General features: G+C 40.3%; 2 protein-coding genes across 2 annotated transcripts; one reads left to right on the top strand and one right to left on the bottom strand.

The window, feature by feature from the left end:
- The first annotated feature begins 38223 nt into the window (after positions 1-38223).
- hapln1a (hyaluronan and proteoglycan link protein 1a) lies at positions 38224-46252 on the top strand. The gene is made up of 4 exons (XM_079222481.1): positions 38224-38484; positions 43018-43362; positions 44173-44472; positions 44687-46252. The coding sequence occupies exons 1-4, from the start codon at positions 38376-38378 to the stop codon at positions 44971-44973; spliced, it is 1041 nt and encodes a 346-aa protein (XP_079078607.1). The 5' UTR covers positions 38224-38375; the 3' UTR covers positions 44974-46252.
- A 2220-nt stretch (positions 46253-48472) lies between these two features.
- Positions 48473-63105, bottom strand: vcana (versican a; the record flags this gene model as incomplete). Its single annotated transcript, XM_079222877.1, has 13 exons — positions 48473-50375; positions 50474-50656; positions 50771-50915; positions 53437-53519; positions 53784-53942; positions 55553-55666; positions 55816-55929; positions 56031-56159; positions 57861-58253; positions 59307-60501; positions 61063-61447; positions 62150-62315; positions 62646-63105. The coding sequence occupies 13 exons, from the start codon at positions 63103-63105 to the stop codon at positions 50218-50220; spliced, it is 3684 nt and encodes a 1227-aa protein (XP_079079003.1). The 3' UTR covers positions 48473-50217.
- Positions 63106-72089: the final 8984 nt, after the last annotated feature.

The following is a 72089-nucleotide window of genomic DNA, read 5'->3' as shown; positions in this document are numbered from 1 at the left end:
CAGTGGGCGGCCCTGTGAGGCACCCGGGGAGCAGTTAGGGGTTCAGTGTCTTGCTCTTCGACATGTGAGTTATGGGGGGACTGGGGATCGAGCCGGCTACCTTGTGGTTGCGGGACGACCGCTCATCCCCCTGAGATACTCAGCTGCTTTTTTTAATCTGTACATGGATGACCTTTCCAAAAAGTTAAAAGGGTGCAAGACAGGGTGTATGGTGGGGGAAACTCTTATTAACCATCTGATATACACTGATGACTTAGTGGTCCTGTCTCCTTATAGCGCTGGGTTACAGCAACTGCTCAGAGTCTGCTCAAGTTATGGGCTGCACCATGACATCACATTCAACTCTAAAAAGAGTGTTGTCATGATTGCTAAAACAAAAGAAGATCAGAAGCTACAGTTTCCCTCATTTTTTTTGTGCTGCACAAAGTCACATATTTGGGTCACATTATTAGGGATGACTTAATTGATGATGACGATGTGCAGCCGCAGTGTTGCAAACTTTATGCACAAGCCAATATGCTGGCACGTACATTTTTTATGTGCACAGAATATGTTAAAACTGCTCTCTTTAGAGCCTACTGTACTCCCCTCTATACAGCACACCTGTGGTGCAGGTACAGCAGAGCAAACATTAAAAAGATTCAGGTGGCATATAATGATGCTTTTAGAATCTTGCTAAAACTTCCCAGATGGGCAAGTGCAAGTCACATGTTTGTGACTCATAATGTTCCCACTCTTCATGCTGTTTTGAGGAATTTCATGTACAAATTTAAATGTTGACTGGATGAATCCGAAAATGTAATTATAAAAGCCTTGACCAAGCCAACACAGAGTGATACAAGGTATTTTTCTTGTCATTGGAAGCAGTGTCTGTATGTTTTTAACCACGAGTGACTTTTTAACTAATGATTATACCTGTGTCCTTGTATTGTAGTGTATTGCATTTTATATATTGTTGTTGTTCTGTTTGTTGTTATATGGACTTACGAGTCTGAAATAAAAGAAATATATATTAATTTTCTTGAATCTCCTCGTCTGAGGAAAAAAGTACTTTCAAGGCCACACACACACTGACCCACTGGTTTGCCAACACTGACTTTTGAATGGTGTTTTGGACTTATATAAATGTAAGTATTTTTTGAATAAATTATGGCAGCTCTTATCTTTTGTTGATCCTGTAGGCCAAGACATGTTAAATGTACTTATTTGTCTGGTAGTCAAATATGCATGCTTTGTGGCCCCAATTGGAATCAAATAATGAATGAATACAATCCCTCAAGGTAGTAATAGTGTGGTTTGGATATTTGTATCTGTAGTGCTATTGGGTACTCTCAAACAATATGTTGACTGTGCATCATTTAGATTTGCAATTGCCCTCTATTGTTTTTTTAGATCATATTTTTGGCTCTGAAACCCAACATAACTAACAACATTAGACATATCTTTCATAGGACAAATGCAGTAACCTTTTTTGGTCTGTTACAAGTTATATTTTCTTAATGACTTCTCTTTATGTTGTTGTAGGTAAATGCCAGTGAGTCTACACATTCCACACTGTTTCTTTGCATCCCATTAATAACAATTATTATCATTCTTTTTCTCATTATTATAATTAGCGTCATTATTCATTTAAAATGGATGGCAATGTCCATGGGATCATACTCGCTTCAGAGATTTTAACAGCTGTACTATTGTTTTTGCACTGGGAGAAAGGGACATTCCGTTGCTTCTCAAGTTTTTTGTGATCTTCTGTACCGAAGTCTGTGCGTGTGCATGAGCATGTGTGCATGTGCTATCAAGATCAATGCTTAGCGTCAGTGTACCAAGTTTTACATTAACTGAGCAGCTTCACAAACCAAGCTGCAGGAGGTGAATGCACAGTCAAATTAAAGTGAGGAAGCTCTTTCTTGTAAATGTGCCATGTCGAGCCTGTCCTCTAACATCAGAGCTGAAAGCACGCCCTTTGGGCCTATTTGAAAGGTTGTTTTGTTATCTAGAGGGTAAACATGCTATCTCATTCATGATCAGAATCCCAAGGACATTTTACCTTGACAGAGATTGAATCCCTGTGTCGCTGTGATGGATGCAGTGGCTTCTTTGCTGATAACACACAGATGTACAACGGCAGTAGATTTATACAATCTGGCATTTGGTGTCAAGAAGTTTTCTGTTTCGTATTAGTATTCATGTTTTTGAAATGTTGAGCATCTCCAAACTAAGACAAGTCGGTAATGGATGACTGATAAACAAAAAGACACTTTCATAAAAAAGCAGGCACCCAGAATGAAACTAAATACAGTGAAGTATAGCCGTAAAAAATTGACTTTTGGCTAACTTGGCTCATTGCAGTTTCTGATCTGCCCTTGAAGTTAAATGTTTTTTTTTATTTGTATTGTTGTGGTTGCACATTTCACGAAACTACATTATATCTTAAAAAAAAAGAATGATTTTCTGCATTATCTGTATCATATCTGTTTCTGTTGCTGAATTTCCTCTTTCTTTGAAACTAATTTTGTTTGTCATCAAATGCAAAAATAAGGAACACTATCTCCATATTCATATTTTCCCAACTGTTTCATATAAAAAACACAGATATCCTCCCCGGGAGTCATATGAGTAAACAAACATTCAAATCCTTGCAAAAAGAAAAATCCTACCATTTGCATAAGCTTTTTTATTTACATTTTGAGATGGCAGAGATCATATCAAATTGACATGAAAGCCCAATGAGCCATTTGGGTGCAGCGTTTCACTTCAGAGAACCTTTCAAATCAACCGCTCTCTCATCTCTGCCAATGAATGCTGCATGTCATTAAAATGCCAAAACACAGGAAGCGACTCAGGAGTTTTATCAAGAGTGAAAAATTGTGACTTGAAATCCAGATCAGGAAGGAGAAAAAGACATGAAGAGGAAATGAAAAGGAATAACCACTGAGCTCATCTATGCAGTTATACATGTTTCATTGCATGAAATATATTCAGGGCTGAAATTGAGTTCAGTGAAAATAAATGGAGCTGAAATATGCATGTGGGACACATTATCCTCATCCTGTGAAAGAAACGTAAAGCTGATTGCTAGTTAATGGTTGTAAACAGCAGGTAGATGGAAGTCACAAGGGTAGCACATATCTTTTCTGATAACATCAGAAAAGCATGTTTTCATTTTAAACATTGTCTGTAGGCCCAATGCCAAAGTGAAGGCAACATCTCTTAGTATTTAGTAAAATTATAATTTGTGAGTGTGCTTTGGGATTTCAATACAAATCAAATCTGTTTTTCTATTATGTGCTTTGCTCAATCTCCATGTAAACTTTTCACGCAATCAACATTTGGTTAAAAGAAGAGTTTTTGTTTTTGTTCGCTGTTCCAATGGTTCATTTGATCTCTTCTGTTGTTTAAAAGAACCTTGGAGTCAGAGATGGAGAAAGCAGACCTGAATTAAGAGCAATCAGATCTGACCTGAGCCAAACCCTAAGAAACCCTAAAAGCTTGAGAGACAGGATAAGATCTAGAAGGAGAATATGGGGCAGGATGTGACTGGGAAGAGGAAATAGCTTTGATGCCTGCAATCTCAATCTGGTCAATCAGCAATCAGAGCGCACTGAAACACTAATGAGGGGTTTCGACACAGGAGTCAGCACCACTGCTGCTGATGCAGATGTGATATGACAGTTAATTCAACTACGAGTGGAACATTCGCTTAGCCTGTGTAGTGTCACGAAGGAGCCAGCTGCAAAGTCTCTCTGATTTTTAAGGGTTATTTGAGAAAAATAAAATTGCATTCCTGCACATATGATACCAGAATCAGAGGAATGCAGCAGTGAAACGGCCCAGGAGGGGTGATACTAATATACATCACTGATGTCACACACTGTGATGTGAGAGACACAGTTTTATAACATCCTCAACCTGGCTGCTAATAGTGATACAGCAGTGTGCATAGCTCATCAAACAGAACAATACTCTCTGTTTCATGCATTTAGTCTGGCTTTGTTTAATCATTCTGAATATAAAGGCAGTTTTGTTAAATCAGTTCTTATCCCACTTTGTCATTAGCATGCAGGATGAAAACACCAGTAACTGGCCTGCTGGCCACAATAACATGCCCCAGTGTGTAATATAAGCACGGCTGCATCTGTTTGCATGTGTGTTTCTGAGTGTTTGGGGGGAAGAGAGATCTCTTGAATAAGCACGAGGAAAGAAAAAACATCAACAGGAACAGCAGAGCTCTTGTGTTTTAATAAAGCAGCCTGTTGGGGCAGAACCAGTGAATCTGCATTGTCGGAGCTTGAAAACGGTGCATGTTCGCAGCTTGAGCAGCGACTCCACTGCCTTGACAACCCAGCCTTATAAAACAGGCAGTTAAAAGCCACTATTACTCTCCAAACGGCAACATCTGTCCTCAGCAGATGCTCCTCGCTTGTGCTCCAGTGTGCTCAGGTCGGGCCACATACCTCTTTTGCGTGGCTTTGGGTTCAAACATCACCAGGACTACTGCTGCCAGATGTTCGGGCACCAGGACAGGTGATGTGCCTTGGCTGCATGCAGTCATCGCTCAGCCGGTTTGATCTGCATCATGAGCCCCATGTGTAACACGGCGCATTCAGCCAGTTCCGCTCGAAGGTTGGCCTCGGTTCAAGCGTGATCAGCTTCAACTCTTACAGGGGTCAAACAGATGGGAACGCCGGATACAAGCATTTTATTGGATTAAACTGTTAACTGTCAATTATTTAATAGTTTTCGTCTGGCTGAGAAGTCCAAAATTGTCTTTGGATTACTGTACCCTTCTTGTAGTTGACCCTGTCATGCTGGCTATGTAATATATGCAACTGTATCACATAGTATCAAAAGCACAGCCAATCTGATCTCTCTGTTGTTTCTTTTCCACCCAGTGTTGGTTCTCAATTCTCTCATATTTGCCAACTTCATAAAAAAACAAAAACAAATATCAACTGTTAGATTATGAGTAGACGCGAACTCCAGTCACCTGCATGACAGCCCATCCACCACCATCAACTCCACATCCACAACCTTCCACATAAAAGACACTATTTCCTGCACTGGCACTGAACGTTGGCTCTAGATATAAATCATGACCTGCGAAATAAGGAATGGATTTCTGTGAGATAGTAGTAAATATTTGAGAGTGCAATACATGTTCTTCACATATGCCAATATTCTGACTGCTCCAAGCGAGAAACTCATTCCACCAACTTAACAATGTGCAATTTCTACATTTTTACAGATTTTTATTCACTTTCAGTTCTTTGACTCTACAGATAAAAGAGCGGGATTCAAGCTCTCCTTCTACTTGATAAATAAACGCAAATATGAACTGGTACAAGCTGAAGTATTGAAGGTACTAATGAAGAACACATTCAAATCCCCAAATTAAAATGTTGCACATAACGTGGCGTCTGTCACTTATGTTGATTTGCATTGTTTGCCAGAATTAAAAAATAATCTTAGAGGTTTCTCATTGAGTTTATTTAATTATTTTACTTGTCTTTTGTCTCTCATCCACGTTCAGCTAGCTAGCATACCGTTAGTAAACTATATTGTTGTTTTGTTTGTTCTTTGTAATAGTAATTATGAGCTGTATGCCTACAAGGCTACACTCATTGCATTTCATATGAGGCAGAAAGAAGAAATCATCTGGGGTTTAAATTAATAAAAGCAGCCGATGTGGACATTACGTATAATTGTTCTATCGGGATGTTGTTAAATTACCCATTCCTCTGTGTTATATCATGTTGACTCTCATAATATCTTCTGTGTTTTAATTTCTCTCCTGTAATTTTACATGGACTCGTCCTTGCGGATTGGGAAACTAAGAACATTTAATTAGCAATGGTTCTATATTATTGTAAATTATATGTTTCAAACAATACAGAGAAAACAGAACATATGAAGCTACACCTCCATTTATGCAGTGAAAAATAAAACGTCTGACTGAAAATTTGCATGCTAGCCTGGCCCATTTAATATGCATCTGATATGTAGATAGAGATATGTATGTGCATAACTACGTTTGTATTAACGAGCGCAGCTGCATGCCCGTGTTCTTGTGGGAACATGTGTCATCGGTGTGTGCTGAAAAGGTTTCGAATCATCAAAGCTAGTGATCATGAAACCTAATTTACTTTTTTTAATGAGATATTTGCACATGGCGAATATTTCTGCAAACCAATCCCAGTATTACACAGATGAAATGTAATTGGTTAATTGTCAAAACGCTGTGCAGTCTGTTGGGGTCATATATATGACATTATTGAGATAGCTGATGTGAGAGCGGTTGCAGCATGTGGTGTTGTCCGGGAACACGCTAGCTCTATCTTCCTTGCAGGCCTGTATTAAGAGCTGTCTGTGAGTTCTGATAAGAGACAACAAATTAATGACATTTTAATTACCGAGTCATTTGGATTCTCTGCCTTTGTTTAATAACAAGGACACTGAAATAACCTTAAGGTTGTATACAGTAGCTCACCCTATCTTTGTAGGCCCTCTTTCCTATAAAAGACTACAATGTAAGGTGCAATGTTAACAAATCATGTTAATATCAATCAAAATGAAAGCTGTTGAAACGGAAAACAAGTGTGACAAAAGGATTCTTATTTGTTATCCAATCAGTATATTTTCTTTTGCGACAATCTTATTGTCAGCTCTCTTCAATCCATCAATATCTCATTATCCTTGTGTTGTGATCTTTGCATCTCTAACATCAAAAGTCTTTCACTTGGTTTCACACCTCATGTTACGTTCACACAATCACACTTTCATTGTATCCTTCAGTTCAAACACTCTTCATTAGTTTAGTATCACAGTCTCTCATCACAAATATGTGCAGCAGTATATTCATTTAAATATTGGCGGAGAAGTGTTATCCTTTCCCGGATGCGGGTGAATGTGATGATTTCTAACATACAGTGTTACCTCTGTACGCAAAAGCATGATGTTCAAAATGATCTCATGAGACCCAGAGTTTTCTTAAGTTAGCCCTAGTGTATGCGTATACAACTTCTTAACAAAGTATGTTGAATGTTCTTTCCGGTTCTTTCCGGTTTTCTTCTGCCATGTGGAATAACGGAGCCAGCACGAAATGGGTTCTTTGGCTGGTGTAAGTGGATCATTGTATTTTTTCATTCTCTCCTTGTGGTTTTTTAGCACTAACTCTCTAAGCCAAGACTCCTTTGTTACTTTTGTGTTTTTAGGAGTTACAATGGAGTAAACCCTTTCACTGAATCAATTAACCGCGAGAGCCAAGACATTGTATGATGGCAGGAAAGTGGTACTTGCAGTATTTTTCTGTAATCCCCTTGTTGTGATGTTTACATTGTATATATATTCGGCATCTGATATGGAAAAAACATCACCCATTTTCCCTTTATTATCAGAACTGCTTTCCTCTGAATGCGTCCAGCTCGTCTCCTCTACAGCATCACGGACGACGCTGAGAAGACATGTATCAGGTGATTTTCCGTAATGTAGCCAGAGAGGGCAACACTTCCAGCATAGCAGACATTTCATTTGGACATGAAAAAGATGATGAGGTAAAAACAACATTTGCATAAAAATAACATTAGTGAAATAGCAATCAGATGGTGCAGGACCGTGCTGAAAGTGTCATCCTCCTGAGACTAGACCGGGGCTATATCTTTAATTGAAAAGAGAAAGGGGGATAAAACCTTTAATAGATAAGATGCACAAGCGCTTTCATCTTTTTTCACTCAGTGTTCTCATATTGTCTTCCATTCTTGCTGTTGTTTTCTTCTCCACTCACTTCTTCATTACTTATTTATCTCTTGTTTTTGGCATAGTTTGTTCTGGGATTGCTATGCTGTGAATGGAATAACTATGAGCTGCTATGTAACTATCTGATGCAGAGAGAGATTTGACTAAAATGCTATCGGCCAGCTTCAACATGTGAAACATGGTATGCATGGATTGGTTCTTAGTGGAAGATAAATACATCAGTGTGCGTCTGGCCTTCGATGTATACAATGCATTCATTATCTTCATCTGGATGTTTGGGAGGATGCCGGATGCAAATGATGAATTAAAAAGGATCACATGTTTTTAAACTGTGCCGAGGTAAATCCACATGATGCTTATGGGAAAACAAGCTCGCGGATTTCAAATGCACACCCTGCTTGTGGGTATGCAGGTGTGTGTTTAAGAATAAGAAAGTGAACATCCCTTTTGTGATTCAGTGTGTGTGTGTGAACATCTCACCTTGTGAATGCAAAACGGTCGTGCTCATGTGCACATGAGCACTTGAGCACTGTTATAATTCTAACATGATTAAAGAACCTTCTGAGTTGCAAAATCAATGTGTCTGAGAAGCCAATGCCACAGAGGGCACATATCATTCATCAGGCAGAAGGAGAATAGGGCTAACGAGCTAGCTGTGGTCTGCTGCGGTATCGCATCGGGCCACATGGTCCTGTAATGCCGTAATGAGGAGAAATGGCTGAGGCATGAGGAGAAGCCAAGTGGCGGGGTGAAGGCCACTAATTCCCCTCTTCTGGAACCAGAGATAAGAGAGAGATTAAGATTAACAATGTCCAGCCTGTTTAAAGACTAATTATGAGGCACTCTGTGCAGTTGCTAACTTCTGTACTGTAGTAGCACGTCACAAAGGCATCCAAGAGAAGGTCCACTTATGGTTAGTATGTGTGTAAGTGAGTATGTGTTACTCCCTTTACCCTTTGTTTTGTCTTTAGTCCCTTGTTCAGTCTTTGGAGTCTTAGCTAAGCCTCTTTCTTAGGTTTCACATGTCAGCTACTTCCACCCTGCCTGGCTTCACACAGTAACTCAGCTTCTCTCATCCTCTATTAGAGGCAGTATATTACTTTTTAGCTGACAGCTGACATTGCCAGTTTATATTCATCAAGATTCACAGAAGTTTGGGTTTAGTAACTGTAAAGATGTTGTTTTCTTACAGAACACAAACAAAGGGAATTCACAAAACTGGAATATTCTTTCTGAGAAAACACAAATACTGTCAGTTTCTTTTTACCATAAACTGTGCATATTTTATCAATTTCATTTTTAACCCCTTTTGGTAGTGCAAAGAGAAGTATCGCCTGAAATAATTGATATGGGAGTGTGTTAGCAAACAGTTGCCAATGTAAACATCAAGCAGATGCATGGCATGTTTCTGATCACCTAGTGTTACTGTTGATCTCCACCAACTCCTGAGGGACCATCTATCTCTTTAGCTGCTAAATACTTAAATATGTCCACCTGATAGTTGCTTGTTTTGTGCTGGACAGGTAGTTTATCAGAGCTTTGTTTAGTGAAAACTGCTGCCAGTTGTGGCTGGAAATAGATGTGAAAAGTGAGCTTCACAAAAAAAAAAAAAATGTGCTGAAAGATGTTATTCGCCCTTTAGAGCTGAGTAAAACTGCAGAAATGGGTATTAATTATCTGTTGGTTCATCACAGGTGACCCCTTTTAAATAGTTGATTAGTAACATCAATATAAAAATACTGATTAGAACAGCTTTAAGATTAGGTTATCATCAGGCTTTAAACATAACATCACTCGCAGATGAACAATTTCTAAACACCAAGTTGTGCAAGAGAATGAGCGACCAAATCCCTCATTTCCATAAAATTGACTTGACTCCAAGGACAACATACAAACTCCTACAGCCAATTAATCTGCATCATTAATCTTCTGCATCTAATTAGGGACATCATCAACACCTGTACCAACCGAGGATAGCGAACACTCTATCTGCAGTATCAATCACAAAAACAAAGGAGGACAAACGTGAACCTGCAACGAGTTCTCTGTGGGATTGTCGGAGACGTAAGCAGCTGACTGCTGGGTATACTGTGCTGCTGCTGACATCAGGTTTGTAATTTTTGATCACTGAAGCGATTTTACTGTAGCTCTTGTTGCCTGGCCCAGAACACAACAACAGATGGAGAGACCAGAGACTTTCCTTTTAAAGCGGTTCTCTGCCGTTGGGCACTTAAGTGCAGCCTCAGACTGCCTTCTGAGCCTGAGGGAGAAGGAGCGCCAAGTCGGCTGTGGTGGGGGTGTAAGAAAGACTATACATGCACACTAGCTCACATTAATGTGTGGGTGTCCTATATATACTGTATGCTGTTATATATACCTGTGTATTCTCTCCTGTTCACATGTTAGAAACTGTATTGATTGCACTCTGCACTTGTCTCGGTCTCGTTAATAAAGCTGCACAGGCAACAGTACAGTATGGCTCTGGTCATCTGTATGTGGAACTGTGAATATCTTAGTGTGCTTTTTATATCCAGCCTTTCTTTCCTTCACCATGCATAATGCATATCTGTCACCTGTGCTCCGTTTGAGCGACTAACTCTCTCTGTATCAAAGAGTTGTCTGACCTGTAGGGGACTTCTCTTCGAATTTGGGAGTGAAGACACGCAAGTACACAAACACAGGCACCTGGTTGCCTCACAGTAGTTTGATGAATTCAGTCTAAATTATTACATGTTTTTTCCCCCAGCAAAGTCTATTTTTTATTTCAGTGTCAGCTGATTTTCATTCTGCTTCTGCTGGCTGTGCTATTTGCCGTTCTTATACTTTTGAGATAATGTGTTGGTAGAGCTTTTACCTCATAAAAAACCTAAGGCTTTTGTAATCTATGTGGGCATTCGAACATGTGTACCAACTGCAACCTATGGCTGCACCAATATGTTTTGGTCATTTCCACAATTGGGTTTTATAAAAAATTATTGATTGTCCTAAAATGTCATTTTTGTATGTAATTAATTGTTTATTGAAAAATAGAATGTTCACCACATGACAACCACAAACATTGCAGCTGTCTTAATATGAAAAAGCATTTTTGATTCACGTAGTAAATCTTACTATTACAAGAGAAATACCTACATTTAACAAAGTGTCTCAATATAAGGACACAAATATACAGTGACAAGAAAGTGTGAAAAAAAACAAGAAAGAGAAGCAACAAGAAATAAGTTAATGAGAAAATGTGAGGATAGTGTTGCCACTGCTAGACAGTACAGCAATAATTACTTTCTGTAAGTATTTTAATGAAGGCTAGAACACAACTAAATCTTGCTCTTGAGACTGTACTCAGTATGCAGACACTATAGGACATGTCGGTAGAGACATGGTTCATGCAAGATGTTATCTTCTTGTGAGATTGCTTTGTCTGTAATGTTGTTGTTACAGAAAACCTCTTGTTACGATCACATACTGTATAACTTCTAGTTACTAAGCCAGGATTACCTCGACAGATTCTGTTAATAGGTTAAATGAAATAGTGGATTTTTTCGAAACTTTTTTCATTTAGCTTTTTAGTCTTAGACTTCCTCTGCTGTTTATGAGTTTTATACAACAATTGTAACTGTTGCCGACTGTAGCTTAATATAGCAACAACCTACATTCAATTCTGGATAGAAACCAGCACTGCACATGAACACTGAAACACTTCATGAAAAAATGTCCATGGTTACATATCATTGTATAATTTCCACTGTCTTGCTAAATAACATGTGCCAAACATCATTATTTTTAAGGATATATGAACATATTGCCGTATTGCCGGTTTATTGCATGGTCCTCTGCTAGCCACACTGTCTGATCTCATTTCTCCGTTTGTGCTGTGGAGCCAAACATACGCATTGCATTCAAGTCCAACGGTGCTGCTCTATGGCACACATGGATAATTGGTAAATTTTCACAGCCTCCAGCCATGAATTCGGTATGTCAACAAATGAGACTCTGTAGACACATGCCTTATCATGGCTCTCAGCATCTGTGACTGTAAAAAAAATCAGGCCAGTTGTTACACATCAAATCTTGCTATTTTATGGTTTGGGGGGTTGCAGTTTTTTTCCATTAAACTCAGGAACTTAACACATTATTATTGTTTTGTTCATGGCTCCATTTGCCAACATTCTGATTATTCTGTATTACACAAGAAAACTCTGATAATGACACAAGACTTGGCACTTGCTGTCAAAACACTGCCTTTAAACACTAACACAATCTGTGCTTGAATCATGGTTGTCTACTTTTGTGTATCCAGCCAGCTAATGAGTCTCAAGAACAAATTGTGTGTGAGATTATTTTTAATCTGGCTGCTCGGTTTCTAACCCTTTCCTCATCATTTATATGGAGATGCCGAATGAAAACCAGACTGCGGAGTAGGATGACAGTCAAAAAGGGAGTCAAAGTGTGCGTATGGATGCTATTGAAACACCTGGAGGAGAAAAAAACAAGGAAAACCTAAACATCCAATCTTAACTCTGTCTCCAGATGGTCTTCCAGTCATACTGAACAGCTCAGTTGCTGCTGCATGCTATCATTGTGCACACAATGATAGCACGCGCACTGACACAGAAACACACTGCTCACTTATCTCTCCAGCTCAGTGTCTCCCAGTACACTGCAATAAACCCCTCATCATCTCGTATATTGGTGTGTGTGGCAGTGATTGGATAATGATGTAAATACTTGAATATTTAGGCTGAAGTTTTTCTGCTCTTCACACTGTAGTAGACTTTGCAGAAGTTAGCACACTACTGAACTAGAGTTTCCAGGACAGCGTAACACAATGTGACCCATTTTTGTTTCTGCTCTTGAATAGAGGCCAATGATCCAAGCTCTGCAGATGGCCCATTTATATTCATTTTACAAATGACTCACAATTCTAAAGGAAGTATTGTGATATGGGAGGTTTTCATTTGCATCATTTTGGATCCAAAATTGAATTAAACCAAAAAAGTGCTCGAATTTACACCAAATGGGAACATCGTGGCAAATACAAATTGTGTCAGTAAGTGAGAGATACATTGTATGGATTTAAGTCCCTCAACAGTTGTCATCTACTTCTGGACCATTTCCATTTGAAGTGAGGATATTGCGCCAATGTACGTCTCCCTGTGACCTAGAGCAGGTCATGGGATTAATTGCCTTGGCATTCCTGGTGATCCCTCTCCAACCTTAAAGTTATTTAAGCATGGGCATCACACACCCGACTGGAATGTCACGGTCATGAAAGACTGAAACCCTCCAAATAAAACACCCAGATGGAAGAAAGAAGTGAAAGAAATTAGACATCAAGAGAGCTACAGTGTGACATTTGATGCCCTGTGCAGTGCAGATGCTTCAGAATTCTGCCCCATGCAGGATATTGGATGGTTTGTCTACTCATGTGTGAAAGTATAGCAGAGCTCTGGGGGGCTTTAGGAGGAAGTGCTTGATTCACATCTTGTAGGTCCATAGTTTAGCCTGGCAGCAGCACTGATAGAACAGATATTTCTTCTTGGGGACGAATATCCCTGACTCAAAATACCCAAATAAGGAAAACTCAATAGAATCATTAGCATTCTCGTTGGGATAGAAACCACACTCACAATGAAGCGCTGTCCGAACATATTTTAATTCCCAATACAAATGTCCATGTTTCTGATTTCAGAGAAAAAAGAAAAAAACAAGTTACATTAGTTCTTAAATCTGGGTGTGTTGCTTTGCAATTTATTTTCTCATTAAATCGTATTGATAGGGATTAGGGCCTCTGAACTCAGCATCAATGATGTTAAAAGGCAGACAGGATCCACTCAAAGATTTTTAACAAATGGTAATGCACCGCATGCTCGTCTCAAACAGCCCCGACCTGCATTTAAATATAGCCTGTCCAGTACAACTGATCCTGACTCTGTAACTCTGACCTGGTGTCTTGCCTTCTGGCCATGCTGCAGCATGTTCAATAATGCAGGCTAGCAGGCAGCAGCGGCGGTGGTGGGGATGAGGTAAGAGTGTTTCTCAATACCACTTTACTCCTTCTTCAGCAAACAGAGCAAGAGATATAGGGATCAGTCAGGAAAAAGGAGATCTTTACAAACTAAAGACCAAAGACAACATGAACACAAGAGAAGCCTTGATGTCCAAATATGTGGAGGTATATCAAGTTTTTAAATTTTTTATTTAAGTCACCAAAAGTGTATTTTCTCCCGAGTGTAGTTTGCTCCACAGTTCATCGGAGAGAGTTTGAAAGGGTGCCTTTAAAATCAAACCAACCGTGTACATTTAATATCATGGTAAAAAAAAAGAAGTAATTTCCTCTTGCCAGATCATCCGAGACTTAGCTGGAGCTCACTGACCTCACAGCTGGACTGAGCAGTAGGGGGACTTTGGGCGTAGTGAGCTAACACTCAGCGTAGCCTGATGCTTTCCAAACTGACAAAAGACCCACTGGGCCTAATCATTACCGTTAGGGAGGATTTTCACAGCGGAAGATACGCTAATGGAATTTATAATCACCTGGTTTAAATGCTGTAGCAAGAGACAACTGTTGTTTTGGAAACATTTCAATCAGAAAAGTGGAGTGCTTTACTAAAAAAAGGCAAAATCAACAAGTTTGTTTGGATGCAGTTGTTTTTTTCAGAGCTTCATGAGTAAAATGGCTTTTTTAGGAGAAAAAAATGTTACCTCTCACCTAAACAAATCCACTACCCCATTGGATCTATCTCATGAGAGGACAATTTTCAAACTTTATACGTTTAAATCCAGTTTTTCATCCATCCAGCATTTAAATGAAAAGCTCCACTGAAAGAGTATTACTATTAAACACCAATGACTTCTACCCAAAGCCACTATTCATTCCCCCTTGCCTATTCAGCCATTCGCTATTATCAAGTCAATTTCCATTAAACTTGTTCTTTTTCCCCTTTCAAATAAAATCATTAACAGTATCTTTTGTTGTGTGGTCTCTCTCTCTCTCTCTGTCTCTCTCTCTTACTCTCTCTCTCTCTCTCTTTCTCTCTTTCTCTCTCTCTTTTTCTCTCTCATGGAATCAGGGATATAGTTCCAGACAGCGCTGTAGCACTTTTAGGACTGCAGATTGAATGAACAACACAATATTTCAGTCCCAAGTGTGTCGCCGTCAGTCCCCAATGAATATCCAAAATCATTGAATGGAAGAATGAAAAGAAAACGTAAGCCTCACACTCAACAAGCCACTATTCAGAAACACCAATCTCAAGAAGATTAAAATGTGGATAGATTAAAAAGTGATGGGGTCAGCTTGTCTGTCCACTGCAGTTAATGAAGGGAATTCAGATAAAAGCCATTATCCCTCAATGATTTATCACTTATCACATCGTTGGTATTCAAATGAAGACAAAAATTAGCATAAGTGTTAAAAGATGTGTGCATTTTGGTATTAGGAATTTCACAGACAAGTTTATATTCAGTGTGTTGTACAGTTGTACAGTATAAATACCTGTGTTCTCAAAAGAGAGCAGATGTGAAAAGTCACTAACTACATCCTTGATTAATTTGTCAGAATACTGATTGAGAGCTTGTTTTCATACAGCCAATCAAACTGCTTCAATTTAAACCATATTTGCCTACAGCAAAAATGTCAGCATTTAATGACACAACAGCCTGCTATACAACATAAGAGTCACAGACGTTGAACAGCAACCCCAACAGTTTTTCTGCTAAACTCACCTTCTTATCGTCTTGTCCCACACCAAAGTTTGTTGATGAACAACCGAACAAACATTCCTCAAGGAAAAGGGCAACGCTAACATCCAGCTATCTAAATAGCTGCTTAGCTTCAGCATAAACAGGATGTAAACGTACCTGAAAACATCCCTTTGGGCCGGTTAGGGTTAGGGTTAAATGCTGATGTGGTCCTGACTCTTCATTAACACTGCAAACAAGTGTCTCGTAAGCGTCAGCACAAGTTGGTTTACTTTGGCCCTGCTCTTCTTTTGCAGGGGTTCAGCCTGCTAGCTGCTGTCAATCACACACCAACTTGTCCCTCCTGCTGCTGAGAGCAAAATGAGCATTTCTGATATTTTCCTCAACAAAACATTTATAAAAAATAACTTCACACGGTAATGATTAATTTAGCTTTCTGAACATGATAATATGAACACACAGACATCATTACAAGTAAATTGCATTAGATACAAGACAATGCACAAATTTCACAAAAAAGATTTGAGTTAAATTGTGCAGAATGGTCCAGGTTTGTGCTATATTATTGGATCATTATTTCCGATGCATTAATATTAAGCATGACTTAAATGTAGAATGTCGACTGGAAGCTAATTTCAGAAAGACCACAGGACATCGTTTTTTAAAAGCTGATCATATGTTTTGCTTATAAAATCATAGAATGGAAAGTAACTCTAGCGGTCTGATAAATGTAGTCGAGAGATAAACAGAAACAGGTAAACAAAATCTGCATTTTTGAATTGCACAATTAAAAAGACTGAGCTTCCGTTGAACCTGACAAGTAAATATGAAGATCTGTTGTTGTGCATCTTCTGTGCATGAGATCATACTTTGACTTTCTTGCAGCATTGTTACAGCACACATATACTTATGTAATAAGACACCCCAGTGTCCCATTATGCAATGCACTGTGTGGTGGGTTTTTTTAGTACGCTACCACTGAGATGAGTAAACGTCCCTCTCCCCACTTAGCCCTCTCTCGTCTATCATACCTCTTTGATAAAGCCTACTGTAAAGTGGATTCTCATAAGAACATGCATGAACTCCAGGTATCAAGGAAGTGCTGAAAACATACATATTGTATTTTTTGAATTATTTTAATGTAAACGTAGACCGAAATTGTAATGTAACAAACAGGTCAGGATAGAGATTATTGCATATACATATGAGCAGAGAGCAGTGATTGCATCCACGACTTCTTTCCCTTTCTCTTCAAAAAAGCTCAGTTGTATAAAGAGGGGAGAAGTGCAGGTGGAGCATGGTGTGTCCAATGCTGCTATCTGCTGTTCACTAGGTCACACTGCACCTGATTACATGCTGCACTTCATCTATACATCTAGTTGTACTATTTATGACTATGTGTTTGTATCCATGGACCAATTTCCACATAAGGATTCATCACAACGTCATCATATCTAATCTTCGAAGATTTTCACAATATACAACAATATTTGTTGTATAAGTCAGGCATTCCACTGACTTAGGCATGTAGATATTAAGGACAATAATGATACGGCACTTCTAATTCATTTTGAAGATACGTCCGTCTTTCTGGGTCCATTAACTGTATAGACAGCTCCACCTGCTGTTTAGACTTGATGTATATGCCACAGCAGCTCTTATTGGGTGCATGTTGAACAACAAATGGGGCAGAATGGATATCCTGTCTTGGATGAATCTACTGCATTTGTCTTTCTTCCAGAGCCTTCATATTATTTTTGCTGGGTGATGAATACGCTGGATGCAATAATCTTAAGTGAGTTCCTTACAGCACAGGCTGACAAACATCTTACTCATTGCAGAGCATCAGTCCCTGATGTATCATAACATATACAGCCATAAAAGGTCTGTTGTTTAACCTCTCTTTCCCTCCTTGTTCTCAACACGTTCTTTATGTTCTCTTATATCTCAGCCTGAATGTGGGGGTGGTCCCACCCCATTACCAGCCCCGTAGAGATAAACGATATCCCTACGGTGATATCCATCACGGCATTGGCCCTTCAGAGACAAATAAGGGGAGAGAAAAACTGGGGCACCTGGAGGCGGCTGTGATTGATGATGTGCTGAGGTCAATGTGACCAGCCAATCATAGCTCAATAAGGCCAACACTAAGCAGGAACGATCCTATGTGGGTTAAAAGAGAAGTTGTCAGGTTGTAATGGTTTAATTTGGATGTGGTTACTCCACTGTTTGGACCTGCAGCCAGCAGAAATGGTGTCACCATCATACCTGAAGACTCATATCTGCAGGAATCTAATACCCATGGTGGATCAGCAGAGGAAGGGATGAAACATGTTTACCTGCATTCACACAGCTGTCTGCCTCCTGCTGTTTTGTGGCATGTAACTCACAGGATGCCTGTGATTTCCTTGTGCTGTCATTTGCCTGTTCAAACACACCTATCACAGCCAGCAAGAAGAGGACCTAATGTTCGCTCTGAGGAACAAGTGTCTGTGTCTACACTGTGACAATCTCCTCCTCAAAGTCATTCTTCAGCAAGTGACAAGGATCCCTATTTCTTTCAAAAAAAGTAGATATATTTTGTCTGGTGAATGAAGCCGGTTTACTTCTTTCTTTTCTGAAATCTTTCATGTAGTTTGGCTGAAGTTTTCTTCTATAAAGCGTTGTCTGAGTACTTCCTCCTTTCAAAAAATATTTTGGTAGTGTACAAGGAGATGAAAGGTCTAAATAAATCAGCTGTCCTTGTTTTATCTACCCCAGGTCTCCCAGCAGGAAGAATGTAGGTACACAGAGAGAGTCAATATTGAGAAGAGTTTTGTGCTTTGGCACCTTTATTAAATGATTGTCTTTGACCTGCCTTACATTTTGTTTGAATTGTCCCGTGCAGAGCGGTAGCCGTGAGTTGGGCATGCTCACACGCAAATGCATGCATGCGGGCATGGCTATGTTAACAAAGCCAGGAGAAGCTCTTATAACAACACAGACAGAGGGAGAGCAACTTCATTCTTTGCTCAGACATTACTCCACTATATCTTTACATAGCTAATAGTTGTTGGCGACTATATTAATGCTCTGAATATCCTATAGAGCACCTTTAAGAGTAATTGAGTACAATTACCCCCCCCACTCATCATAACACGCAATTTTAAAATGTTTGGGTTTGACCTTTGACCCTGAGATAGTATGAATAGAATGGTCTCAATCATTGAACACTGACGTATACAAATTAGTGTGGGAGTAAACACACTGAGCCAAAACCTTAGTGCTAGTTAAAAGGAGCTTTAAAGGATTCACACACAAACTCATTTTCAGCAGCTTCTCCGCCCAGGGCATTTCTCCATATGACGATGGTGATATATCCATAGAGGCTCTGTGGGGCTACTTTTCAGTCTATAAACTGCAAATTGTCTTAAGTCAGCAGAAATTATTTTCTTGCATTTTATATGTTAATAGTTGCTCTTTGATCATAGGAAAGCTATTATATGATTGCTGTGTATTTGTGCAAGAAGTATTTAAAAAATAATCAGGACATTCAGTTCAGGTCTGTCGAAGAAAATCCACCTGGGAAAACCTTTTTCCTGTTGCTTTATAATCCTGTATTCCTCTCGTGTCCACTTGCTTTTTCTTTGCTTTGTTCTGACGGTAGTCTACATACTGTATCTCAGCCTTTTGTGGCCTTTGATGATAGCAGACAAAGTATTTTTCCATGGCTCTGGGTCCTATCTTAGAAGAGAAAACAAGCGTGTGCTGTTCAATCGACCTGTCAAAAAAATAGAAGAATAACCATAGATAATCCTTATGAGAATTCACCCAGAAAAAAGGAGAGGGTTTGTGTCGTCCTTACATCAGAGACTTTAATCGTGTATGCTGTTGTATCCCTCTGCTTTCCTCCACAGTCTGTGGAGAGAAGTGAAAGAGCAAAACGAAAGGGCAAAAACAAAAGACAAGTACTTTTGAGTTTCATTTTTAAACGAATAGACCACATGTGCTTTCTGTCTTCTTTTTTCCCAGAGAGAGTTCATTTCACCTTGTGAAGCCATCTTCAGAAAACTCCAGAGTTCTATAATCCATGAAACTTCTCAAAACCGGACCTATCATCAGGTGCACACATGGGAAATCAAATGCTACCATCCATTCCAGCTGCTTCCGCTCTCTCTCTGTTTGAAAAATGTGTGCAGGAGCCTCTCAACAGTGTGAAATTACTCCCCTGGGTGGGCAGAGAAAAGGCAGTCAGCCAAAGAATGTCACCTGGATTCCACTCAGTGTCCCCTCATTTGTCATGACTCTACTGCACAGCACAGGCACAACTTACAGAAATGTCATTTTTTTTAGGTGCACTATAAACTGTTGTTGCTGATGCTGTTTTTTGTTGTCACATTGAGAAACAACCTTGTAGCCTCCAGGATTGTTTTGCCAAGGATCCTTGTCCATGCTCTCAGTGCCTCCTACAATTTAGCTGTGTCTGGAAATAGCTCTCGCTGCAACTTTGTATATTTACTTTGAAAGTGACTTTTTTTCCCTTTATCATTCCCTAACTTAATAGATACGTAATAGATGACTGATATCCATGTTATTATTGATACTTTCCCTTTTTGCGAGGACTAAAATGTGGTTTCTTTATGTGAATAAAAGTCCTTTTGAAAATCTGGAAATAATTAAAAAAAATATGCAAAGGGGATATGGGAAAAGAAAGCAAGACTGCATAAGTGTTTTTGTGGCAGACTGAGTCTGATTGGTATGAATGTCACATTGTGCCCGGGGAGTGAGAAGGAGAGTCATTACATTCACAGAGGAAGCAGCGGAGGGTTTCTTTTTTAACTCTGTGCATTTGTTTTGAAGTTTGCTTCCAATTATCATGACTAAGTTACTTCCTCGGGGTAACATTTGGTATTTAATGTGAACATGTCGCACTCTTTCAAAGCTTCTGCTCATTTGCCCTGAACTGCGTTCTGTTACTTTTTTGTCGGTTTTTCGGGGAATGTGCTTCAAATAATCAAACAATTAACTGTTGGTAAGATTAGAGCACATTTCTATACTATGATATACATGGCACTGAGAACAAAAAGTTTCCAACCAAAGTGTTCTTTCACGCTAATTATTTATTAAAAAATAGTTGGACAGATTCCCCTGAGTGCACACGTGCCATTTCTGCGTAATGAGTGTAACTGTGAAGTCAAATTCTCTCATCACTAATGAAACTGCATGCCGTGTCTTCTGTCTTGAGTTGGCGCACAGCTGAATCCACACTGTCTTTATGGGCTGTGCCTGGGCTGTGCCTGGGCTGTGCCTACTTAAACACACTCACGTGTACTCTGTGCATGCATGTGTGTTAGGATAATTAGGGGAGCTTGTTTTGCTATTAGTAGAACACTGTATATTTACATATTATACATTTCATGCAGCCTATGTGCTGGCATTTTCGGATTTGTTAGCACATAGAGGGCGCAGAACAGAGCGTCACATGTCTCAAGGAAAACGGTGTCTGCGTTTGTGTGAATCAGTCACACCATGTGTTAAATCCATGCATGAATCTGTCACTGGCTGTGTCAGCTTGCACATGTATGTTTGCACCGCAGCCTGTCCATGTAGTCACAGAGCCTTAGCTTTTCTGTTGGTGTTTGTCTGGTTGTCACTCGAACAATCCATCGTGTCTCCTTAACCAGCTGCTGGGAATGTGCTAAAGGAATTACGGTCAGGTTTAGCTGGGATCTGACATAGAAATGCTGTATTTCATTTGAGGAACATAGTGGCCACTAGTGTTGTCACCCAAGTATTAATAAAGAGTGCTGCATCAATGTGGTGAGAAAACATCTATAATAGTATGGTTAATCAATTGTAGTATGTTGAAGTCAATGTCAGACATTAGAATTGTGAATTTCTGGTCCATGCTAAAACTACAACTTTGCTGAAGCTTGCTTAGTGTGTTGATTTAGTGTGGTGGGTTGTGAGGAACAAAACTCTCCTTGTCTTAATTACAGAGAGATATAATTCTAACAGACAATGACAGTGACCGAACCAGGACATCACAAAGAAAGAATCTGGCATGATAATACTGGTTTTCTATCCTTTGACAAAGCCTGTAAATGTAAAGGGTCGGTGTCCATTGCACTGCCATATGTATTACATACCTTTCTAATCCCTTATTGCAGTTTATCTTACACCCGTTGATGTTAGAGGAACATTTTGCTCCACAGAAACACTAAAAATGTCAGTGATGCAGTTTTATGACCATGCAAAGGTAATGAAAAGATCTACTCTTTATGCCCCAGGTTTGCATTTACTGTCTTTTTTATAGATCATCACTTATTCCAGAGTTTATAACTCTTTCTTTACACATTCATAACACTTTTCCAGTATGAGGGAGGCAAAAGGGTATTAGTGCAAAGAGCTACTTAGTTGTGAGTTAGCATAGTTATAGAATATATAAAACATTTAAAAAAGCATTGATAAAGAGCACAGCTGCATGCATTTAACTGCCAAATATGAAACTAATGCTCTACTGGGGTTTGCAGTGCATCTTCTGTGACAGCCCCTGCCCCGGGATCACTGACCAAGAACAATATGTGCTGTACATTTTATTATGTTTCATCATTCATCATCATGTCTAGTACATTGCCAATCCCACGGCCAGGAATTATTTTCACGTATGTTTTCGATAAGTGTGTTGAGTCATGCTACTCTCCGATGATAGCCAGAGATAAATAATACATTGATTGCATAATGTTACTGCACTCTGTCACATCAACTAACAAGGTCCTCTGAGAGTTTACAGTAATATGCTTTCTTATCAGTATTACACAATGTTAGTTGTGTTAATGGACAGTGTTAGTTTAATGACATCAGCCATTACTGCATCATCCAGTCATTAACCAGAGTTAGAAGACGAACCAAAAGGCAGTGGGGTTAAAGCTTAGTGATTGTCACTGTGTAAAGTGTTGTTAACATGATGATACTGATATATCGTCTGGGTCACAGTAATTCTAATATATCGCCTCGGTCAGATCTGCTGTAAAGATGAACAGTGTGTTTGGTGCTGTGACACTCAAGTTGACCTGGCTGCTAGAGGTCATGTGGGCCGTTTAAAGAACTTCAGTGTATACAGTAGTGACAGAAAATAAATAATTCACAAGACAATTACCCAACAGAGGCATTGCAAAATGTATGAGGAAACCCCTGAGAGAGGCTGTTTGAAGGAACACATTTATAAAAGCATAGTTTTGGAACCCATTTACTGCACATTCAGGGCAGGTTTACTGCAAGAACGCGAGGAGCCGTACCAAGCTAGTAACAAAGAAAGCTGTATTGATTAAAGTTGTGTGACAACATAAGCAGTGGTTAGTCAATATTCAGTGCAAAGCTTTGGAAATCACACGCTGGTTAATACTGGTTCTCTTTGCGGTGGTAATATTTACTCAAGAGAACATTAAAGTGTAGTGTAATATTTACTGTATTTATTTCATAACTACTTTTAAAATGCTGTGTCGTCATTATCTGTTGGTTCATTTATTTTAGACGATATACTGTATATTCAATCAAATGTGAATACACTTTCAGACGATGTCTTTAGATATTTTTCTTGTTTTATTAGGTTTTTCTCATCTCTAAAATATAATATTTGAAATCAGGTTTTGCAATTACCAGGGTCATCAAAAATGTGGGCCGTTTGGTTACTGAGTTAAATTTCTTCAAAATCAGTTATTGGGAGTCTTGGTTGCACTGGAACATCAATACATTTATGAAATACATACTCTCCTAAAAGCTTTGATTATAAGACATGTTTCACTTTATCTAGTGTGTGGCAACTCCCCACCTTAGTTTGTAAAGGCAGAGATGTGGATGTTACATTTAGTAACAGCATGCCAGCCTTTCAGAATTGTCCTCAGAGCAGCAATCTTGGAATTTGCAAGGAAAATGATAACAATGGAAAGTGCATAAAATAATCTGCATTTCTGTAACAACAGTAACAGACTTTCTCCGGCACCAAAACCTACCAAGCTAATGAGGTAATAACCTTTTTACAGTCTGTCATAGTCAGTCCAAGTTATTTAGTCATCGAAATCTGCAGCCTCATTTTTTTATAGGTATTTTCACTCTACTCATGAAACATTTGTGTGTGACCTTTGAGTTTTATGTGTATTCAAGAATCATTATTATATTTAAAATAAATGTTCCTGAGGGTCAGAGGAAAAAACATGTTTTGTTGTTCAAAATGAGGCAACACAATGTTAATGCTCCAGGATTAGTGAATGGGATCTTTAAACAGTACCAGAGAATGGACCCAAACATCAGTCATAGTCAGTAGTCTGCTAATGATGTCTTTCTGCTTACGAACTTGTGAGTAAGCTCAGTTAATTAAAGTGTTGTGCTTCGATCAGGCCAGTAGAGGCCAGGGCACATTCATATTTTCTTTGCTTGTAACAAGAGGAATTATTCTGGGAGATTAAATTAAATTTATGATGATTGCTGCTATTCATTATCCTGCCATTACATTTCAGTTGGCTACACATGAAATAGTATGTGCTTTATTTTTAGTACCTGAATGTTTGTATTTTACATGTGTGTTTCTTTTATGCAATTCATTTTTATTTCAAATGTATTATCGGATTGTGTATAAATTGTCAGCTCACAGGAAAAGGTCCTGAGCTTGAATCAACTATGTGGTGCTTTTGTGTGGAGATTGTATATATGTTTCCGGCAGGTGGAATTTAGGTGAACCAAATAATCTAAATTAAAAGGGGTAAATATGAGATTGAATAGTTTTGTAACAACACTCTATCCAGGCTGTACCTTACCAGCAGCAGCCTTCACCAACACAAGTGTTCAGCGCCCATACTGTGGAGACTTGAGTTTTCCGTTTGTGCGTCACATGTAAATCTGTAAGCGGTCGGCACACCAGTGAAGTCATAGTTTACAACATGGGTCATGCATGTGAGTTCTTACGGGAAGTTCCAAAGAAAAGAAAAAGCAAAGCACATCAGCAACCACAATAGTCAACGTATGCGACGGAAACAGTTTGTCAAACAATATAGATATACTGTATACAAAGAGTCTGTCATCAATGTGCTTTGCACACTAGCTGTGTGTCGCTACTTTGGCAATAAACAGAGGCCATCTAGAGGAAGGCAATTGGGCAGGAAGAGCTGTTGTTGGATGCTGAGATTTGATTTGCTGGACACATGATTACCACTGCAGACTGCTTATGTTTCAGACTTAATAACATAATTAATGTTATGATATTTGACTTGCCCTGCCCTCTGTTCTAAACACAGATCAGATTGATATTCCCACAGAAGATTATCAGATATCTCAGGTGCCCCTCACAGCAGCCCTTAATGCTTTAGGAAGCATATGGGACCCCTCAGAAATAAGTGGAACCAAATGCCCCCTCCTCCCCCCGTTTTTGTAACAATGGATCAGTGTTGAGCAAAATCATTTGCAGCAGCACATCAGAGTAACGCTTTTTTCTCGATCTGTGATCTAAGACAACAAATCTTAAAAGCTAAAAAATCCCCCCCCCCATCATAAATTAGTAAGCATCACTAGGCTTTGAAGACAATTTAAGACAAATGCAAGAAACAAACTGTTCAGAAAATCAAACATTTAAGAGGCCATATGTAAAAAAAAAAAAGTTTACTTGTGATTGAATACATACAAAATCTATGAAAGGACTGAACATTGATCTAAAGGCTTCATACGTCTTGTCAGCAGTCTGCAGTTTAAGCATATATGCATCGTGCTTACATTTTCAGTGAGGCACGCTCATGTGCACTAACATCCACAAAAAGGCACACACAGCCGGAAGAGAGACACTTGGATTATTAATACACATAAAAGGAGATCAACTTCATTATCTGCTCAGACAATATTCAACATATACAATAATTGTTTGCTGCTACATTAATGCCCTGAAAATCAAATAGATTTTTAAAATGAAAAGATTATTTAAGGAGTACTCTTTATATATTATGCATATGTAACCAATTAAGTTCTACCTCCCCAACTGGAGCTAACAGGATACAGAGGATGCACATTATAGCCCTGATGGTGTAGGAGATAGCAGGACTACGTCATCTCGCTGAGGCCCACTGGGGTCCACTTGTTACTGAAAGCGGATCTGGGCCTCCCTCAAAGCTAAACAGCTCTTGCTGAGAGTGACTCAGAAAAGACTGACACAGATGACCTAAAGCTGAATCAGCTTTATGTTTCTTTTTCCTGCTGTCTGTCACATGCTGTGCAAACGGGTTTCTTTTCACTCTCTGCGCTATATGTGAAATTAATCAAAACATCAACGATGTCAGTTTTTATAATTTCAGTTTGGCTTATTAAATAACTTGGGTACATATGGCATTGATTAATGATTAAAACCAGAGAGCAGCCAACATTGTGACTGGCTGTTTCCCATTGAGTTGAGGGTCTATAGAGAGAGATTATTAATGTCAACACTGAGCTCTTGTTGTTTGAGTGATAGGGGGGAGTGAAAAATACTGGCAAAAAGGATCCTTTAGAACTACAGTATTAAAAAAAACAGTCAAGGGTTAAGCTGAAGCAGACTCCAAAATGACTAACTGTTAACACAATACATTGCACTGGATGTCTAAGTATGTCATACTTCCCCTACTGTTTGTGACAGGTTACTACTGTTGAGATTTGCTGTCATGCACTCAGACTTCAAACCATTTAACGTACAGTCAGGGCCATAAGTTACATACTTTTTCTTATTTTCCTCTTTACACAGATTTGAAATGATACAGTCAATATGTGGTTGAGGTGTAGACTTTCAGCTCTAATTCAATGGAGTATCACATTAACCGTTTAGGAATTACAACCAATTTTTCACAGTACCCCACATTCTCTCAGGGTCTCAAACGTAATTGGACAATTGTCTTACAAATGGTGTGATGACCAGGGCAGATACAAATGTCTGGAGATGATTAAAAAATGTTGGATTTGCATTTGGTAGCTGGTCCAGGAAACTCTCAGCATGAGGACCAAAGAGGTGTCAAGTGGAGGAGGCCAATAAAAGGCTGACAAACTACACAAACCAGATAACAAAATTTTTAGGATTGACCAAATCAACAGTTTGGTACATCCCTAAAAATAAGGAATGTACTGGCAAGCTCACCAACACAAAAAGGCCCGAAAGACCACAGAAGACATGTAAAGTTGACATGGGGGGGGCGACTGTGGCTCAGTGGTTAGCACGCCCGTCTTTCAATCAAGAGGGTCTGTGTTTCGAACCCCAGCTCTGCTAGTCCAGGTCGTTGTGTCCTTGAGCAAGACACTTAACCCCTAATTGCTCCCAGTTGCTGTGTCTACAGTGTATAGAGCAAAACATGTAAGTCGCTTTGGATAAAAGTGTCTGATAAATGTAATGTAACATAGCAGAATGATTTCCTTGGTGAAGAAAACCCCTTCATAACATGAATTCTCTCTGGGAGGGAGGCGTGTCTTTGTCAAAGTCTACAATTAAGGGTTGCCTTATATCTGAATAAAGAAGGTTACCGACATCCACCATCTTTACACAAACAAAAAGTTATGGTTTCACAGCGGTTCTTTGAAGTGAACTGTCAAGCTCCTGCACATGGTAGGGACATACCAGTACGCAAAGAACATAACTGTTCCACACATGGTTCTTTACATTTTTTATTGGTTCTGCAACAGTTCAGGTGGAATGTACTGCAGAGTCACTGCTCAATGGGAGGAAAACATGAAGATACACAGGGGTCTCCCTTGGATTCCTGGCATCATCGTTTCTCTCTAATATTGGTTGAAATGATATTGCATGCACTAAATGCCCTATTGGAAGTGCATTGATTTTGGTCCATTGTTGTATTCCTCGAAGAGAGCCATTCTGCAGAAAATGTAGGGATGGGTTGTGTTTTCCTTTTAAGTAACACATTAGTGAAGATGTGGTGCTACTGTATCTGTTTATATTTGTCACATTAAGCCAGTAGAAGCAGCTGACAAATGCAGTGTATTTGGCAATATTTTGGTGAAAGTATGCGTGATTGGAACACACTAGAGTACAGATATACAGAAAATACATGGATTATGCTGCAAGAGTATGCTTAGACTTCAATGCATTCCTAGATGCTTTTGCTCTGCTGTGTAACCTTGTCACAATTGGAAATAATTAGAACATGATTGCGCTGCTAAAAACCCAACTTTTAAAGTATTTTGGGGGGGTAAATTATAGGCAATCTTACTGCTTCAAACCAGCTTCTTACCTCCATTGTTCTCATTATGCTCCTCTGTAGGGGACATGTGGAAGCTATTTCATGCTGCAAAGTAGACTTCCAGAACAGGGAAGAAGCAAAAGGCAGGACATCACTGTTAAAATGGCAGCACAGTCAGCCAGGCTGATTGAGAACAGAGATACACTAGCCAAAGCTGTAAAACGCTTTCAAGGGCAAAACAGGAGTGAATTAAAAGTACCTGTGAGTCATGTTAATGTTCACCTCCTTTTGCACCCTTGTACATGTTATATTGGATCTCCGTTGCTCAGAGTCCTTTTTTATTATCAAATGGCACTCTTCTGTACAGTACTGATCATCTCATGGGCAAAGAAGGTGGAGGAGTATTGTGGCATTAGTGGCAGTGGAGAAAGGAGGTGTAAGGGGGCAAGGGTGAATGGAAAACATTGAGGAGAGTAAAAGAGAATGAGCATGAAGAGAGCGTTAAACAGTCTTGCTATAAAAGAGAGCTGTTACTTTGCCCAGAACACACCAGTGTTGGGCAGAAAGTCTGAACTTTCTTAGATCAGTTTGCAGAAAGAAATTCTGGATCATAGCTTCTGTGCTTTAGATTTCATTACACTTTGAGGGAAATTCCCTTCCTTATTATATCTATGAAAAAACAAACGTGCGGGTTGCATCTGTGATCTCTAGTAGCCAACAAATACAATTAGAGGAAATTCCAGTAGATACACGGTTTTAATTTGTGTGTTTTGTGGTGAAACAATGGAACATAATGCAATAGAACAGATAACAACACAAAGTTTCCATTAACCAATAGAAAACCAACCTATTTGTCGGCCTATGCTCGAAAATTGCATACCCAAACTGAAAAGGGTGTATATCTATCTGCAACCACTAGGGTTATTTGAATCATTGTGGTGTTATAATCAAACTATAAGGCTACACATGTGAGATTTTGTTCAGATGTGTAAATGTCAGTCTATATGTTACTGGTTAAGAGTAAATGAAGGTGACACACAGCAAAAAAGGTTTCAGGTCCGCCTATAAAAAAAGCACTTTAAGGATGATGCAGCTGTAAGGTTTTATACATCCAAATACATCAGTTTCAGACTTTTTTTCATCAAACAAGCTATGATTTACAGTTTTATATAACAATTGCTCAGTCTGCCAATGGGGGGATTGGTTTTCCACATGTATCCTCACTTGTGGCAGATCTAGGAGATTTCAGTGAAAAAATGAAGGTCTGGTAACTGTACTAGAACACTGTCCCTGAACCCATTTGAGGTTTGGGGAGTGAGTTTCCTGCCTCTACAGAAGTGTAGGGTGGTCTTCAAACCTGGACCCCCTTAGTCTCGCTGCACTGGGACAGCTTAAAGACAGTTTTCATTGCAGCATGAACAGAAAACAGGAAATCTTGTTATGTAAGTGCAGAGATAGTAGGTTTATGGATATATCGGAACACTAAAGAAATTCGGGGGTTAATACCCACAAAAGCGTCCCATTCCCAATTCCTGGTTAGTCATTCATTAGTCTGGGTGGGGTGTGTTAAGACACTCTCGTATAAGTCGATTGATTTTTCTGTTGTTGAATGTTAATAATTCAAGACTGATTTTGAACACTATAAAATCTGCCCAAAATATCTATGAATCATTGCCCTTAAACCGTCATACTTAACCTTGGAGTGTGATCACAGCAAATGCAAGACTGCCGGCCATGTGCCTCCTGGGATGCTGGGGAAAGTATCAGTATGAAACCAGTAATGAGAGAGAGAGAGAGTTAAAGTGTTTTCATACTGAAGTAATAATCTCTGGTGTTGAGTCTTTGTTCTTCTCATTATCCTCTTTAGGTTTTTTTCTCTGATTTTGGAAAGTTGTTTTTCACGTGGATATTTCTTAAAGTCTCTGCTTCATGTTTTCTTCTACCTTATTCATGGAGGAAAGCATAGAGGTGGTACATTTTGAGTAAAAGCAGGTTGTCATGGGAATGTAAATCAACGCCTGACCGAAGGTGGAAAGAGAACAAGAAAGACGGAGAGATACATGGGCTGTAAAAATCTTGACAGCAAAGTTGAGGAACTGACACTAAATTTACAACCACACCTCCATTCCAGGATTATTTACTGTCGAACAGGGGTCTCTTCAGCAGGATTGACAAGAGGAGAGGATGGAACAAATTCATCCCTCTCCCATTTCCTCTCTCTTTTCACACTGCTCCCTGTTACACAAAGGATCCTCTGTGAGAAGAGATGTTGTGTGGCAGGGGAGGGGGTGAGCAGGGATCTTAGCCTATGGTTTTGTTCAAGCCGTAGCCTATGGTTTTGGTGAATCTGCTCAGCAACAGTTTCGACAATCAGACCGTCGGCTGTAATTCTCATACCGCAAAAGTAATGGCCGACACTTCCAGAGCAGTGCTTCCTCAAAAATGCAAGACACTCCAAGCAGACTGAACACTGTCTCTGTTTACAATCGTCTATCAATAAATGTGCCTTTTTATGTGAATGTTTAAGGAAAGTAACCTTCTAACTATAGGGGCAGTATTTGCAGCATGCTTCCCTAGCGCTCTGATCATGAATTGAACGTTAAAATACGTAATTAGCTAATATACTCTGAATATGAGTTGGTACGTCTTCAGCGTCATACAAGGAAAGTGTGCTTGTTAGGAAAAGCGCTGCTATGCCGTGCTGTATGTGTTTGTATGTGGTGCTTTGATTGTGAGTTTTCATGAGAAAAATGATTTTTATTGCCCACAAATCTAGTGTCTTATTTCATTAAATACATAAAAGCATATTTCTCAGCCATGTGCTCGTGCAGCGGTGGTTTAATCGTGTATGTTGCAATTGATTCAATATGTTGTATTGCTTTCTGAGCTAGAATACCGAGTGACTTGAGTATTTTGGCATTTATTTTGTTTTAGGCTTTAAATGAATGCAAATAAGTGAGAGACTTTTCTAAACATCTGCAGAAGCACTCTTCTTCTGAACTGGGTACTCATACACACAGTTTTTCCTTAGTGTTTAAATGGGTTTGTTGTGTCAAATTGTTTACAAATGAAAGAACTGCTCCGGAGTAATTGCTGCTCTCCGTTAAACACATGCTGTGACACAAATCATACAGTTTATCTTGAAACAATCTCTTTCTTCAAGTCCTCACCTTCAGCCCGCAACAACATATGGTATCCATAACTTAACTATACTACCGGCTTGGGGGAGATCTACACTACTTTACTTGACATCTCACATGCCTCTCCAGCTGTTCTGTGAGTGGATTTCTCCATTGCTAAAGATTTTGTGCTTAACTGACAGTTTTCCGCTCCTTATAAGTTAAGTGTGTGTTTGTGTGTGTGTTTGTGTGCATGATTCCCTTAACTTTTTTGACATTTTTAAGCATCTTATAGTTTTGATTGCGATGCTTTTGTTTGGACACCATCTGTTTCCAATCCGCAAATGGATGCTAAAAGCCCACTTTTTTAGTTTCAAGTGAAATGTAAACAGCGTGCCGGAGAACTGATTGAAGCTGATGTCTGTCTTTTATTCACAATGCCAGGTGGCTGACTGACCCCGCCCGTGTCCTTGGCCGGAGAGCCAGTTGGGACCCTGAAGTCTGCATGGATTGTATGACTCTTTTTATGGTGCCTTAAATCAATCATGAATAAAAAGCACATGTGGCTGTAGTGATGGCTCCTGTGTTATTCATTAAATAGGTACGGGTATTATAATTTGCCATGAATCCACCCATCTATCTCTCTACAGAATAATCCAGCCCTTAACATTGCAATTGCCATTTGATGCTGAATTTCCTCTCAACTAAAGCTGTTTTCAACCCCGTTCTGGCTGTCGGCATCACTGCGGCTCAACAAGGCATTTCAAACCCAATGTTTTTCTTTTATTTCAAATCTAACCGTAGATCTATTTAAACACAACAATGTTGGATGATGACGATTTCACAGTAATAAAATCCAAACTGTGTTTTAAAAGTTCTGGATTTCATGCAGGAAAACAGTTTAACATGAATTTTGCATTACTTGTTGACATTTCAACAGGTCTAATTTATAGTTCCGGAAGGATCGTTTAACGTACAGATGAGTCATAATGAAAAAAATAGGTCACAGGACCCAAGATAGGGGAAGCCAGTAATCTTTTCGGAAACTGACAGACACACTAGTACTAACATTCTTTAGACTTTTACCAGATTGTTTTTTAAATGTAGATTGGCTTCCCATACATGATGATTTTCCAGGGGCAGCTGTGCATTCTCTAACTGTACCAATGTGGTCTGTGAATGCTTCCCAGAAAACCCAAAGGAGAAAAATGTATGCGCTTTGGCAACATACTGTAATTATATCTAGGTTTCCATGGTGCCTTCTTCACACAGCTCCATCAGTATGGAATTTACAGCTTTCTTTCTACTCAACATATAGAGTTGTGCTGTTATTTCTTCAAAGGACCATGCCAGTGCTTTTGCATCTTCCAATGCATTTTATGACAGTTTATGTTACATGTTACATTGTGTTGTAGAGATACATACATTTGAGTACAGTATGAAACTTGATCTACTCCATCACGTAGATCAACAGCAATTAGTTCCACTCACATATACTTATTCAGACCATTTCCTGACAAAATTGTAATATGTGTAAATTGTCAAAATGTTTACAGACTAAAATAACTCTTGACTTTTGAGTGTGGTTTGGATGAACATCATTGTCCAACAATGTAATGCACAAAAGGTGATGGAGAAACACCCTATAGCTGTTTGGTAATATATTTCCATTTGGTGAGTTTGTAAGAGCAGAGTTATTTTAAATGCAATACGTTACCACAGAACAATATTGCAAGTAAGTATAAAAGCAGATGTAATGTTCACTGTGATGTAAGAGATGTCTTTAGCCAGTTTCAAGTCTCTGTAAGTTGGGCATCATGCACTGTCTGGTATGTAGAAAAATGCTGTGTTTGAATGTCAGCAAAGAGGAACACACAGATATCACACTGGCAGACGTATGCATCTCCAATGTATGCACTTAGCAGGATAAGGCATTTTGTGGGAGTAACACAGATGAAGACTTCATCTTTTCCCCTTTCCTTATTCCCGTTAATGATGGAGCCTGTGTTGGGCTCCTGCTCTGTGTGACCATTGCATAGCAATCCCCATGTGTGTCTCACTGTGGGAGGGGCTACCCAGGCATCTCCTCAAACACAAGTCAAAACTAACACTAATTATTTCCATGACGAGCTATCTGCAGCTTCACCAATCTAGTAAAATTACCCGTAAGAAATGTTAGCAACATCTCTGGACATTTACGTGGCTCCATAAAGATTTAGGTTTCAAAACGTCAGTGGTTTCACGATGAAAATCATCACGTGTTTTTCCCACAGCGGTCATAATGATACAATGGATTTATTTGATCAACTCTGTCAAAAACTTGTGGTTGCTGACAATAAACCCCCTGCCAACATCCAAGCACCAGATGGTGAACAACCTCACTTGACTACATGATTTAAGTCTGTGAGGTGACATAACTGGCGTGATTGCTTAAGTTGTGTAACTACATTGACTCTCATTGAGTCGTCTGCAGCTGCGGCTAACATGGAGCCATACACCCAAGAGAGCTTGGCAGCCAAGTGAAAGAAGGAGGCAAGCCCTCTGATATGAGGAGAAAAAGGAAACGGAGAGAGAAGCAGAAACAATAGGCTGTTTGTGACACAGCAGAATTCAAATATTGAAACAATTACCTCTTGATGTAAAGCAGAATAATGTGAGTTCTTCTGTACATGTTAACATAAATACCATTTATGTGATGGATCAATAGTGAAACTTGGCTTGGGTCTCAGAACAGATATAGGACCGATTTAACAATCTTGGTAAAGTTTTCTATTGTTTCAGAGGGAGGAGGTTTTCAGAGTTGGCTTCCTTTATTTATTTTATTTAAGATGCCAAAAAAGTCTCAGACTAACCTCGATCTGAATGTTTTGCAAGTTGAATATCAAGTGTGGCACGATCTAATAAATAGTTGTATGAAGACAGTATTGGTAGATGTATTGTGAACTTTTTACAACTAGGCTTTAATATAGTTACACTAACAGCCTGCCAAACTACTATGTATGTCAAACTACTTTTTTCCACTGCCCCATGTGGCCAAAAAAATCTGTTATAACAGATATATGTAAAAGATAGTTCAGTGTAAAAATACTCCATTACAAGTACAAGTTCCATATTCATTCTTTAACAAATGTAAAGGAATTATTATCAGCAAAATTTACCGACAGTATCAAAAGTAAAAGTACTATTTACTTCTCAAAAGGGCTCCTTTCTATATTATAGTTATTGGATTATACTAATGCATTACTGTGGAAGCAAGCATTTTAATGTTGTGGTTTATCAAAGTGACACATTGACCTACATTACAACAGTGCATTATTATTAAAAGATGAACATGTGCTTTATGAATGTGAAATCTCCATCTTTCAAAAAGTATATTTCTTCTAAAATGTAAGAGTATAGCACTGTATTGGAAGCAATGTATAAGTAGCTACACATTCTCCAGTAGTAAAGCATAAGCATTTAACTACGTTCTACCACTGGATATTACAATGGTAGGATGCCAAAATCAAACCATCACCATTTAGATAAAATACATGTCAATATTTATTTCAGTGTTTTTTAATCTTTAATCTTTTGAAAATGAAGAATCTTTTGAAACCGCTTGAGTTTCTTTACTGCTGCATTGTGGAGTATGTGTTTCTATGACAGCCGATGAATGACATGCCCAAACACAGAAAGCAAAGTTGCTGCCTCGGCAACACATCCTCCCCAACTCATTAAATCCTAAAATCCTTGGTCGGTAACCCTAAGCTTCAAACTGTGGTCTCAATACACCTTTAGCGTCTGTTTTGAACGTCAGAAATGGCATGTCAGTTTCCACTAATTACATGCATGGTGTATGTTTTAGAATAAACTTATGTCTTAACCGGAAGTTAGGTTGAAGCAAACAAAACCACTTAAATGTGCCTGAATAAAAACTAATGTTAGGGACTAACAAGTCACGAGCCTATAGCTACTTTTGAAAGTTACATGACGAACAATTGACAAAATGGCAATGATACTTTTGGTTGTAAACTCGGATAGTGGTCTCCTAGACAAAAGTTCTATGTTTGTTTGACCCTTCCACCTCCCACCTGTACTATGTAGACCAGTGGTTCTCAACCTTTTTTCAGTGATACATTTTGGTTGAGCTACCATTCAGTCACTGCACACAAAATGACCCGAGAAATCAGTCCACAATGCTTGGAACAATCTCTACTCAAGATCTATTGATAATATCTATATTGTATACAATAATATACTTAAGAATATCAATTACAAAATGCAAAATGAAACTTTCTCTTTTTGTTCCCTCCTGATGAAGAGGAGATGAGACTGACACACCAGCTGTGTGGCGTCAGAGCTGCTCTGCTCACATACGTAGACATTTTGCATTCCCATCCCACCCAGACCTCTTAAAGCCCAAGTCGCTCACGTCATTGTTTCATCTTTGCCTTATTAACAGGAGCGAACGACGTATTATCCATGCGTCATCTTCAGACTTGCTTCCAAGTCTAATCACGTGTTGTACTAGTGCAGATAATGAGGACCACATGTTTGGCGGTGGCTAATGTGAAAGAGACTAACATGGGACAACCCATGCTTGTTTGGCTTTGACCTTTTCCTGTCCAGCCGTATGGAGACGTTTACTCAAGAGACTCCCAAAGTGCTGACTGTCACTTTTCGGACGCCATCCTCTCCTTATGCCGCTGATGGCCTGGGACCCAGAGAGCTGCTGTATGTTAACAGGAATCGTACCACCCATCCAAGGGCTGGGACCTCAGGCTGCAGAGAACCAGCTGTGAATGTGCTCATGGCCCTGAGACTTGGCTCTTACACAACAGAAGGAGTCTCTGGGAGGGACTTCACTGAGCCACAAGACATTCAATATACCTCTATACAGGCCAGTACATTCTGTACTTCCAAATGTGCACATATACAGATTATACACTATTAAGAAATATGTAAAATGGACGCACATGTTCGTACAAATGTGATCTGTCTTGTACGGACAGACTTACTAGCTCAACAACATTGCCAATACCGGAAAAGTGCTACTTATGGAGATGTCAATACTAATCTACAGAGCTGCTTATTTTGCTCTCAAGTACTGCATGTTTGAGGTTTAACCGACATTTACATATTGATAAATGTCTACATTTTAAAAGTACTCAGTTAGAGAGTTCCTAAACTTAGGGATTTAAATACGTTCATGTCCATGTTCCATAAGTGCATTTCCAACTAACAGCTTTTTTTTACATTTTCATTTCATTTTCATCAACATACATGCCAATTTACATACCATTTTCAAATGTTATGTTTGAGCATAAAAGCACCCGACTGGAGAATTAATACTACCCTCATCTTTATTAACCCACCCGGCCCAAATATAAGCATTACAGTTGTCGATAGAAACAAGAATGAATTGACATTTTGTTTTGCCAATATCTTGACATTTTAAATTGGTATTATGTTTGGGAGGAAACCTGGCTATAGCTAAAAGTCTATCAGCCAGGTATCTGTCTGGACAAGTCATCAGAAATGAAATCCTTTAGACAAAAAATATACTTCCATTACATGAAAGAAGAACATGTCATGGTCATCAACATTATACCTTTAGATGAGCAAGATATGCAGACGGAAGAGGGAAAACAGGAAAAGACTGATCCATCAATGTTGACCACCAACATATTTACAGTTTTATAAAGTGGCATATATATATATATATATATATATATATATATATATATATATATATATATATATATATATATATATATATATATATGTATATAATAAATTTTATATATATATATATATATATATATATATATCTGTTAATGGATTGGCAACTCATGTTAAGCCAACACTTTTTGGTTGATTGTACTGGTTTCTTTTACGCCTTCATCATGAATGCACGGTGTACCCTGCAGCAATGTTGCTGTTACTATAATTGCGAGCTAAATTCACATTGGCTTTGATATTCTCAGAGTATCTCACAGATGCTGCCATTTGTGGTTGCAGCTCTTACAGTAAACTCAGTGTGTCAGGAGTCTCTGTGCCCTCACACTGGGGACATATATGTTTAGAATGTCCCTTTGTGCACCAGGGCCTACGGCCGTCTTATGTAACAGTTCCTTAGATCTCAAGAGGATTGGAAGCAGGGGCACAGAGGATGTGCCCAGGGTAAACTGGGACTTTAGGATATACAACGGAGGCCCACCATGCACTCTGTTGACATCTCTGCAGGGTTTGAAAGATTGGCAGACGGGGCAGAGGAGAGAAAAAGAGAGACACAAAGAAAGAAAACAGCTTGAGTTGGCCCAGCTGTAATAACTCCAGTGATGAAGAGGTCCAGAACAGCATCTGCAGCATGTCGCTCCACTCCCAGCTTTGCCATCTTTCAAAGTTCATCCGGACGGCTGAGAAAACGTTTAGGAGAGACCACACAGCCTCCCTCTGCTCAGGGCTGGTCGCAAATGCATGTCCTGGCTCCTCCGAGCTGAGAGCTACACTGGAGTCTCTGCTCTGCGACAGCATCGAAAGAGACTGAGTGAAACGTGCCCACACAATTTACAGGATCCGCAGAAGTACGTAGTAGTGGGGAGGGTGAACATCAGCTGACTTCTTACCTGTAACACCACTTTAAACACTATTAAATATAAAATGATTGTAAGAAATGCATGTACAGAAAAAATACTATAGGGAAAATAAAGAAAGCAAAGAGGAGAGTAATAAATAAAAGAAGTAAAATAGGAGAAGGCAAAGAATAACTTGACTTGTATCAAAACATCACTTGTATCAAAAGTGTGTGTGTGTGTGTGTGTGTGTGTGTGTGTGTGTGTGTGTGTGTGTGTGTGTGTGTATGTGTGTGTGTGTGTGTGTGTGTGTGTGAGAGAGAGAGAGAGAGAGAGAGAGAAGAAGAGTTCAGGCTATTAAAGAGCTCAGAATTATGCATGACAACAATATTTAATTTATGAGCATTATCTTTGATTTGTGTAATTGAAGCCTGATAAAGAGACCATGAAACAGACATAATTAAATGGGTTGTAAGCCAGAATGAATCAGAGTTAATAGAGTGAAAACATACCAGGCTGCAAGTCATTGGATAATGGATATGGTAGAAAATCATTTTTATACTTTATAACATTATGTTTCATTCACTGTCTTTAATAAGAAACAATGCACATCTGATCTTTTTCAACTGTTTAACCTAAATTGTTTAATCTTTAACATCTTGCATTCCTCTTAGGAATCACTATCGTTCTCCTATCTAATAAAAGTTACTCTGGATAATCATCTGCAGGTTAATTGTCTGGAGTGTTGCTGTATTCCTCATCCTCCCAAGGGAGCAGAGGGAGTTTTTCCTAAATAATGTCTAACGGGAGCCAGTATAGAGCTGTGCATGGTGATGGGCTGAGGGGAGGGGGAGTGGTCTCCACCATGTAAGGATACAATAAAAGGCACTTGTCTGGACCTTTGAGGAGCCCAAACTTTCCAGCAGCACAGGGGGCTGCTGACAGAAAGAGGAACAGCTAGATTAATACAAATTAAAACAGAAGAAAATTTGTTCAAGCTAATTTTTGGCTCACCTAAAATACTTAAAGCTTAGATAACTTGTGCAGTTTAAGATTTGTACTTAGAATTTATGTGGAAAAAAGAGAAAATGACGAGTCTGCTGTGCATCACAATTATCTCCCTGACCCTGGCTGGCAGTGCATACAGTCAGCTGATGAGCCATCCCCTGAAACCAACAGGTAAGATTCATTTAAAAAAAAGTTTGATATTCAAGTATGTGGGTGACTATCTTTTTCTGTTCCCATTTTTGTTGTGAATGCATGGTTGTTTATGTACAAGAATGTTACTGTGTATGAAGAAAAAGAAGAACTGGAGGATGAGCAAAGTGGGGCCACAGCTCAGGCTTGTGTAACAACAGAGTCTTTGTAGCAGTAGGTCACAGAGGCGTCTCTGGGGTAACACACACACACACACACACACACACACACACACACACACACACACACACATACACATATCATTGACTCACTGACTTCCTGCATACAGACCACCACAGCATAAACTGGCTGGTGAAAACTGTAAATCACCCTGCCATTCACAGAGGTTCACCACCCACGCTACTGAATGAAAGCCACACCACTAATACAACTAGTTGTATTGGGCGAGTAGGGCTTGTCCATTTATGGATGTAATTCTTAGCACAAAAATAGTCAGGAATTTCCCACAGTAGAGTTAATACCTTTTGTAATTTTTGGACCATTTTATCAGTTGTTTGTCTTCTTCTTCCTGTGGCAGACAAAACATGAAAACCTATAGAGAGGCGTTTTATCAGAGAGCCCTGCACTCCATCATGACCCTGCAGTCCATCATGATGCTGTTATAATTCACATTCACACCTGCCAACAGGATGACACACTGAAACGGTTGCTGCAACTGCAATCTATGAAATACCAGCATAGATCTGCTGCTGTGGTGACAGTAAAAAAAAAAGAAAAGCTCCAGCAGAAGGCTCTCATGTTATATGAGTGATATTTAATGCGATTTCAGCAGCCCTACTAGCTGACTCAGTAGATGTCAAATTATGGGTGGGTCAGCTCTCTCTCTTCTAAGACGGGAGGAAATGGTTTATCTCTGGGGAGAATGGTTTCACTCTGGGCGGAGATAATGCTTTTTTATTCAAACAGTAGAATTTCTCCTACTAGCCAGTGATGTCACAGGTGTATGTCTGTGTCTATACTCTACATGTTTATACATGACCTCACTGTCTGCATTACATAAAAGTACTGGCGAGGCTCAGGCCAGCTTAATCATCGTACCATACAGTATGACTGTTATTGGCCCCATGAGCATATTCTGTCTGTTCCCTGGGCGTTGCCCGTCCTTTTACCTACTGACTCACTCTGGCGCTGGGAGATTTTGGAAATCCGCCATGTTAACAGGCAGCGTGACAGAGGAAAAGTTAAGATTAATGACCCGCAGCTAAACGTATAGAGCCTTACGCTGAACAGCAGCCAAATGACTCTGTCTTTCCCTGTGAGGTAATAGTCTATTAAGTCTAATGCTCACTGTAGTTGTTGGTTACTGAGGCTTGGCCCCGTTGCTAGGGCTGGGTGGGAAAAAGAGCTTGGCTGGAAAAGGGGCTGGAGCTGGGCGCTGAGTTTAAAATGTGTTTAGGCTAGGAGATGACATGCTGGTCGAGCCATGTTTTGTGCTTTTGCATTTGTGTTAATTCACAAATGACTCTGATGACAGTCTGCTATACATGTGTGCTGAGGATGTGTGTTTACCCATGTGAGCGATGCACACCCACACACTGGCTTTGTTCCTGCATAACAGAGAGCATCAAAGAGTTTATTGGAATTAGTGTGTAGGAGTTGGCCTCCTGTGTTTGTCCCAGCTGTGCTTGTTAATTATTTCTCCATACCGACACCAGCAGGCCAGCAGCAGAGGAGAACAAAGCTGTGGGTTACTGCAAAGCATCTCATATCATGCTGCTCTGCTAGAGGGTGTGGCACATTGTGTCACACTGCAATAAACATGCAGTGATGATATCCATCCTTTCATGGAGGAGGAATCTGAACCCATTAAACATTTTGTTCATTCAATAATGTAAAGCGCAAATTATGCTAAGAGGTTTAACAGCATAATTACACTGTTTTAGTTTCTAAATATATAGGTCATTGAGTAGAGTTGGACCACTGTAATGTTGTTAATTTACAGTTCATTGTTACGACGAAGCAGATGGTTCCAATCGCTTGCTATTACAACCTTTAACAGTGAGAGAGAGAGAGAGAACTGCTCGGTCATAAAATGGCAGTGGGTCTTGGCTGCAGCTGTGGGGCTTTTTTTATTGTCTTGCACATGTATTCATTTACTTCTTTGCTGTCTTATAATTCCCAGCTGCACTCCACACAGATTTCAGATAGAAATTGAATTATGTGTCAACCCATATTATGTTAAATGTGACGATTTGGCACAACCTTTGACCTATATACTTATATAAATAGGATGTGGGTGACAAAAAACAGAAAGACTTCCCTCTTTTTCTGAAAGGCTATGTAAACACAACAGGCTGTTGCTTTATAAGTGTAGTGCGCCCCACATGGCCGAGGCCACATTCTCTCGTGGGAGATGTCTGCTGGTAACTGCAGGAGCAGGAAAGAGTGTGGTTACTTTGAACATGCCCGTCTCTCTATGTGCTGCTACCGTTTTGCAGGAACCCTCAAGGTTGCTCCAGGAAGAGTTATTTATTATTACTGTATTAGGTTAATACATGTGTTGAACACTGGGATGTTCACTCAATCCCCTCCTCCCATCTCATATTTCAGGATCACAAAACCACATCCAATGGCTGGTATGTCTGTGTACAGAACAATAAATGTCTTTATTCAATCTACTGTAATATCCTAAGTAATATTTAGAAATTTGGAATTTAGCATAAAAGTTAGATGGCATCACATCTGGGAGCTGGTGTTGACGTCGGCATGGGCTCCACCTTGGCCAGGGCTTTTGATGAGCAGTTTAGTCATTCTGCATCCCACAAGTTTAAATTATACTTCATGCAACTGCTACACATGCAACGAATTTATGAGGCATGGTGATGCTGTGAGTCATTCCTCACTGACAGAACTGGCACACAGGACTCTTGTCCAAACTGCTATAAACTCTGCTTTCGAAGATATTACTAAGTATTAGCGTATAGGGTTTTCCGAGCTCGTAAAATACCTGGCATCTTGTTAACCAGCAAGGAGTGAGTGAGGCTACTGGTTGTGGTGATTGGGTAATATAATAACTCTTTGGCACATGAAAAGATTTGCAGTCTAATGAATAAAATGAAAAAAATGGAAGGGAGAGTGGCACAATGTTGGACTGAAGGGTAGATTAGGTCTGTCACTGGTGCTTCTGCTAATTAAATCCTTCTGCAGGAGAGCTCAATACTAATGACCTGAGCACCACTGAACAAAGTCCAGACATGTGTCTACTATGTGGATAGAATGGTGGATTGGGGCAGTTTAGGCATGGGGTGGATTAGAAGTCATTTCAGTGGGTTTATCAATGCAGGCCGAAGCAAGACAGTTATTTCCTGTATTGCCCATGTGGGAAACGTTTTCCCCTGTCGAGGAGCCAGTGACACAGTATTCCAGTCAGGGCTCTAGTGTTGCTGCTCAGAATGAGGTGCCTCAACACAAATGCTGACATCCCCACTCAAAGGAAAGAGACTGGTTTAGACACAGTTCATTCATATTGAGTAAGAAGGAAGAAAATAAATCAGAAACCGAGCAAGGATTTAATTTATTTTTTAAATACAGCACTGAACCAGGACTCTGCTGAAAACAGCGCAGTTAGATTAAAAGTTGCGACTGCAGAATACGTAAAGCCAAAACGGCAGTTGATTTATTCAGTTATGTAATTACCATATTATCTAACAAGTCCCATGTAATGCAGAGTTTGACTCCACTTACAAGGTTGATTATTCAAGGCTTTACGGTGGTGGTGGGGGTCAGGGCAGGGGTTGTGTACATCCATCCATATGGTGCTTATTATTGCCTGGCACAGGTGGCCCCTTGCTGGTTGGGGTCCTCTTAACTAAGCAAGCACTGTGAGGTCTGAACATGGAGGTCATGGAGATTGTGGGAACCCATGGTGAGACACAAATGATCTGCCATTGTGAGGGTGGCCTAGTTTGGACAAGAGTGCAGAGAGGAAATGTGTGTAAGAAATAAGAAGAATGGTGGCAGCTAGATTCTGTATATCTTTAACTATGTTATGTGCTTACTTGTATTGTTTTATGACATGGTACCTGACATACTATACACAACTCAGATGGAGTGGATGAAAGATTGGAACCGCTTAAGATAGCATTTTGAGAGTGCTGAGGAACCTGAGGTTTATAAGTGTTAGGACTGACAAAAGCAGTAAGGAGACTGAAGAGGACGATTGGCTTTAGGCACTGAAGACTGACTGGTGTCCAATACTGTATCTAATAAACCAAACAGGAAACACACAAACTTTGATAGTTTTGTGTGAGAGAAAGTTGTTGTGTGTTGTACAATAATAATACATACAGTACACACGGGGAATTTCCCCCTTTTTTTGTGTTTTTTTTATACCATGCCTTGTCATGCCAAGCAAGTCAATGCAAACCTTCTATAGATTAAATATAGCTCTAAATTAAATACAAATTACACAACCTTTTCCATTATGATGCAAGTATCATACACCTCATCACCAAACCCTAATAAGGCTGTATCATTTTTCTTTCTCTTTTCTAGTTATGGTTATGGCAGGCCTAGGTGCCAACGTTACCCTGCCCTGCCAGCTCTTGTCCAAAGATGTCATAGTCTTTGGTAAGCCTGGTGTCCGAGTCAAATGGACCAAGGTGGCAGAAGATGAAGCACTGAATGAGGATGTGCTGCTTTCAATGGGATTCCACAAGAAGACCTATGGAAGCTTCGCAGGCCGTGTCTTTCTGAACGAGTTTGACAATGAAGATGCCTCCCTAACGATCACAGATGTCGCCACAGCTGACTCTGGAAAATACCGCTGTGAGATCATCAACGGCATGGTAGACAGTATGGAAGAGATTATCTTGGATGTGCAAGGCGGTCTCACTGAAGGTAAATCCTGTTTTTTTTCTATTATATCTATTTAGAAACTTAGCCTAGGGTTGAACCTTAGGCTAAGTTAGTATACCATCTGTGATAATATGAGGAGCTCACTAGTTATGTTGTGTCCTTTATTGTTAAAATGCATATAGTTCAAGATGAATCAGCTTTTTCAACATTGTTTTGTTTTGTAGTTACATCAACATCCATATTTCCTTTTCTAGTGGAAAAAGAAAAAGAAAGGATCAGACAGCTTGTTCCGATTTATCCAAACCACTGTAATGATTCAGATATGATCATATTTGAATACTGTTTTACATCAGTAAAGAGAAACACATTTTTTTCCTGCTAACTGCTTTTTATGCATTATTAATATATTCAAACATAGATTCTTACTATTAACACAGTAAATCAGCAGTGTGTTAAAACTCCTCTGCAGAAAAGGGGAGTTCCCACCCACCTTTTGTTTTTCATGTGTGAAAAATCACACAGATATGAACAATGTGTTACTTTGATGAAGCTGTTAAAATTATCACAAAAAACTGTTTATAGTTAATGTGTTGAGGTAAAACGTGGTATAAGGAAGGCACCATGATGACTGACAATCCAATAATTTTACTCTGCTTTGATGTTGAGTGCAGCAGAGCTTAACTCCCAGTTTGCATTCGATGATTGTTTCTTCCAGGCCGAGGGGTAAACAAGCACAACATTAATGATTTAGAAAAGTCTGGCCTCTGGAGAGATTGTCTAAGCATACTGAACATTCACTATTGGTTGTTGATATATTGTCATATTCATTTAATCTCTTCCTGCCTCGCCCAGGTGTTGTGTTCCCGTACTCTACCAGTGTGGGCCGCTACAACATGAACTTCAACAATGCTACACAGGCCTGTCTGGGACAGAATGCTTCCGTCGCCACCTTAGAGCAACTGCATGAGGCGTGGAAGGGCGGTCTGGACTGGTGCAATGCTGGCTGGCTGAGTGATGGCACAGTGTATTATCCCGTCACCAAAGCCAGAGGGCCATGTGGTGGCAACAAAGGGCCTGGCCTCATAAGCTATGGAAGTCGGGACAAACAGCTGGGCCGCTTCGATGTTTTCTGCTTTGCTTCTGCACTCAATGGTAGGTTACCTTTATTTGGTTATCCATTTTCTTGATTCATTCATATTTTTCATTCATTATTCTTCCAAAAGAAAACATAATGCAGTTTATGGTTTTGTTAAAAAAATATGGGTTTACCTAGTTTGGTAGACCAACCAGTAAAAAGAGCAGGACGTATACTCCCAGCTAATTGACTGATTTTCCTTACCATGGGTTTTGCTCTCTCTGCTGTCAGGACGTTTCTATTGGCTGGTCCAACCCGACAGACTGACCTTTGAGGAGGCTGTGCAGGCGTGCGTAGATGATGGGGCAGAGATTGCCAAGGTCGGCCACATGTACTCCGCCTGGAAGCTCGAGGGCTACGATCGCTGCGATGCGGGCTGGCTGGCTGACGGAAGTGTCCGCTACCCCATCTCCAGGCCCCGCAAAAACTGCAGCCCCACAGATGCTGCAGTGCGCTTTATTGGATTCCCAGACAAGATGCAGAAGTCTTACGGCGTCTACTGCTACCAGGCTGAGTAGTGAGGGTGTAGGTAGTAGTAGGAGAGCAATAACCACCAAAGAGAAGCAACAACCACAACCAATAAAATCAACAATAAAGCAGATAAGCTTTGGCTCTTAACTAGCATGAGCTCAATACCTTTCTGAAACTGTGATAACCCTCTTTTAACTGCTAAAGAAATTAATACTGCAGGTCTTAAGTCCTTATGCAATGAATGACAAAATATTTCAGAGCCATTCAGTTCTCTTTTTTTATAACTTCAATTGTATACAGACTCTCAGAGAAAAGGCAACAGTGCTAATGAGTGATGTGATAGAGACAAGAACGTGATGGTTGTGAAAAATGATCTAAGTTAGATTTGTCCTCTATAGAATGATGTGTGAAGATTAAGAGCATTTACACTCAACTTTAGGACCAGAGAGATGTGATTTCCCATCAATGAGGGACCTCAGATTGATAAAAGAGTCATGAACACCACTCCACTGTTGAACTATGGCTATGTACGTACATGTTATATTGCAGGAAGTATTGAACAGAATTCCTCTCTAATCAGAGTTAAAGCTCTTTTCCCCAAGTTTTTCACCTTGAGGAGTTGTGATCCAAATTACTGTTTAACAAGAAAATGAATGTAAATGTCTTGATGGACTGTGACCTCTTCTGCATTGATAGCTCCTTTATGATCAAACTCCAATACAGTTTTAGTAATGTATGTGGTATGTTTGTTTTAACAAACTGTTTTTTTTTACATGTTTATAATGTTTTTTTCAAAGACAAAAAAAAACAGATTGTCAGATTTCTTTTGTGACGTATTCTTTTTAGAGAATAACAAAACAGAAAGATTTCAGCCAGATAATGCAGAATAAGTACACATTTTGCCCTGAACACCACCTTTTACCAAAATACTGACGATCACTCCTGAAGAACAATGAATTGGTAGTCATGCTCTAGCGACTGGATCTTTATAAAACGTTTATGAAATAAAGAATCAAAACCAACATCTTAAAAGTGTCCAACGGACCACAAAGAGCATGTTTTGGACATACAGAGACAGCAATCTAAAGGTTTGCGATAACCAGATGCACCCTTATAGGTACTGATTTGATATTGTGTTTTTTATAACCCTGGGCACTGACATAAGGTACTTACTGCAGGTTACATCTGATGATACATTGTTTGCAAAACTTTAAAATATCTCACACTTGTATCCACACAAAAAAGGTGACAGTATTTTTGTATCTTATTGCTATGTACCTTTTTCAACAAAGCAGTTTGAAATAAAGAATATGACTTTTAAATCAATTTGTGTAACTAGCCCTTTTTGAACAATGAACATTATTTCACATGAACCCAATCAACATGCATTGTGTGAAGGATACAGAGGTTTAAGCAGAGATTTAAACAGTATTGTTAAAGCTGCCAACTTAGGCGCCATGTATCTGTCATGAACCCATGTTGTTGTGAGGATTTAAGATTAAACTCTCCTCACATTTATTTTTTCTATGGCATTTTTTTTTTTTATTCAGTGCCAGGCTGCCAACACAGGACTAAGTTAGACAAAGGGAACAGTATCACAGGTCTTGTGGGAACGCATGGGAATGGGGTCAGATTTAAGTTTATACAGCAGTGAAACGTAAATGTGTTTGATAAAAAGTGCATTGACGCAAGCTTTTTGTTCTACCGACGCCGTAGCAGATAGCAGAAGAAACAGAGAGATTGTGCAGCTTTTTTACACTTTCTTCACCATAGAAAAGTCTGATAATTATTATTATTAATTCTCAACTAAAATCTGAGGACTAAACTATATTATTAAACACTTGAGTTAAATGCACAAATACTTCACTTCTGCACATTTGTGGCACTAAGTGAGCTTTTCTTTGTCTCTAGATTTGTTTATGGTGGACCGTTAAATTGATGAGCAATTGTGAATTGTGGCTCCTTTCGACAACCACCGTCTGATTGCTGACAGATTTTGCAAGAGTAATGCTGAACATTTAATAAGGTTGCTAGTGTGGTTTCAACCAATCAACTGTTGTGCTGACTTTCAGCAGCATGAACATAGCTGGGTGATGGACACTCTGCATCGGACGGATTTAGAAGGGGTCTGAAACGCTTGTCAAACCCAAGAAATCAGGAGAAGCCAGGGTGGGTTTCCTTACCAAAACAAACAAAGAACGCCTGTTAAATCCCAGGGAGACCTGAGCTGAGAGGGCCAGGTTTTTCCACTGATCACCCATGAGACATCTGCATTTAATGAGGCAATAATATAGGTTTTACTCTTGCCGGGGCACCGAGGAGCAGTCTTTAATCACTATTCAAGTCTACTCTAACAAGTGGGCAGTCGCAGTGAAAACCACAGCAACCCAAACTTATACAAACATTACAGCGACTACATCAATGTTATTACCTCGGTAACGGTACTTTTTGCTATTAGGTAGTGTCAATATCAACTTCAAGTCACTGCTGTTAAGAAGTGCTCAGCGAATAGTGTTGCATTGTAATGTACTCCAAAAGCTTGTACTTGCACCAAGGGAATTCATTTTTTTCCTTTATGCATTGCCATGTAGACAAGTATTTGACATTTAAGAGGAGTCACCTAGAGTAATGCTTTTGACAACAACAAAAATACCTGTAGTCTTGATATACTTTTGCAGATCCACAGTTCTGCAGCATCAGCCATTTCTAATTTATAAACTTGCTATATTTCACATTGCCACTTCCTATCTGCTCCCCCTGAATGTCCTGTCTGTCCACCAAGTAGCTTGTAGAGCACGGCTGCTCAGTTTTTCAGAAGTGTTTGATGTATGTATGGGCAAGACACTGCAGTACTTTGAACACAGGATATTGGTATGATGATGTTCTACAGAGCGTGATTGTGAGCCACAGAATTCAGAGTAAATCCCTTACATTATGTTTAGCGTTTTGATGAGTTGTGTGGGTGCTATATGGAAGGAAATTAAATATCTACCCTTTTTTCCACGTGGAGAAAAAAACTATGGCTTAGTCTGCTAGCACTACCTGCTGGTGAAACAACTGCACTACTTGCTCTATCAAATACATATTAGTGTGGTAATAAAACTTTTTTCAAACATTTCTCAGGCATATTTTCTTCTTAACTTGTTGTTTGATTGATTGCTGTCAGCTGAGCACAGTGTGTTTTTTTTTCTGTTTCGTCCCGGTCAAATATCTTTCGATTCTGTAAACCTACTGACACTTTGAATGAACACCATTGCTATTGAAAAAACAGAATGTGTTAACTCACATTTCCTCCCGCTCTTGTGCACTTTTCATGCCTCTGATCACACACTTTGAGAACTAGTGATGTAAGAGGACCCTTCATTTTCATTCGTTCAATAACTTTATCTCCCTCTTCCAATACTGAAGAGTAACTTAAGGAGTAAATAGAAAAACAGGTGGAGAACTTGCACAGCCCTCAATTGACACACATTCCCAACACATTTGCTTCTAAGGTCCAAATTGAAATGAATGATTATACAATATTCATATATTTATTTTATTTCTTTGGTGATTTAAAGAAGAAAAACAAGTTTGATCTCTTTTAAAAAAATTCACAAACATCCCAGACATTCACATTGTAAAATAAAAAGTTATAAATATAAAATGATATTATATGCACACTAAAGCGCACACATAGACATTCACAGGCAGTAAAAACAAACACATTTTTCTATTTAAAAAAATGCTGGAGACACGCATAACCATCCACATGTAAAATTATTGTGTTAATGTTACAGAACATTATTGCAGCCGATGGGGCCCTGCTTATTCTTTGGTCAACTTCTGGCATTAAAGATGTTAAAAGACAAATAAATCCATTATATTGTTCAGCAACTTTTCATCTTCAATGCATTCCATTTAGACAGTCTGTGATTGTGGATGGTTTCCTGTTAAACATACAATACAAATACATAAGGAGCACTCCTGCGACAGAATGCAGCATCCTATTTCACCTACAAGTGTAGAATAAGTAAGGAGATCAAGAGCAGCTTGAAAATAAATTATATGCATCTGTGACAAAACAGCCGTCATGTTCAAGTCTTTTTGAGGGTTTCACAAAATACATTCTCTCAAAGGCTGATTTCAGATGACCACAATGACAGAAAAGTTAAGTGTCCAGAATAAAAAGCTTTCCCTATAAAACCATCACAGGCTACAGTACTACAGCAACAGACGATAGCAGGACACTTGTGGTGTGTAATTATTATTATTAATTGTAAGTTATGCACTGAACATACATAATAAAATACATGGCTACTTGAGCTACATCTCCCTTCTTTTATTTGAAAATGGAATTTGATTTCAATCAGTGGATAAAGGCCTTGTCGGTAAGTATTTAGAGAGCAAACTCTCAAAATAAAATGCAAAAAAAACACACAAAAGAAATATCAATACGCTTTTAAAAATTCTCTGAATAATATAAATCTATCCATAAAAATGTATCTTGACAAGACTCCAATGACATCCATTGACAACTGGAGCTAATGACAGGTGGTAATTTGGTACAATTTGGTGAAGTTTCCCCAGACATAGGTGAATTACCTACTGCTAGCAAAGCTAAGAAACCCTGCTGATGAGGTTTGAAGACTGGATAAAAGACTATTCACAAAGGGTTACAGTTCTGTAAGTAAGTGAAATATCTACTAATGTAAAGTATGAGTCCTTTGTATGATCATTCATTGCCGCCGATGCCTCCATTTGTGTTCTGACAACTTGGATGTCTTGCCATAGAATAAACATAGTTAAATGTAAGGACTTCAATATATATATGCATGCATGCTCGTTAAAATGTCCAGCTTAAAACAGCACGACAACATAATGGATTCCTTTACATAACGTAAGCGCTATAATTTCACTATAGCTTCTTTCTATGATTAAGGAACACTTATGGTGATTTTAAATAGCACAGTCGGTTTACAGAGGTTTCAGACAGTCATGAATGTATGATTTGATACGTTCGCAGTTTAAAAAAGTATGATTAGTGTACTTTTTGCTTTTTCAGTAGCCAGCTGAAAGTATGTTATCCACATCGGCATTGTGCCCCTTGATAAGAAAAGTCATCAATCAACATCTTTTTAAAAGGCACTTAATTTCATCCTCATCCAAAAATGTAAGAAAACTACAGGTTGTTCTCTTGGTTTCTTTGATGAGTTTCTTGTGCTTTTCCTTGGGGAATCTTTTTTCTCTTTCCACACACGCATCAGCCATGTGTTCTCGTCGAGGGTAAGCTGTGCCATGTTACATGGCAATTACTGTCTCTTCTGCTTATTTCCAGTCCTGTCTCTTCGTCCCCGGTAGCGCTGCTGGTGAAAGCGGAAGGGCTCGTCCGGCCATCTCTTGAAGTTGTTGATGCTGTAGAGACTATTGTGTTGATGTTTTCTGATAAAGGTCCTCTGATAGCTCGATGCTGTTAGAAACAAAATCACGTCTTAGCTCTAAAACTATTATAGTGTTTGTCAAATGTCTATACAGTGACAGAAACCCAGCGCAATACTTGTTACTTACGGTTCATGCAGTTGATTTTAGGGCTATCCCATCGCCCATCCCCACGACAGCGAATAGTCGGGACGTGCCTCTGAATAAAGCCTGTCTGGCACTGGTATCTCACAAGAGAGTTGATCTCATATCGCTCACGCTTTTTACCAAAGGTACGTGCATTCTCCACCAGAGGGGGTTGGTTACAGGCCACTGGGAAGATGAGGTGACGACAACATTAAAGTGAGGAATTTTACAGTAGACAGACAACTTGCATTTTCTCCTTCATTAACCCATGTATTCAAAGTAAGAGAGTATGTGTGTTACCTGTGCCCTTTTTGCAAGTGAAAGTTAGGTGGTAGTTGCAAGGAACATCATTCCACTGGCCATCCTCATGCCATATCATCACAACACAATCTTCACCAGAGGAGAAGAAGCTATCCGGCTGGTTCGGCCTCCAGTTTTCATATTGCTGAAATAAGAGGAGAGCATAAAGAGTAAGACATGATGATGTCTGTGTCCTTTAAAAAACAAACAAAAAGACAAACCCTCTAACCCTAATATAGATATGGATGCTATGATTTTTTGCATTTTTGTAATCACTATAACTTATTTTATGAGCAGCAGTTATCTATAATGTATATTTAGTATATATATATATATATATATATATATATATATATATATATATATATATATATATATATATATATATATATATATATATATATCATGTTCTGTTTAAGCAGCAGTTTCCCATCACTGTGATTTAAATGCATGGCCACACTAATGGCTTGTTTCTGGGAGACAACTTAAACTCAGCAACCTAGTGACAGCATCATAGTTCAGCTCTGTGGGACACTTTCAGGTTTAACTAACAAAAGGCACCGAAACCAACACATTTATAAATAGGCTTACATTTAGCCACAGCAAGAGCAGCCATAGTAGTATTTTTTAACAGGTTTCTAAACGACAAAAGATTATTAAGGGGCAACAACACACTAACGTGTCACTTCCTGTACAAGATGTGATCTGAATCCAGTAGAGCCGCCAGGTAATTGACAAGAGGTCTCAATCATAATGGATACCTATAAGTGTTATTTTTATTACATCACACAGACTGCATGCCTCGCATTACAAGTATAATTCTTCACAAAAAATGCATACAAACACAGATGTTCATCTCCACAATAATACAGTATACACACAGCTGTAGTGCTGTGGGGCATCGAACTGCATGGGAGTTGATGCTACTTGCAGTCTTTCAGCACATTTTAGGTTCAAACAGCCTCTTCAAAGCCGTGAGCCCCCAACTCCACCAATCATGCCCTGAGGCTCTGCTACTCTGTCATTATGGTGAGAAAACACACACCGACTTCCTGCTCAGCTCACTTCAAGTTAACAAATGGGTGACCCATCAACTGCACAGCAGGCCTTTATCCTCCTCAAAATAATCAAACAAACTTTGATCACCCACACACACAGACAACCAAAGATACACCGACTTGGGTGTTTCAGTGCCCTAATATATTTTCTTGAAATATTTCCAAATATAAATACATCACAGTTATTTATATATAGTGTTATGTATTACACTTAAATCCACTGGAGGTGACCACCCACAGAGACCCCCTGGGCTGCTTCTATCCAGTGTTTCTCTCTTTCTGCAGCCGAGCACAGGTGCTGTCCATCTGTGTGTCTGCCTGCCTGGTGGCCCTTCCCCTCGGGTGGCGTGCGGGGGTTGAAGGGGGACCATACCTGTCTACGCCTGCCAAACTATCCTCTACACAGTGTCACTAACACCCTCATCGCCCCTCAATCTCTCAGCTGAGCAAGGGTCTCTATTGGCGGCCTATGCTTATCTTTCTACCCTCAGGCCCTTATCTCTGGTCCTGGAGGATTATCTTTGAAGTGAGTGAATGATCTATCTGTACGACATGGATGCACAGTAACTTTCCTGTCTAGTGAGCAGGATCTTCAGCAGCTACAATCACTACACCAAACACGCTCCCACTTGTATGCTGTTTTATAAACATTGCATTTACAAACAGCAAGCATTTCCCTCCTTGCCTACTCTTTTATATTGGATTGTCAACTCCTTGCATTGTTGCAGCAGTTGTTTTTTTATCTTATTGCACTCACACTAACTAAAAGGTGGTGCCTTACAGTATGTGCTGCATCAGATATATCACCAGAGCAGTCACCCACTACTAGGGTGTAGCGGTTTAAAGCCTAGTTTATGGTTCTCCGTCACGGTCGAGGCTGGGAAAAAGCAACTGCCGGAAATTACGTTCTGAGCGGACCAATCACAGCGCTTGCGGTCCGCGTCAACGCGACGCGTAGTTAGGATTTTTTGGAGGTGCGCGTCAGGCTACGGCGTAGGGGTCTGCGTCGACGGCGTAGCTACGCCGTAGCTACGCCGTCGACCTGACGGAGAACCATAAACTAGGCTTAAGGCAGAGGTGAGTACGTCATGAGAAAGTCACCACAGCCACTGAAAAGAATGACTCTCCCTAGATGACTGGATCTGTCATCGGCAGGGCTCTCAAGTTTTTAAGACAGGTAAGAGTGACTTATCCTCCCCCCACCCCCCCCCCACTTACACCCAATTACATTTCACCCAGATACAACAGATACGTTTTTCTGATTGGCTATTCGTGTAGCCCATTTCTTTTTTTTGATTGGCTGATGAGTGGCACCTCGCGGCAGAACTCCAGGGGATTCGGGGGAGACGTGCTTGATTCCTCCATGGTGAGGGCAGCGCGACCAAGTCATGTTTGTGCGCTGCGGCACATTAAATAGCCTAGAGTTTTTTTTCAGCGTGAGAAATACGATTTGTGGCGGGAGGGCGTGACTTAAGACCGAAATGCGTGACAGTCACGCTCAATGCGTGACACTTGAGAGCCCTGTATCGGTATCTTTTCCAAATATTGATGTTGTCTCTGAGCCACGTTTGTTGAGACCAAAATATGTGAGAAAGCAACCAATCTTACCACAGCGCTGCCGTCAGTCCAGCGGAAGTCACTGTCAAACATCTTATCATTCAGGCCAATCCACTGGTAGTCCTGTCCAAGACCTGCCATACCGGGAGTGAAACAGAGCAGATTATGTGTCTCTGTTGCCATTTCTTCTTTTTAGGACTCGGTTATAGTAAGTGCAAGAAAAAGGCTTTTTTGAAGCTTGAATTATTTTTCCATCATTTACTGTACAGCTACATTATTGTGTTTGATGAATATTTTGTATTTCTTCAATCTTACAGTATCATGTAGGTTTCCTAAAGTAGGACTTTGAATAGGTTTCTGTACACAACAATTGACTGCAACTGTGAGCTTTAACTTACGGTTCACAAACTGTTGCTCCTCGTGGGAGAGGATGCTGCTGAGATGAGCCCCATGCATGCGGCACTCTCTCTCGGCTGTGTCCCAGTTTCTTCTTTGGGGGAAGTATTTGTAGCAGTGTCCCTGTGATTTATGCCAGCCATAGTCACATATTTCTGTATCTGATGGGAGAGAAAGAAAGAGTGAATGAGATATACAGGATAAACAGATTTGCAACAGACTGTTGTAAAATACATCAACATTAACATTGATGACACAATCTTAGTCCATCTATGCATTTATTTACCTCACTACCTTATTCATGACATACTCTATTCTTTTGCATACACAGTACTCAAAATAACTGAGTATACTGACCCTGTAGGTCTGCTTTTATCTCTGACTATTGTTTTTAATCAAGATGGAAGAGGAACAACGTGACGTATTAGTCCCTACAACTCATAACAGCGGCACGATAAGGGCATGGAGGCAAAACCACAATTAGCTGCCATTTACTACTTAAATGTGTGATTACAGTAGTCAAGCAGATGTTTCTACTCAGAGTACTTCACAGGTTTTAATACATTTGAATGAATTAAGATGCCACATTATAGTCAGGTAAATTAATGGAGCATGAGCTATGAAGTCCCAAAGAGGTCACAATTATGTCAAATTCCAAACTCCAGGTGATGAAATGTACAATAGATTTAGGATAAGGTGAAGAGTTAAAATGGATATAGAATTTTTTTATTATTTCCCCAAAGATTGGAGATAATTTCCCCATCACACCTTATACCACCCTCATCTTGAACCTATTGATGGTACGTGTCCCAGCATATGCTGCAGTAACTGTCTGTGCCTCTCTCCCGTCCTCAATCCAGCTTCCAAACATTAACAGACAAAACAGGCAGAATGTTTCTCTGGGTTGTTCTTCTCCAAGTTACTTTGTCTCTCTTTCTCCTGCCAAAACTGTCTAAGACAGCAGCTGTGTCTGGGTAGAGTGAATGGGTGTGATTCACTGATGAGTGATCCCGAAAAAAACATTTGGGTGTAGACTCTGGTCAAGAAAGATCAGCCAAAGCAGATGATGCCCTGGGATCAAAACACTTGGAATGAAAGTGGGCACACTAAAGTAAAAGTATGGCGATAAGGGAACTAAAGAATACATTAAGCAAATATATTACATAAGAATCAGCCTTGTGTAGATAAACGTGGTTACCCAGGATGTCCCCATGGCTAGTCTAATCACATTGTCCTAGATGGAAATATAAAGAAATTATGTCTAGCACACCTGCATTCTGGTGTACACCTCAGCTGACCTGGCGCCGAGAAATTAATGTCTGAAATAGGTTACAATGAAAATGTGTCAACCGTCTCCGTGTCTGTGGGAACTCAAGCTCGAGGGTGGTCGAAGTATTATCAGACTTCACAGACCTTAAGGCAATACTAAAAACACACTGTAAATTGAGAGGATGAGATAAATATGCTGTTTATGACTGATAATGCCCTGGAGAAACCTACGGTAATTCTCTATAATTGTGTTTCTGTGATGTGGCTGAAATTGAAATAACTCATACTTAATTTTCTAAAAACACTACCAAATGCTTGTGAGGTTACAATTGTATATTTTATCATGTCATTTGAAAAAATGTAAGATGAATCAAGGCAGCTGAGTTGGATGGTTGGAACCATTCAAAACACTAATGAAAAGCTTTTAACAGAATTAACAGAATACTTAATAACTTAATAAAAAACCTAAGGGGAGAATACATCAAATTAACCACAAACTTACCCTCCTCACAGGACCGCCCAGAGTAGCTTGGTAGGCACACACATGTAAAGGAAGCCAGCCCATCAACACATGCACCTCCATTGCGGCAGGGGTTTGACTGGCACTCATCAAAATCTACATAAGAAACAGGCATAATGAATAACAAAAGACACAAATAATCAGTCGCCATGACATTAAAAACACTTTTAGGATTAATTTGTTGAGTTCTTTGTGAAGGTTAAGACAGTGAGATATCATGAGAGAAATTATTGATGGTATTCTACCTGTTTCACACCGATCACCACTGTAACCTGGAGCACAGCTACATGTATAGATGCTGCCACTCTTGTAGCAAGATCCTCCATTGAGGCAAATATTTTCTGTACACGAGTAAACTCCTGTTAAGACAAAAAAAAAGAAAGATAAAAGTTGTGTTGAAAAGACATTTTTTCTGACATATTTTGTTGTATTCCATTGAAAGTCATTTCAAGAAACTTACCTGGAATTTCGACAGTCTCGCCCACGACGAGCCCCAAATCAATTCCCGTGTCATTTATGGCAGCTGTTTCCTCTCCTCTTAGTGGTGGTTCTCCTCCAATGTGTGCTGTGTCACTGTCCGGTGTGGTTGCTACAGATGCAACTGAAACTGGCCAGCTTTGTGCTTGAGCTGGTGTCATTGTTGTGAACTCTGTATGGGTCCTTTTGGAAATTTCAATGTGAGGAGTGACAGCTCCCTCAATTTTGTTCACAACATCCTCTTTCTCAACACTAGCAGACTTGGTCTGACTCAGACTTGAAGCTGTGGTAGCATCCATCTTGAATACAGTCTGAATTTCATCTGGGGATAGAGACTGTTCCTCCATCTCACCAGACACACCCTCAGAACTCACGGATCCACTTTCAGCCCCAGTGCTAATGATGGAGGGGGACGTTGAGGCAGACAGAAGCTCAGAGGTGATGTTCTCAACCTCACCACCAACAGTGCTTACTGTGACCATGCTTTCTTTGGAGCTGTCCGTGTTTTTTGAACCACTCTCAGAACTAGAGGAGGATACTGCACTGACGGGAGCTGAGGCAGGTGACTTGGTTGCATTTTCTTCTGAGCTACTTTCAGCAGTGCTCACTGAGTCAACAGACTGACTCTCCGATGTTTGAGAAATGGGTGGTGTAGTAATGAAAACTTCTCCTTCTTGAGATGTTGTGTGACTGTCCGGCACTGTTTCAATGATGTCGAGGTTTGGTGCTCCATAATCTGGGTTTGGATAATCTACCGGTATATTGCCATCATATATATTCTCTCTATATTCTCTAGTTGATAGGTGTACAGGGGAAACTGTTGTGACAAATTGGAGCATAACATTAGGCTGTGACGGTGCTGATGCTGATAGGCCATTTAAAGTAGGTTCAAAGGAAAGAAGTTCAGCTGGGATTGTGGTGAGCACAACTTTTTTTGCAGCAAGTGTAACACCAGTGGGTGTATGTGTGCTTGTTAGGTTAATTTCTTGTGTTTCTCCGCTTTCGGTACCTGCTGATTTTGACTCAACTGAAGTTAATGTCTTTGGTGTCTCAGAAGTGCTGGTCATAGCAGGGTATTTTGTTTCATACGTTTCAGTGATGAAGATCTTAGGTGACTTATGACCTGAGGTTTCTTCATATGTAGATGTTTCTGGCTTATCTGTTTGGGTGTTTGTCATCTCAGGTGATAAAGTGCTGGTGATGATACCCAACTCACCAATACTGGACAGGGTTGAAACAGCTTGACTGACAGAGTCTGAATTAATAATAGTTGTTGCCTTGTCACCTGAACCTTCTTCTTCTGTTAAAATGCTAATACTTATTTCTGTTGATACAGGGATCTCCTCACTCTCTAATGATGTTGTTTCATAACTTGAACCTTCTATATCTGTTGAAGTGTCTGTCGCAAGCGACACTGCAGTTGATTTCTCAGTGACATAGGTGGAAGTGGTAGTCAATTTTCTCTCTGATGTCTCCATTTTGGGTGATGTTGTTGAGGTCACTTGATCAGTAACATCTGAAATGGAAGTCATCAAAGGAGTCTCAGTGCTGAACAGTGAAGAGGCAGTTAAAAACGGAATTGATTTTGTTTGCATTGAAAGTGAAGAAGCTGTTGCCTCTAGAGTTTGTTCCACTGAGCTTGAGTCCGTAGAAGATGCTGTTGCAACAGCAGTTTCTTCTTCAGGTTTTGCAGATCTGTCAGTTGCAAGTTGTGAACTTGTATTGTCCACCCCAACAAGCAATGTCCCATGATAACTGACTGTTCTTACAGCATCAGTGGATGTTTCCTGGATTTCACTATCTTGTGTGCTACCGTCAGCATCAGTTGAAATGTCTTTAGTTGTAGGTGCTCGACTAGCGGCTTGAGCTGTCTTGTCTTCCAGTGACGGAGCTGTAACTCCAGTATAGGGAGTCACATCCCTGGGTTCAAAGTGCTGTCTTGAATCCACACTGGGCAACATTGGTCTGGTGGTGGGATACACGGTTTTCTCAGAGGAGATGTCAATGTTGGGATGATGAGTGAACGTAATCTCCGACCTTGCCTGTTGGAAGGACTCCTCAAATGGTGTAGTATCTCGTTCTGGTAAGAACGTGGTGACAAACTGAACCATCACAGCAGGCATTGAAGTGCTTTGTAGAGAAGACACGGTTGATGTAGAAAGATATTTTTTTGTAGATATAGAGGTCATGTGGTCCTCTGTGCTCTCTTTGTGTGATGGGGTTGACATTGAACCATTGTTAAGGGGTGAAACTGTTTCTGACAATGATGTTGTCTCTACCTCTGTGGTTGCCTCCCTTGTTTGAGTTTCATCTTCTGGGGTTATTGTGGTGGGTTCCTCTGTGCTGCTGAACTGAGGGGCAACTGGAGTGGCGCCAGAATTTTCACTCTTAGGTGATGCAGTTGCGGTATCTGAGATCCCGTCCCCAGAGCCTTCCTCACCTGCAATATCTGTGTTACTTACTACTGAAAATGTGTCTGTGCTGTAGGGAGGAGATGATGTCAGCATCTGGTCCATTTCCATTGTACTGTGCAGAGGAACAGCTGTCCGTGTCACATGATCTGTATAATGAGTGTGATCATATGATCTATCCTTCCCAGTAACTTTAGGAGATGGTGTGATAGTTGGCTTCTCCGTGCTATAAAGACTTGAAGCGGCATTTGATACTGCAATTTTAGTCCTGCTGATGGCAGGTGCAGGTGAGGTAACTGAAAATGATACCAATTTGGCCTTCCCTGTTGAAGTTGTCAGTATACCAGAAGTTTGATCACTTGAAGTGTTTGTATTAGTATTGTCAGAGGGTTTCACTGTGCTGTAGAGAGAAGAGATTGCACTTGTTGGTGAGTTCGCAAACTCTCCTTGGGCAGTCCCAGGTGAGGTTGGTGAGATGTGCTCTGGCTTATCTGTTGTAACTAAGCCCTCAGTGAAAATACTTTGGTTTTGCTCACGTGAAACATCCTCATCTGAATGCCCTGTATCACGAGCAACAGTTGGTCTCTCAGTGTGTAACAGTGGAGAGGCTGTAGATGTCATTGTTTTTTCAGATGCTGTCCATCCATCCACAGAAGACCCTGAAGTTGCCTCTGATGAGCCTTGATCAGAGGCATCGTCACCTGAATATTCATTGTCAGATGCTTTACTGGTTGATTTCACTGTGCCAGGGTCAGTGGGAACTGGTGTGAGTGGTGTTACAGCAACTGAAGGTACAGTGGTTTGCGTGGAAATGGTTGAATCTAATGTTTCATTTGTTGTGTCATAACTTGTGGCTGTAAGAGCTGTGGGTAAGGAGGTAATGGGTTTTAAAGTTTCAACTGTGCTGATCATATACTCCTCACTGGATACCGGAGTGACCGAGCTACCGACTGTTGCTTCGGTTAAAGTTTGAGATGGCAAAGATGAGGAAGCAGGTATCTCAGATATAGACTCAGTGACATAATCAGCAGTGTCCTTGCCTGATAAAACAGCTTCCACCAACACTGGAACTGGTTTGGTGAGAGTCCCAATAGGGAAATCGGTATGGGGTGTGGTCAAATCATATGTTTCTTCAGAGCTTGACTTTGTGGACAGAGTGGACGTTGGTGCAGATGTAACCGTCTCTTCACTGGATGTCTGAATACTTGACACACCTTCTACAGTTGATGGCAGTAAATATTCAGAAGATGTTGAGGCTAATGACAAATCAGTGGTTAAGGTTGCATGTACAGTTACAGGTTTAGGAGTAAAGAAGGTGGCACTATCAGTCCCTGAACCCTCTGATTCTATTGCTACCTCTAACCTTTGTTTCATTGTAACTGGTGTGACACCTCCAGCTTCCTCTGTTTGGATGTTTGGGTAAAAGGAAGAAGAGGGAACTATGGCGGTAGTATCGACATCAATGATTTCATCGTCTTTGGTGATACGTTCAGGAGTGGTGCTGCCTTCCTTCATACTGTCTGTTATTGCAGAGAACAACTCATCTTCATCTTTTGCATCCTCTGTGAATATGATGGTTGAGCTGGTTGATGGTTTAGACACATGCAGAACCATGGTAGGTGTTTGTTCAGTTAGGTCCGTCTTGGATTGGCTGCTACTGGGAGTAATGATCACGACCTGTTGGTCTGTAATGCTATGATATATAATGGAGGGAATAGGGGAGGACATTGATGTGAATCCGTCCGGCTGTTCACTGCTAGAGGTGAAGTCAACTGTAGAGCGATCACTCACTGAAGTTCCAATTGTATGGGGAGACATAGTAGTACCAGAGAATTGTGTTATGTGCTCAGCTACAGTAACTTTATCTTTCCCAATGCTAGAAAAGGGAGGCTCTGTAGCTTCAGAAGTGATAGGGCTGTGTGTATCTGGAGTAATTTCCCCCTCCTGCGAAGAAACCTGCTCATCAGAGGTTTGTGTGACTGACACAAAGGTTTCGGTTTCACCTGTTGCTTCTCCAAATGTGACGCTGTCCATCACTGATGGCTTTGAGGGGAACAACATTGTGGTTTGGTCACCATAACTCTCTCCCTCTGTCAAAGTAAAGGCTGAACTTGGTGTTGATTCATCAGTTGCAGATACAGACACATTAACCGACTGGGCAGATGTGACAGCATATACTGTTGCTATGTTTGGCTTCTCAGTGCTATAGAGAGAGGAAGCTGCAGTTACAGCAGATTCTGGAATATCATATGGTCCACTTTCATGCAATACTGTTGTTGTTTTAGGTTTATTTGTGCTGAACAGGGAAGAAGCTGTACTATTTATCTCTTTATCTAAACTATCCGATAAAGCTGAAGATGTAACCACAGTGACAGCAGGATACATTGGATTATCAGTGCTGTGAAGAGAAGAAGTGGCAGTAGGTTTTTGTGTTATAACACTGTCAGTGGACATATCTGTTTGGTTACTTGATCCATTCTCAGTGACAGCAACAGCACTAGATGACAACATAATTTTGGTTGTAGCTGCTACAGCAGTGGACACCACAGGAAAACGTGTGAGTGGTTTAAATGTAGTTGATCCACCTGAACTATCACCCTTTACTACAGAGTCCTCTGGGACGACTCCACTGCCCTGCTCAGTAATGTAAATCTCAGTGCTTGTCATGTGTGGTGATTGGGTTGATGACATAAATTCCATTGTTAGCGGTGTACTGGAGTGATTCGAGGATGACACACTTATCATGTCAGATATTCTCTCACTGTCATCTATTTCGGTCTCATCTGCGGCCACAGTAAATTCTTCTCGTGGTTTGGATGTAGTCTCAATGGATACCTCTGCACCAGATCCATCTGAACTTGACTCCAAATCATCGTCACCAGATGAGCCACCAGAGATTTCCATGTCAATAAAAGTAGAGGTTTCCTTTGAGGTATACACAATGACACTGGGGATTGCCAATGGTTGAGAGGTTTCAAATGTATAGGGGCTTGTTGTGATTGACATAAATTCTCTGGCACCCGAACTTTTCTCCTCAATAAACGTGGTTGTAACTAATGGACTAAATGTGGTTATTGCTAGGGTTGTTTTTTCCACAGCGGATTGATCAGATGCTGTTGGTGTTTCTAAGGGAGTTTCATCTGTGGATGCAGATGTATCATCTCCTGAGCCCTCTACATCAGTAAAATTCCCAATTTCTGACTCAGATACTGATGCTGTCACTGCCTCAATTGTTTTAGACTCATCTGTCATGAACTCTGAGAAGGTTTGGGTTGATGATTCAACACCAGACTGTGACATGCTCTCAGCTATCTGACTTACATCTGTTGTTGTAAAGAATGGGACTTTGTTTTGATATGCGCTTAAGGCAGTTGGTGGCATTGGTGTTGGTATCTCAGTGCTGAAGAGAGAAGAATCTGAGGTTCCATGAGATTTTAAAACTTCAGATGTTTCAATTTCGGGTGATGCTGTTGTCAATAACTGCCTCACTGTGTTTATCGTTAAAGACACTGTGGTGGCTACGCTTGCTGTTGCTTTTGTAAGAACCTCTGGAGGAGTAATTGATGTTTCCTCGGTTACATTGCTTTTTGATGTTTCTGCAAACACTGCCACTGGTGTCTCTGTACTGAACATGGAAGAAATCGAATCAATGGCAACATCACCTGAAGTCTCTTCTTCAGTGAATACTGACCTTGAGTCAGTGGCAAAAACAATTGTGGCAGGCTTAACAGTTGTTCTCACAAAGGTAGGTAAGGATTCAATTAACATGAAGTCTGTGCTGATCATGTAGTCCACTTCCTCATCTGGCTGTACTGAGGGGTTGACACTTGAGGATGCTGTGCTGGCAACAGACGATGCTATCACAGCAGAGATCTCAGCAGACGTATAAGAGGTTTGGTCCCCAGAGCCTTCTTCATGCACTTTGCTAGCTGAAACAGTTGCTGGTTTTTCAGTACTGTGCAGAGATGAAGTAATACTTGCAACAGTTTTTATCACATTGTTCTCTTTGCTGGATACAGATGATGATGAAACGTTGATGGGAGAAGGCAAAAGAGGTTCCCTGGTAAACATGTACGGAGTTTGGTTTCCAGTACTTTCAGTAGTTGTAATTACATAATCGGTTTCAAAAGTTAGAGTTTGCTTTTCTGTGCTCTTTTCTTTGTCATGGGAAATTGGTCTATTCGTACTGGACAAAGAAGAAGCTGCAATAACAGTAGATTCTGAGCTGCTGAGAAGATCACTACTTCCTGTTGCAAGTGATGTTGTTGTTACTGCTGGTTTTTCTGTGCTGAACAGTGAAGAGAAAGTGGTTGATGTTTTACCAGCAACTTCGGTGGTTTGATCAATGAACTCAGTGTCATCAATGAGAGGGATGGATGGCCTCATGGAAATTGGAGATGCAGTAGCTGTTTGCTGTGAGCTACCAATCACTATAGCTGAGGGGCTACTTAGATTCACTGTTTGATCTGTAATTGGTAAAAAAGAAATGGCAGATGATTCCTCTGTTAGAATTTCAGTTGTTTGCCCAGTTGAGCTGTCCTCTTCAGTCGAGGTAATTGCAGAACTTGTCTCAACTTCATCAATTATCTGGATGGCTAATGTTTTTTCTGTGCTTTCGAGCTTTTGAAGTTGTTGTGTAGTTGTCATGTCTGATGTTGACAGCAAAGGTGTGGTAACTGTTGTGGACGGTAAGTGATGAGTGATGGACAGTGGTGGTCCAGTTGTGTCAATTATTCCCCATGTTGCAATGAGTGTCACATCATCTCCTGAGTGTTCAGTTGTTAGGAAAGTAGAACTAGTTCCTGCTGTTACAGACACTTTCTCAGTCAGAACTGTGCTTACAGTCTTTTGTGTTTCAGGTGACTCTGATGTTGGTTTCTCAGTACTGTAGAGGGATGAAGCTACAGTAACAGCTGATCTTGAAGTATCACTTGTTTCAGTTTGACGAGGAGCCATCACTGATGGTGACACTGTACTCCACAATGAAGAAACATCCGTTGCTGTAATGGAAAAGTCTTCAAGGTCATCTCCAGAACCTTCTGAATCTGTGATAAGGGGAAATGATGCTGTTTCAGGTTTCATGGTTGATCCACTGGATGAAGGAATGGACTCCACCATTGTAGTTTCAGTACTAATATTGTCATCCTTCATGTCTGAACCAGCTGAGGATGTAACAGGAGATGTTCTTGATGGTGCCTCAGTGCTGTAGAGAGACATGTTAGTTGTAACAAATGAGGTCTCTGGTGTAGCTGATAATTTCCCAGTCTGACTTGTGGTTCCATTCTCTTTTGTTTCAGTTGACTCTGATGTTGGTTTCTCAGTACTGTAGAGGGATGAAGCTACAGTAACAGCTGATCTTGAAGTATCACTTGTTTCAGTTTGACGTGAGGGTGTCACTGATGGTGACACTGTACTCCACAATGAAGAAACAGCAGTTGCTTTAATAAAATAATCTGCAAATAACTCATCAGTGCCGTCTCCAGAACTCTCCGTGGTAATGGGAAATGATGCTGTTTCCTTTTTCATGGTTGATTCACTTGATGAAGGAATGGACTCCACCATTGTAGTTTCAGTACTAATATCGTTATCCGTCATATCTGAATCGGCTGAGGATGTAACAGGAGATGTTCTTGATGGTGCCTCAGTGCTGTAGAGAGACATTTTAGCTGTAACAAATGAGGTCTCTGGTGTAGCTGATAATTTCCCAGTCTGACTAATGGTTCCATTCTCTTTTGTTTCAGGTGACTCTGATGTTGGTTTCTCAGTACTGTAGAGGGATGAAGCTACAGTAACAGCTGATCTTGAAGTATCAATTGTTTCAGTTTGACGAGGAGCCGTCACTGACGGTGACACTGTATTCCACAATGAAGAAACAGTCGTCGCTGTAATGGAAGAGTCTTCATTGTCATCTCCAGAACCATCTGAATCTATGATAAGGGGAAATGATGCTGTTTCAGGTTTCATGGTTGATCCACTGGATGAAGGAATGGACTCCACCATTATAGTTTCAGTACTAATATCTTCATCCTTCATGTCTGAACCAGCTGAGGATGTAACAGGAGATGTTCTTGATGGTGCCTCAGTGCTGTAGAGAGACATGCTAGCTGTAACAAATGAGGTCTCTGGTGTAGCTGATAATTTCCCAGTCTGACTTGTGGTTCCATTCTCTTTTGTTTCAGGTGACTCTGATGTTGGTTTCTCAGTACTGTAGAGGGATGAAGCTACAGTAACAGCTGATCTTGAAGTATCAATTGTTTCAGTTTGACGAGGAGCCGTCACTGACGGTGACACTGTATTCCACAATGAAGAAACAGTCGTCGCTGTAATGGAAGAGTCTCCATTGTCATCTCCAGAACCATCTGAATCTGTGATAAGGGGAAATGATGCTGTTTCAGGTTTCATGGTTGATCCACTGGATGAAGGAATGGACTCCACCATTGTAGTTTCAGTACTAATATCTTCATCCTTCATGTCTGAACCAGCTGAGGATGTAACAGGAGATGTTCTTGATGGTGCCTCAGTGCTGTAGAGAGACATATTAGTTGTAACAAATGAGGTCCCTGGTGTAGCTGATAATTTCCCAGTCTGACTTGTGGTTCCATTCTCTTTTGTTTCAGGTGACTCTGATGTTGGTTTCTCAGTACTGTAGAGGGATGAAACTACAGTAACAGCTGATCTTGAAGTATCACTTGTTCCAGTTTGACGTGACGGTGTCACTGATGGTGACACTGTACTCCACAATGAAGAAACAGCAGTTGCTTTAATAAAATAATCTGCAAATAACTCATCAGTGCCATCTCCAGAACTCTCCGTGGTAATGGGGAATGATGCTGTTTCCTTTTTCATGGTTGATTCACTTGATGAAGGAATGGACTCCACCATTGTAGTTTCAGTACTAATATCGTTATCCGTCATGTCTGAACCAGCTGAGGATGTAACAGGAGATGTTCTTGATGGTGCCTCAGTGCTGTAGAGAGACATGCTAGCTGTAACAAATGAGGTCTCTGGTGTAGCTGATAATTTCCCAGTCTGACTTGTGGTTCCATTCTCTTTTGTTTCAGGTGACTCTGATGTTGGTTTCTCAGTACTGTAGAGGGATGAAGCTACAGTAACAGCTGATCTTGAAGTATCAATTGTTTTAGTTTGACGAGGAGCCGTCACTGACGGTGACACTGTATTCCACAATGAAGAAACAGTCGTCGCTGTAATGGAAGAGTCTTCATTGTCATCTCCAGAACCATCTGAATCTGTGATAAGGGGAAATGATGCTGTTTCAGGTTTCATGGTTGATCCACTGGATGAAGGAATGGACTCCACCATTATAGTTTCAGTACTAATATCTTCATCCTTCATGTCTGAACCAGCTGAGGATGTAACAGGAGATGTTCTTGATGGTGCCTCAGTGCTGTAGAGAGACATGCTAGCTGTAACAAATGAGGTCTCTGGTGTAGCTGATAATTTCCCAGTCTGACTTGTGGTTCCATTCTCTTTTGTTTCAGGTGACTCTGATGTTGGTTTCTCAGTACTGTAGAGGGATGAAGCTACAGTAACAGCTGATCTTGAAGTATCAATTGTTTCAGTTTGACGAGGAGCCGTCACTGACGGTGACATTGTATTCCACAATGAAGAAACAGTCGTCGCTGTAATGGAAGAGTCTTCATTGTCATCTCCAGAACCATCTGAATCTGTGATAAGGGGAAATGATGCTGTTTCAGGTTTCATGGTTGATCCACTGGATGAAGGAATGGACTCCACCATTATAGTTTCAGTACTAATATCTTCATCCTTCATGTCTGAACCAGCTGAGGATGTAACAGGAGATGTTCTTGATGGTGCCTCAGTGCTGTAGAGAGACATGCTAGCTGTAACAAATGAGGTCTCTGGTGTAGCTGATAATTTCCCAGTCTGACTTGTGGTTCCATTCTCTTTTGTTTCAGGTGACTCTGATGTTGGTTTCTCAGTACTGTAGAGGGATGAAGCTACAGTAACAGCTGATCTTGAAGTATCAATTGTTTCAGTTTGACGGGGAGCCGTCACTGACGGTGACATTGTATTCCACAATGAAGAAACAGTCGTCGCTGTAATGGAAGAGTCTTCATTGTCATCTCCAGAACCATCTGAATCTGTGATAAGGGGAAATGATGCTGTTTCAGGTTTCATGGTTGATCCACTGGATGAAGGAATGGACTCCACCATTGTAGTTTCAGTACTAATATCTTCATCCTTCATGTCTGAACCAGCTGAGGATGTAACAGGAGATGTTCTTGATGGTGCCTCAGTGCTGTAGAGAGACATGTTAGTTGTAACAAATGAGGTCTCTGGTGTAGCTGATAATTTCCCAGTCTGACTTGTGGTTCCATTCTCTTTTGTTTCAGGTGACTCTGATGTTTGTTTCTCAGTACTGTAGAGGGATGAAGCTACAGTAACAGCTGATCTTGAAGTATCACTTGTTTCAGTTTGACGTGACGGTGTCACTGATGGTGACACTGTACTCCACAATGAAGAAACAGCAGTTGCTTTAATAAAATAATCTGCAAATAACTCATCAGTGCCATCTCCAGAACTCTCCGTGGTAATGGGGAATGATGCTGTTTCCTTTTTCATGGTTGATTCACTTGATGATGGAATGGACTCCACCATTGTAGTTTCAGTACTAATATCGTTATCCGTCATGTCTGAACCAGCTGAGGATGTAACAGGAGATGTTCTTGATGGTGCCTCAGTGCTGTAGAGAGACATTTTAGCTGTAACAAATGAGGTCTCTGGTGTAGCTGATAATTTCCCAGTCTGACTTGTGGTTCCATTCTCTTTTGTTTCAGGTGACTCTGATGTTGTTTTCTCAGTACTGTAGAGGGATGAAGCTACAGTAACAGCTGATCTTGAAGTATCAATTGTTTCAGTTTGACGAGGAGCCGTCACTGACGGTGACATTGTATTCCACAATGAAGAAACAGTCGTCGCTGTAATGGAAGAGTCTTCATTGTCATCTCCAGAACCATCTGAATCTATGATAAGGGGAAATGATGCTGTTTCAGGTTTCATGGTTGATCCACTGGATGAAGGAATGGACTCCACCATTGTAGTTTCAGTACTAATATCTTCATCCTTCATGTCTGAACCAGCTGAGGATGTAACAGGAGATGTTCTTGATGGTGCCTCAGTGCTGTAGAGAGACATGCTAGCTGTAACAAATGAGGTCTCTGGTGTAGCTGATAATTTCCCAGTCTGACTTGTGGTTCCATTCTCTTTTGTTTCAGGTGACTCTGATGTTGGTTTCTCAGTACTGTAGAGGGATGAAGCTACAGTAACAGCTGATCTTGAAGTATCACTTGTTTCAGTTTGACGTGAGGGTGTCACTGATGGTGACACTGTACTCCACAATGAAGAAACAGCAGTTGCTTTAATAAAATAATCTGCAAATAACTCATCAGTGCCGTCTCCAGAACTCTCCGTGGTAATGGGAAATGATGCTGTTTCCTTTTTCATGGTTGATTCACTTGATGAAGGAATGGACTCCACCATTGTAGTTTCAGTACTAATATCGTTATCCGTCATGTCTGAATCGGCTGAGGATGTAACAGGAGATGTTCTTGATGGTGCCTCAGTGCTGTAGAGAGACATTTTAGCTGTAACAAATGAGGTCTCTGGTGTAGCTGATAATTTCCCAGTCTGACTAATGGTTCCATTCTCTTTTATTTCAGGTGACTCTGATGTTGGTTTCTCAGTACTGTAGAGGGATGAAGCTACAGTAACAGCTGATCTTGAAGTATCAATTGTTTCAGTTTGACGAGGAGCCGTCACTGACGGTGACATTGTATTCCACAATGAAGAAACAGTCGTCGCTGTAATGGAAGAGTCTTCATTGTCATCTCCAGAACCATCTGAATCTGTGATAAGGGGAAATGATGCTGTTTCAGGTTTCATGGTTGATCCACTGGATGAAGGAATGGACTCCACCATTATAGTTTCAGTACTAATATCTTCATCCTTCATGTCTGAACCAGCTGAGGATGTAACAGGAGATGTTCTTGATGGTGCCTCAGTGCTGTAGAGAGACATGCTAGCTGTAACAAATGAGGTCTCTGGTGTAGCTGATAATTTCCCAGTCTGACTTGTGGTTCCATTCTCTTTTGTTTCAGGTGACTCTGATGTTGGTTTCTCAGTACTGTAGAGGGATGAAGCTACAGTAACAGCTGATCTTGAAGTATCAATTGTTTCAGTTTGACGGGGAGCCGTCACTGACGGTGACATTGTATTCCACAATGAAGAAACAGTCGTCGCTGTAATGGAAGAGTCTTCATTGTCATCTCCAGAACCATCTGAATCTGTGATAAGGGGAAATGATGCTGTTTCAGGTTTCATGGTTGATCCACTGGATGAAGGAATGGACTCCACCATTGTAGTTTCAGTACTAATATCTTCATCCTTCATGTCTGAACCAGCTGAGGATGTAACAGGAGATGTTCTTGATGGTGCCTCAGTGCTGTAGAGAGACATGTTAGTTGTAACAAATGAGGTCTCTGGTGTAGCTGATAATTTCCCAGTCTGACTTGTGGTTCCATTCTCTTTTGTTTCAGGTGACTCTGATGTTGGTTTCTCAGTACTGTAGAGGGATGAAGCTACAGTAACAGCTGATCTTGAAGTATCACTTGTTTCAGTTTGACGTGAGGGTGTCACTGATGGTGACACTGTACTCCACAATGAAGAAACAGCAGTTGCTTTAATAAAATAATCTGCAAATAACTCATCAGTGCCGTCTCCAGAACTCTCCGTGGTAATGGGAAATGATGCTGTTTCCTTTTTCATGGTTGATTCACTTGATGAAGGAATGGACTCCACCATTGTAGTTTCAGTACTAATATCGTTATCCGTCATGTCTGAATCGGCTGAGGATGTAACAGGAGATGTTCTTGATGGTGCCTCAGTGCTGTAGAGAGACATTTTAGCTGTAACAAATGAGGTCTCTGGTGTAGCTGATAATTTCCCAGTCTGACTAATGGTTCCATTCTCTTTTGTTTCAGGTGACTCTGATGTTGGTTTCTCAGTACTGTAGAGGGATGAAGCTACAGTAACAGCTGATCTTGAAGTATCAATTGTTTCAGTTTGACGAGGAGCCGTCACTGACGGTGACACTGTATTCCACAATGAAGAAACAGTCGTCGCTGTAATGGAAGAGTCTTCATTGTCATCTCCAGAACCATCTGAATCTATGATAAGGGGAAATGATGCTGTTTCAGGTTTCATGGTTGATCCACTGGATGAAGGAATGGACTCCACCATTATAGTTTCAGTACTAATATCTTCATCCTTCATGTCTGAACCAGCTGAGGATGTAACAGGAGATGTTCTTGATGGTGCCTCAGTGCTGTAGAGAGACATGCTAGCTGTAACAAATGAGGTCTCTGGTGTAGCTGATAATTTCCCAGTCTGACTTGTGGTTCCATTCTCTTTTGTTTCAGGTGACTCTGATGTTGGTTTCTCAGTACTGTAGAGGGATGAAGCTACAGTAACAGCTGATCTTGAAGTATCACTTGTTCCAGTTTGACGTGAGGGTGTCACTGATGGTGACACTGTACTCCACAATGAAGAAACAGCAGTTGCTTTAATAAAATAATCTGCAAATAACTCATCAGTGCCGTCTCCAGAACTCTCCGTGGTAATGGGAAATGATGCTGTTTCCTTTTTCATGGTTGATTCACTTGATGAAGGAATGGACTCCACCATTGTAGTTTCAGTACTAATATCGTTATCCGTCATGTCTGAATCGGCTGAGGATGTAACAGGAGATGTTCTTGATGGTGCCTCAGTGCTGTAGAGAGACATTTTAGCTGTAACAAATGAGGTCTCTGGTGTAGCTGATAATTTCCCAGTCTGACTAATGGTTCCATTCTCTTTTGTTTCAGGTGACTCTGATGTTGGTTTCTCAGTACTGTAGAGGGATGAAGCTACAGTAACAGCTGATCTTGAAGTATCAATTGTTTCAGTTTGACGAGGAGCCGTCACTGACGGTGACACTGTATTCCACAATGAAGAAACAGTCGTCGCTGTAATGGAAGAGTCTTCATTGTCATCTCCAGAACCATCTGAATCTATGATAAGGGGAAATGATGCTGTTTCAGGTTTCATGGTTGATCCACTGGATGAAGGAATGGACTCCACCATTATAGTTTCAGTACTAATATCTTCATCCTTCATGTCTGAACCAGCTGAGGATGTAACAGGAGATGTTCTTGATGGTGCCTCAGTGCTGTAGAGAGACATGCTAGCTGTAACAAATGAGGTCTCTGGTGTAGCTGATAATTTCCCAGTCTGACTTGTGGTTCCATTCTCTTTTGTTTCAGGTGACTCTGATGTTGGTTTCTCAGTACTGTAGAGGGATGAAGCTACAGTAACAGCTGATCTTGAAGTATCAATTGTTTCAGTTTGACGAGGAGCCGTCACTGACGGTGACACTGTATTCCACAATGAAGAAACAGTCGTCGCTGTAATGGAAGAGTCTCCATTGTCATCTCCAGAACCATCTGAATCTGTGATAAGGGGAAATGATGCTGTTTCAGGTTTCATGGTTGATCCACTGGATGAAGGAATGGACTCCACCATTGTAGTTTCAGTACTAATATCTTCATCCTTCATGTCTGAACCAGCTGAGGATGTAACAGGAGATGTTCTTGATGGTGCCTCAGTGCTGTAGAGAGACATATTAGTTGTAACAAATGAGGTCCCTGGTGTAGCTGATAATTTCCCAGTCTGACTTGTGGTTCCATTCTCTTTTGTTTCAGGTGACTCTGATGTTTGTTTCTCAGTACTGTAGAGGGATGAAACTACAGTAACAGCTGATCTTGAAGTATCACTTGTTCCAGTTTGACGTGACGGTGTCACTGATGGTGACACTGTACTCCACAATGAAGAAACAGCAGTTGCTTTAATAAAATAATCTGCAAATAACTCATCAGTGCCATCTCCAGAACTCTCCGTGGTAATGGGGAATGATGCTGTTTCCTTTTTCATGGTTGATTCACTTGATGAAGGAATGGACTCCACCATTGTAGTTTCAGTACTAATATCGTTATCCGTCATGTCTGAACCAGCTGAGGATGTAACAGGAGATGTTCTTGATGGTGCCTCAGTGCTGTAGAGAGACATTTTAGCTGTAACAAATGAGGTCTCTGGTGTAGCTGATAATTTCCCAGTCTGACTTGTGGTTCCATTCTCTTTTGTTTCAGGTGACTCTGATGTTGGTTTCTCAGTACTGTAGAGGGATGAAGCTACAGTAACAGCTGATCTTGAAGTATCAATTGTTTCAGTTTGACGAGGAGCCGTCACTGACGGTGACACTGTATTCCACAATGAAGAAACAGTCGTCGCTGTAATGGAAGAGTCTTCATTGTCATCTCCAGAACCATCTGAATCTATGATAAGGGGAAATGATGCTGTTTCAGGTTTCATGGTTGATCCACTGGATGAAGGAATGGACTCCACCATTATAGTTTCAGTACTAATATCTTCATCCTTCATGTCTGAACCAGCTGAGGATGTAACAGGAGATGTTCTTGATGGTGCCTCAGTGCTGTAGAGAGACATGCTAGCTGTAACAAATGAGGTCTCTGGTGTAGCTGATAATTTCCCAGTCT

The sequence above is a fragment of the Taurulus bubalis genome (genome assembly GCF_910589615.1).
Source record: "Taurulus bubalis genome assembly, chromosome: 8".
Taxonomy (NCBI): Eukaryota; Metazoa; Chordata; class Actinopteri; order Perciformes; family Cottidae; genus Taurulus; species Taurulus bubalis.
Note: the sequence above shows the minus strand (reverse complement) of the source record. Positions and strands in the feature narration are given on the sequence as shown.

Excerpts from the sequence above, each read along its gene's own strand:
- hapln1a (XM_079222481.1), top strand. The coding sequence starts at position 38,376 with ATGTGGAAAAAAGAGAAAATGACGAGTCTGCTGTGCATCACAATTATC. Across the intron at positions 43,363-44,172 it reads GCAAGGCGGTCTCACTGAAG|GTGTTGTGTTCCCGTACTCT; the intron begins GTAAATCCTGTT and ends TGCCTCGCCCAG. Across the intron at positions 44,473-44,686 it reads CTTTGCTTCTGCACTCAATG|GACGTTTCTATTGGCTGGTC; the intron begins GTAGGTTACCTT and ends CTCTGCTGTCAG.